This window comes from Phyllobates terribilis, unplaced genomic scaffold, assembly GCF_046119375.1.
Source record: "Phyllobates terribilis strain yellow unplaced genomic scaffold, ASM4611937v1 Scaffold_10__3_contigs__length_209671492, whole genome shotgun sequence".
Lineage (NCBI taxonomy): Eukaryota > Metazoa > Chordata > Amphibia > Anura > Dendrobatidae > Phyllobates > Phyllobates terribilis.
The window spans coordinates 194,552,911-194,613,205 of NW_027362770.1; the positions used below are offsets into that span (position 1 = coordinate 194,552,911).

Sequence of the window (60,295 nt, forward strand, 5' to 3'; positions counted from 1 at the left end):
GCTCTTTACAGAGCCAATGAACATGCCGGGATTGCCAGCGAGTCACTGTAATGCTGCAGCCATGTTGGTTGTGGGCATTACAGTGATTGGCGGGCCGCACAGCGTCACCTCGAGTATTTAAAACCGGGAGCCGCCATCTTGGACACAGTCACTCCGGATCAGACAGTGTAGGGAAAGCGCTGCTGATTTAGGGAGAGATATAAACTGCGAAATAGTTAGTGTAGGGTCTGTAAAGGCTGCCAGATCAAACAAACAGTCCTTCTCAGGACTAATATCCATCCCAGATATCAGGCAGGCAGGCAGGCAGGCTGTATAGGAGACGCAGTGGTTATACCAGCAAACGCTGCATTACAGTCCTGTGTGCTGCTCCTGTTGCTGAAATTGCTGGACTTAGCTCCAGGTCTCAGGGGCCAGGAAAAATCCTTTTTTTTCATCTAAATCCTCTTCTTTTTTTTTCCTCCTTCACACACCCCCCCCCCCCCCCAAAAAAAAAAGCGTGTCTCTGATTTTTCAGACACAAATATATCTGTTGAAAATAGTCTTGTGTAGGCCCGACATCCCAGTGTGGTTTCGCAGTTCCACGGGTCAAATCGCTGTACTATCCAGTTTTGGGCCTTTTGGTATCTAAAAAAAAAGCAGTTTGAGTGTGTCACTCACTGTTCAGCCGCAAATATCTCTATTTAAAAAAGTGTGGTATACCCCAGTAAACAATAACTGTGGTTTTGCCATCCCACGGTAAAAAATCTCTATTATTCAGCTTTTGGTAGTTTTTTCCGTAAAGAAAAACAGTAGTGTCTCCTGACTGTTGTGACACAAAAATATATCTGTTGAAAATAGTCTTGTGTAGGCCCGACATCCCAGTGTGGTTTCGCAGTTCCACGGGTCAAATCGCTGTACTATCCAGTTTTGGGCCTTTTGGTATCTAAAAAAAAAGCAGTTTGAGTGTGTCACTCACTGTTCAGCCGCAAATATCTCTATTTAAAAAAGTGTGGTATACCCCAGTAAACAATAACTGTGGTTTTGCCATCCCACGGTAAAAAATCTCTATTATTCAGCTTTTGGTAGTTTTTTCCGTAAAGAAAAACAGTAGTGTCTCCTGACTGTTGTGACACAAAAATATATCTGTTGAAAATAGTCTTGTGTAGGCCCGACATCCCAGTGTGGTTTCGCAGTTCCACGGGTCAAATCGCTGTACTATCCAGTTTTGGGCCTTTGGTATCTAAAAAAAAAGCAGTTTGAGTGTGTCGCTCACTGTTCAGCCGCAAATATCTCTATTTAAAAAAGTGTGGTATACCCCAGTAAACAATAACTGTGGTTTTCCTCTTCCACGGTTCTAATCTACTCTTTATTACCCTTTTTCCATTGATAGTGCAAGTGTAAGCTATTTTACTTCATTTACAATGGGCAAGGCGCGTGGCAAGGGACGTGGAAGTGGACGTTCTGGTGATGGTTCGTGCAGAGGACGGGGCCGTGGCCAAGGTGAAAATGTGCCACAACCAACAGCCACATCTTCTCGCTCCCACTTCTTGACCGAATTACTAGGGAAGCACAGAACAACACCAGTATTGAGAACTGATCAGTGTGAACAGGTTATTAATTGGATAGCAGACAATACTTCCAGTTACCTGGGTACCACCACCTCCGGTCTGTCTTCCACACGGTCAACTCTTAGTAGCCGTGAGTCTCGACCGCATACTCCTCCTCACCCTGATGCTCCTTCCTCCCACCATGCTGAGTGTCGTCAGACAGCAAGTGATCCCACACTTGGACACTCTGAAGAGCTGTTCACTGGTCCATTTCCAGATTTGGGCCCCTCGCCTGATACGCTTGAAGTGGTGGAAGAGGATATCCCATGTTGCGATGCCCAAATATTTGAACAGCCACGGCCACAGGAAGTCGACGTTGGCAATCTGTCACAAGAGGTGGACGATGACGAGACACAATTGCCAGGAAGTGAGGAGGAGGATCGTGGTGCGCAAGTGGAAGATGAAGAGGTGGTGGATGATCTAGTAACTGACCCAACGTGGAAGGAGGACATGCAGAGTGAGGCCAGCAGCACACAGGGGGAGGGAGGCAGAGTACCCCAACAGGCAGGAAGAAGCAGTGTGGTGGCCGCAGACTGAAGGCAGGCAACCGTTCCCCATAACACCAACACGAGGGACGTTGCCAGTACAAGCGGTAGGTCTTCCAGAGTCTGGAATTTTTTTAAAGACTCTGCTGATAACCCCAAAAAGGCCATATGTTCCACCTGCCATGCCGGCATCAGCAGGGGTGACAAAACTACCAGCCTGACCACCACCAGCATAATCAGGCACATGGCAGCAAAGCACCCGACTTTGTGGGGCGAATCCCAGGGTCCACGACCAGTGTCAGCGAGTGTCACCACTGCTTCTTCCGCTGTTGTGCATGCAATAGAACCCCCTCTTGTGTGTGCAAGGCAATCCCCTGTCCATACTGCATATAAAGATGCCCCCTCCTCTCAGTCTTCACTTGTTATGGCAGTTTCTCAAGAAACAGCATCAACGTCCACGTCCCATCGCAGCGTTCAGTTGTCCATATCCCAGACCTTTGAACGAAAGCGGAAATTCGCAGCTAACGCCCCACAGGACACAGTCCTAAATTCGCACATTTCACGACTGCTTGCATTGGAAATGCTGCCTTTTAGGCTGGTGGAGACGGAATCCTTCCGCAATCTTATGGCGGTGGCCGTCCCTCGGTACTCGGTCCCCAGCCGACACTATTTTGCCCGGTGTGCCATCCCCGCACTACACAAGCACATGTCCCAAAGCATCTGCCGTGCCCTCAACAACGCAGTTACTGGGAGAGTCCACCTGACAACGGACACGTGGACAAGTGCTTGTGGCCAGGGACGGTACATCTCTCTGACGGCACACTGGGTAAACATAGTGGAAGCCGGGACCCAGTCGGACCTTGGGACGGAACACATCCTCCCCACACCGAGGATTGAGGGCCCTATGTCAGTCAGAGTTGCCCCCACAGTGTACAGCTCCTGCGCATCCTCCTCCTCCTCCTCATGTTCAGCCTCCATCTCAGATATCACCACATCAGTTACAAGCTGGAAGCACTGCAGTACTGCCTCCGCCAAGCGGCAACAGGCTGTGCTGAAACTCATAAGCTTAGGTGATAAACCTCACACTGCTTGTGAGTTGTGGACAGCTGTGAAAGAGCAGGCAGATCTGTGGCTGAGACCGCTGAACCTACATCCCGGCATGGTCGTGTGTGACAATGGCCGTAACCTGGTGACAGCTCTGAGGCGAGGTGAGATCACACACTTACCATGCCTGGCTCATGTGCTTAACCTCGTGGTTCAGCGGTTTCTTAAATCGTACCCCGAGTTGCCAGATCTGCTCGTGAAAGTACGCCGCCTGTCAGCTCATTTTCGCAAGTCGGCTACAGCTTCCGCCGCCCTTGCTGTTTTGCAGCAGCGTTTGCAGCTTCCGGCTCACCGACTGGTGTGTGATGTCCCCACACGTTGGAACTCTACCCTCCACATGTTGCAAAGGATTTGTGAGCAGAAGAGAGCAGTTGTGGAGTACCAGCTGCAACAAGGCCGTCGATATTCAGGTCAGACTCCACACATAAGTGTCACGCTGTCTCTGTATACTGGAGGTAGGGGGCCTAAGCTGACCCTAAGCTGGGGCCCTGACTAATCCCTCAACCTGGAGGTACTGTTAAAGGTACAGAGGTCCAGGCCGCCAGCGTAACCCCTACCTCCTGAGGATCCCTGCACCTAAGTAATCTAGTCCTGAGAAGGACCCCGATCACAACAAAAGGGGACAAGTAATAATATGCCCACACACAGTACTTAGATGAACGAGACAGTACAAGGGAAAAACCAAAACCACCTTGCATACAAAAACTACACAACTACAACAGAGGGAACACCAACGGGAAAGGAGATAAATGATAAAGCGAGGAAGGGAAAAAACTCTCCGAATACACTTATCTCTGAAACTCCAAATACCACGATCCGCTCTGTTAGTCTGCATGAAATGCTTTCACCGACACTTCCCTAACAGACCAGCAGGCATTTGAAGGAGTCTCACTACAGCAGCATTGATTGCAGCTGGGCGAGGCTGGACCTCGTCTAGCACAGAGAGAGAGAGAATTAACTCCCTCACTGCCGAAAAACACAAAGCACCAAAAAGTCAGCTGCGAGAAGTCAGGCTGTGTAATCGTGACGATCTTCGTGGCGACACACCCGTGACAGTACCCCCCCTTCTACGAGGGGCCTCCGGACCCTCAGGGCCAGGTTTATCCGGGTGAGTCGTGTGGAAGGCCCGAACTAATCGGTCTGCGTTAATATCCGACGCAGGAACCCACATCCTCTCCTCAGGACCATACCCTTTCCAATGAACCAGGTACTGAAGGGACCGGCGATTAAAGCGTGAATCGATGACCCTCGATACCTGGAACTCCAAGTTACCCTTGACCACCACTGGAGGGGGAGGTAAAGGTGACGGTACCACCGGCGCCACATACCTCTTAAGCAACGATCTGTGGAACACGTTGTGAATTTTAAACGTAGGGGGGAGGTCAAGACGGAATGCCACCGGATTAATAATAGAACTGATTCTGTACGGCCCGATGAACCTGGGACCCAGTTTCCAGGAGGGAACCTTAAGTTTTATATTCCTGGTAGACAACCATACCCGATCGTTCACACTTAGGTCCGGACCAGACACTCTCCTCCTATCAGCCATACGTTTGTATCGGTTCCCCATAGTATTCAGATTCTTCAGCACCCCTCTCCATACTGAAGCGAGTGATGAGGAAAATCGTTCCTCCTCAGGAACCCCCGAAGAGCCCCCCCTACTGAAAGTACAAAACTGGGGGTGAAAACCATATGCCCCAAAAAACGGGGACTTACCAGTGGACTCGCTCCGCCTATTATTAAGAGCAAACTCTGCCAGAGGTAAGAAAGAAGCCCAGTCCTCCTGGTTCTCTGACACAAAACACCGGAGATATGTCTCCAAGCTCTGGTTCATACGTTCCGTCTGACCATTGGTCTGAGGATGAAAAGCCGATGAGAATGACAACTGCATCCCCCGCCGTGCACAAAACGCCTTCCGGAACTTGGACACAAACTGAGACCCCCGATCAGACACCACCTCGGAGGGTACCCCGTGAAGCCTCACAATCTCCCCAATGAACACGTGCGCAAGAGTTTTAGCATTAGGGAGAGCTGGAAGAGCGATAAAATGTGCCATCTTGCTGAACCTGTCCACTACAACGAGTATGACCGTTTTACCCGAAGACGGAGGGAGGTCCGTAATAAAGTCCATAGACAGATGAGTCCAAGGACGCTCCGGGATCTTCAAAGGTAAGAGGGCCCCAGACGGACGGGTATGTGAGGTCTTAGAGCGTGCACAAACCCCACAGGACGCGACAAAAGTTACCACCTCCTTATGTAAGTTAGGCCACCAAAACCGACGCGAGAGGAGATCCACAGTTGCTCTACTCCCCGGGTGTCCTGCAAAAACTGAGTTATGGTGTGCCTCGATCACCTTTTGTCGCAACTGATCTGGAACAAACAGTCTCCCCGGAGGTCCAACAGGGGCGTCCCCCTGAGCCTCCATTACCTCCTCCTCCAGCTCAGAGCATACTGCCGAAACCACCACCCCCTCCTGAAGGATAGGAATCGGGTCGTCCGTATTCCCGGCCCCAGGGAAACTACGAGATAAGGCATTCGCCTTTACATTTTTTGACCCAGGACGATATGTAACGACAAAATTAAACCTGGTAAAAAACAATGACCACCTAGCTTGTCTGGGATTCAGACGTTTCGCGGACTCCAGATATAGCAGGTTCTTGTGATCGGTGACCGGATGGACTGCCCCCTCCAAAAAATGGCGCCACTCCTCAAAAGCTAACTTAATGGCCAAGAGTTCCCTATTGCCGACATCATAATTCCTCTCAGCGGACGACAATTTTTTAGAGAAAAAGGCGCACGGATGCCACTTACCAGGGGGCGAACCTTGTGACAATACTGCTCCCACCCCTACCTCGGAAGCGTCTACCTCTACAATGAATGGCTGTGATGCATCAGGTTGAATGAGTATGGGTGCCGAGGCAAAACATTTTTTCAAGGAGGAGAATGCTTGACAAGCCTTGTCAGACCACCTAGAAAAATCCGTCCCCTTTTTAGTCATGTCTGTGAGAGGCTTAACCATGGACGAGAAATTACGAATGAACTTCCGGTAATAATTAGCAAACCCCAGGAAACGTTGTAGTGCCTTAAGATTCTCTGGCCGATCCCACTCAAGAACTGCCCGCACTTTCCCAGGGTCCATACGAAAACCGGACGCTGAAACCAGGAAGCCTAAAAACTGGAGTTCCTGTACGGCGAACACACACTTTTCCCATTTGGCATACAGTTTATTATCCCGCAAGATCTGTAACACCTGCCTAACGTGCTCCTGATGAGACACCAGATCCGGCGAGTAAATTAAGATATCATCCAGATATATGACAACAAACTGTCCCACCAGGCGGCGAAAAATGTCATTAACAAAGTGTTGGAACACCGCCGGGGCATTAGTCAGACCGAATGGCATGACAAGGTTCTCATAATGCCCCTCCGGAGTGTTAAACGCCGTCTTCCACTCATCCCCCTCCTTCATCCTAATCAGATTGTACACCCCTCTGAGATCCAACTTAGAGAACCATTTGGCGCCCACGATCTGATTAAAGAGATCGGGAATAAGTGGGAGCGGATACGGATCTCGGACCGTAATCCGATTAAGTTCACGGAAATCCAGGCAAGGGCGTAGGCCTCCATCTTTCTTCTTAACAAAGAAGAACCCTGCAGCCACCGGTGAAGATGAAGGTCTAATATGCCCCTTAGCCAGACTTTCTGAAATATAATCCTTCATGGCCTGCCTCTCAGGACCAGAAAGGTTATACAACCTAGCTTTAGGTAACTTGGCCTCAGGGAGCAGTTTTACAGAACAGTCATACTCGCGATGAGGAGGTAGTTCCTGACACCCTTTCTCCGAGAATACATCCTCAAAGTCCACCAGAAATGGAGGTAAGACCCAAGGAGTAACCGCACCGATGACCGTGTTCATGCAGTTTTTATTACAGAATTTACTCCTTTGGCTTATCTCTCTGGTTTGCCAATTAATAACCGGGTTATGCTTAGTTAACCAAGGAAGACCCAACACTATAGGAGTGGGAAGACCCTCCAACACGTAGCAAGACAACAGTTCTTTATGTATCGCCCCCACTTGAAGTTTTACGTCATGCACAGCTTGCAAAAAACTTCCCTGGCAGAGGCCTGGCATCGATCGAGAATATGGGGATGGGTTTAGCCAACTCACTCAATCGCATACCTTGAACCCGGGCAAACCGAGCATCAACCAGATTAGCCCCGGCCCCACTATCCAGAAGAACAGATATCCTCTCAGTTCTCGTACCCACCACCACCTCCGCCGGTACGAGAAACTGAGACGAACCTAGGGACGAAATACCTACTCCCAGATTGCCGTCCACCACACAACCTGGGATCAACAGTTTTCCGACGACTCTTCACTCTGCAAGGGACGGGATGGACACCCCCCAATAAAATGTCCCTTTCTCCCGCAGAAGAAACACCTTCCTGTCTTATGGCGCACCACCGGTCCCCTCCCCCGAAATGATGTCCCTCCTAATTGCATAGGCTCCTCTGGACTGACCAGGGGAACCACCATATGAGGGGACCTTGTAGGAGGTGGAGTCATCACAGGGGGTAGAGTTATCCCGCACCTCTCCCGAAGCCGTCTGTCAACGCGAATAGCAAGGGCCATAGCGGCTTCCAGTGACGCGGGAGAGTCATACTGTGCCAACACATCCTGTAATTTGTCGGATAAACCTTGACAAAACTGGCTCCTAAGAGCAGGGTCATTCCACTGGGTGTCCGTGGCCCACCTACGGAACTCCGAACAGAATTCCTCCGCCGGACGATCTCCCTGCTGGATCCTACGTAACTTAGACTCAGCAAGGGAGATCCGATCTGGGTCATCATATACGAGTCCCAGAGCAGCGAAAAACCTATCCACTGACTGGAGAGCCGGGTAGCCAGGGGGAAGAGAGAACGCCCAAGATTGTGGGTCCCCTTGTAGGAGCGAGATGACAATTCTCACCCTTTGTTCTTCACTCCCCGATGACCGAGGCCGCAGCCGAAAGTACAACTTGCATGCCTCCCGGAAAACAAAAAACTTGTTCCGCCCCCCAGAGAACCTGTCAGGGAGAGCTACTTTAGGTTCTGGTCCGGCTTGCTCCTGAGGATACAAAACCTTGGACCTAACGTCCGCCAGCTCCATGGACAAACTCTGCAACTGCCGAGCTAGACCGGCTACTGGATCCATGGTAGCTGGAGAAAAACTAAGTGGTCAGTGAAAATGTCACGCTGTCTCTGTATACTGGAGGTAGGGGGCCTAAGCTGACCCTAAACTGGGGCCCTGACTAATCCCTCAACCTGGAGGTACTGTTAAAGGTACAGAGGTCCAGGCCGCCAGCGTAACCCCTACCTCCTGAGGATCCCTGCACCTAAGTAATCTAGTCCTGAGAAGGACCCCGATCACAACAAAAGGGGACAAGTAATAATATGCCCACACACAGTACTTAGATGAACGAGACAGTACAAGGGAAAAACCAAAACCACCTTGCATACAAAAACTACACAACTACAACAGAGGGAACACCAACGGGAAAGGAGATAAATGATAAAGCGAGGAAGGGAAAAAACTCTCCGAATACACTTATCTCTGAAACTCCAAATACCACGATCCGCTCTGTTAGTCTGCATGAAATGCTTTCACCGACACTTCCCTAACAGACCAGCAGGCATTTGAAGGAGTCTCACTACAGCAGCATTGATTGCAGCTGGTCGAGGCTGGACCTCGTCTAGCACAGAGAGAGAGAGAATTAACTCCCTCACTGCCGAAAAACACAAAGCACCAAAAAGTCAGCTGCGAGAAGTCAGGCTGTGTAATCGTGACGATCTTCGTGGCGACACACCCGTGACAATAAGACCTCAGGAGTGGACCTGATGTCTGACATATGTACCATCCTGACAAACTTTGAGGAGGCCACCAAGATGGTGAGTGGCGATGACGCCATCATTAGTGTCAGCATCCCACTTGTCTGTCTTTTGCAACTCTCTCTGCAGAGAATTAAAGAGGAGGCATTGCAGCCAGAGTACGATGAGATGGATCAAGAAGCCGTAGCGGGCGATTACACACAGCCCAGCCTCATCTCATCCCAGCGTGCATTGGGGGACAATGAGGGAGAGGAGGAGGAGGAAGAACAGGAGCTGCTATCATGCGCTGTAGACTGTAGTACCTGTACAAGTGTCATACCGTCGGTTCAGCGTGGGTGGCCTGAGGACAGGGGGGAGGAGGAGGAGGAGGAGAGCATGGTCAGTCGTCATCTTGGTGAGGACTCGGAAATCTTGCCCGTTACCAGTCTGACACGCATGGCTGACTTTATGTTACGCTGCCTTAACCGTGACCCTCGCGTTGTCAAAATGTTGGGTGACAGTCATTACTGGTTGGTGACACTTGTAGACCCCCGCTACAAGGAGAACTTTCACTCTCTTATTCCTAAGGTGGAGAGGTCTGCAAAAATAGGGCAATACCAGAAGGCCCTTGCTGCAGAACTCTTAAAAAAATTCCCATCTGAACACGCTAGCGGCAAAGGTCACAGTTCGTTGCCCAACCAAGGCGTACAGGCGAGAGAGATGCAACTCCAATCCAGCAGAGGCAGGGGAACACTGTCAACGTTCTGGGACAGTTTTCTGACACCCGCCCAGCTTACAGGCCCTGAGGCGCGGGGTACTCTCACAAGGAGTGGAAAGTTTCAAAAGATCGTGAGGGAGTACCTTGCCGATCGTACCAGCGTCCTCCGTGATTCCTCTGTGCCTTTTAATTATTGGGTATCCAAGCTGGACACTTGGAATGAACTCGCTCTGTACGCCTTGGAGGTGCTTGCCTGCCCTGCTGCTAGCGTGTTATCGGAGCGTATTTTTAGTGCCGCTGGGGGAATTATAACTGATAAGCGCACTCGCCTGTCAACTGACAATGCTGACAAGCTGACCTTTATCAAACAGCAGAGTAACATAAAGTCAAATCCACTGTGTTATTTCGGGAGGTGTATTCACATGCACCGCTTCATACCCACACATGGGTATACGCTTCCTCATTTCGGCTGTTTAAACTTCTTCTCCTTATCCTCAGCCTCCACCACCACTATACCACCAGGGTGCCAGCATTGCAAGTTCCTCCGTCCTTATTTTTGGCAGCTTTTGCTTGCAAGGCATAAGCAAATACTATGGGACACCCACTCCCCAATAAAGGGACTTATGTTTGTAATATGCTGTACTGCATGGCTCTTGTAAGGGGCATTGCAAGTTGCTCCGTCCTAATTTTTGGCAGCTTTTGCTTGGAAAGCATAAACAAATACCATGGGACACCCACTCCCCAATAATGGGACTTATGTTTGTAATATGCTGTACTGCATGTGACGCGCCCCCTGGGCCGTGTGTACACGTGTGTGGGATACCCGGTGCCGGGTCTCTGGGGTCTGTAGTCTCCGGGGCGGTGACCTGGTCCCGTGGCTCAGGCTGGTCAAACCAGTGGCAGTCTTTCTTAGGTTTTGAGGTTAATTGTCCGACTGCGCCACCCGTGGATTGTGGTCAGGGAGTACCACCGCTGCGAGGCAGACCGCTGAGGCTGGTGTTGTGTGCGCAGCATAGAATGGGATAACTCCCCTCGAGAGGAGTATAGCCTCAGGGCAGTGAGTGTGGATGATGGGGGTGATGGTGCACGAGCGCAGCAGGAATGACTCAGAGTCTTTGCAGTGCAGTTCAGGGTCTTTACTGATGATTATAAGGTAGACCCTCCCGGGAGTACTGGCTAGCATAAGAGGCCTGGTCAGTCTGTGAGCAAGCAGGAGTTCCCCTGGCCAGGTGGAGTTGTAGGCCTACCCGTCTGTCTGCACTCTTCCTGGCTACCTTGCTGTAAGCGGGTAGAAGTAGCCCACGTCCCTGAGTGTACCGTGTAGTGCTCACCCGTATGGCTGGTGACTTGGGGCCTTCTGTTAGCCTCCGCTCCACGACGGCGGTGCTGGTCCCTTGCTTGTGACTGAGCCGCCGGGCTTCTATGGCCAGAGGACCTGAAATCCCCTGCCAGCTGGTTTCTGCTGCTGGATATATAAGTCCTCACAGCTTCGGACTCCTGTGTCCGGTTCCTATTGTCTTCTGCCAGGGCGAGCTCTGCTCAGCTTCCAGCCCCTGGTCTTTAGCTCCTAGCTCCTACAGAGCTCCTTGCTGTTACTTTCCCTTGCTCTCACTCTGACTCTGACTGCTCTCTGACTCACTCAACCCCGCCCCAGATCCAGTTTATAAGGGCAGAATTCTCCCCTCCCAGGATTGGGGCAGGAGGATGTTGCATGTTTAAGGGATCCTGACCTGGAAACCTCCCACTTGCTCTCCGACGTAATATCTCTATTACTGTGGTGACCAGACCCCTGGGGTGCCACACATGGCTCTTGTAAGGGGCATTGCAGTTCCTCATAATTTTTGGAAATCCTTCCATTCACTGCTTAGGCCAACAGTGCACGGGAGACCCAGCTGCTATAAATGGAAAAAAAGGTTTAGTTAACGCCCTCTGACCTCCATGTCATTTCCAAGGGGCATTGGAGTGGCTCGAAATTTTTGGTAGGCATTGCACTCACTGTATGCCCTATAACTGTGTAGCCGAACCGCTCCTTTTGGTACAGAAACATATCCTACAAGACATGTGTGGTTGACTGGCCTGATATTGATGTGAATGGTCCCTGTTCCTCCTGCTCTTTCTCCTTTGCCACTACCTCATCCATCATTTATCACCTGAAGCTTTGTTTTAACGGGAGTCATATAACTTGGATAGTAGCAGGAAAACATCCAGCAATCCTCGGAGGAGGTAGGATATGCGCCAAAACGCTGACCTCCTCAGGCCTAGCCGCTACTACATACATGTGCTTGCATTACAACAAAACAAAGCAGATGCTAACTTCTATCATCCTCATCATGCTCCTCACCTTTGCACTCTCAACTCCCCTGATGGAGAAGCCAGGGCCCACCGGAGGAGTCTGATAGTCCGGTGGGCTCGGCCAATGCTGCCCTAAAGCAGGCCAGGCTAAGAAAAGTGTGGGAAAGGTTACCGGGACAAATATGGGTGGCTGGGGACCGAGTATGGACACCCGGCCACCCCCTGGAGGCTGGGGAGCAAGCGGGGACACCCGGCCACCAGGCGACTGGGGACTGAGTATGGATACCAGGCCGCCGACACAGCCATGGCGTGGTGGCCAGATTCCACCTCCACATACCTAAAAGGCCCAATTTCAAGTGCAAGCAAGCAAGCAGTATGGTATTGCAGCCTGGGGGTGGGTGGGTGGCAGGCTACATACTTGCGCTTGCATTGCAAGGAATGGGAGAGGTACAATTGAACACTGCCCTGGGACAAGGACTTGAATGGGGATAGTTGCAAGTCTGCAACGACAAGTGCAAGGTGGGAGGCATCTTCGCATGTACCATGAACAGGGGTTTGGCATGCACACACTACAGCGGAATAGGCTCTCCTTCCCACTAAATGCACTGGGGAGGGCACAGGTAATGTTTTGGTATACGCGCTTAATCTTATTTATAAGGCACACCAGGACAAATATGGGCGGCTGGGGACTGAGTATGGATACCTCGCTGCCGAAGCAGCCATGAGGTAGTGGCCAGCTTCGGCCTCCTCCAAACTAAAAGGCCCCATTTCAAGTGCAAGCTAGCAGTATGGAATTGCAGTCTGGGGGTGGGTGGGTGGCAGGCGGCACACTTACACTTGCATTAAAAGAAAACATAGCAGATGCTAACTTCTGTCATCATCATCATGCTCCTCACCTTGGCACTCTCAACTCCGCCGATGGAGAGGTCAGGGTCCACCGGAGGAGTCTGGTTCTCTGGTGGGCTCGTCCAATGCTGCCTAAAGCAGGCCGGGCTAAGAAAAGTGTGTGGGGGGATGTTCCAAGGAGAAATAGGGGCGGCTGGGGACCGTTTATGGACACCCGGCTGCCCCCAGGCAGCTGGGGACCGTGTGTGGACACCCGGCCGCGGGGCGGCTGGGGACCGAATATGGACACCCGGCCGCCGGGCGGCTGGGGACTGAGTATGGATTCCAGGCCGCCAACACAGCCATGACGTGGTGGCCAGATTCCGCCTCCACATGCCTAAAAGGCCCAATTTCAAGTTCAAGCAAGCAGTATGGTATTGCAGCCTGGGGGTGGGTGGGTGGCAGGCTGCATACTTGAGCTTGGAATGGGAGGAATGGGGGAGGTACAATTGAACACTGCCCTGGGACTAGAACTTGCATGGGGATAGTTGCAAGTCTGCATCTTCTGTTGCGGTAAGGATCACTTATGATGGGCACACTTTTAGACAGTGACCTGGGAGTCAGAGATGCTTCCAGGGGTCTTCCCCATGCTGTTCCCTTGTCTTTTCAGCACTTTATGCATGTGTCACACAGCACATGGCCAGATAAGGTTGTAAAATGTTAAAATGACACTTTACGGTGAATGCATTTGTCATAGTTGAAAGCAATACAAAAGTGCAAAAACGCATAAAAAATGCTACTTGTGAACATAGCCGAAGGTGTGGAGGAGTATTTTTGTTTTTGGTCATTTATTTTAACTTATACACAAGTCTTTACCCTGGAAAGGATGTTCCTTAACATATTTCACAGGAAAAAAGTTTCACTTTCGTTTTTGAACGTTTTATTGTGAGCCTGTAAAAGTGGCTTAATACCTCTGACCACGTTGTTGACAGCAGTGACCTGGGGGTCAGAAATGCTTCCTGGGGAGATCCCCATGCTGTCCCCATGTCATTTGAGCACTGTCACTATCGTTTTGGGCACTTGTTAGGCTTTTAAAAGACTGCCGGGGGTGCCACCGCAAAAATGCTCGGGTCTCCCATAGACTAACATTGGGCTCGTTGCTCGGGTCGAGCACCCGAGTATCACGGCGAGCTCGGCCTGAGCTTCGAGCACCCGAGCATTTTAGTGCTCGCTCAACACTAGTCTCTACTAGTGATGAGCGAGCAGTAAAATGCTCGGGTGCTCGTTGCTCGGGTCGAGCACATTGGAATACTCGGGAGCACGACCCGAGCAACGAGCCCAATGTAAGTCTATGGGAAACTCGAGCATTTTTCAGGCGGCTCCCCCCGATGGTCTGCAGGGGCCTAAAAATTGCCCAAATCGATGGGAACAGTGCTGAAATGACATGGGAACAGCATGGGGAAGACTCCTGGAAGCATTTCTGACCCCCAGGTCACTGCTGTCAACAACGTTGTCAGAGGTATTGCGCCACTTTTACGGACTCACAATAAAACATACAAAAACAAAATGGATTTTCCTGGGAAATATGTTAAGGAACATCCTTTCCAGGGTAATGACTTGTATATAAGGCAAAATAAATAACCAAAACCAAAAATGCTCCTCCACACCTTGGGCTATGTTCACACGTAGTGTTTTTGCACTTTTGCATTGCTTTATACGGTGAAAAATACATTCACTGGGAAATGTCATTTTAACATTTTACAACCTTATCTGGCCATGTGGTGTGTGACATCATCAGACACATCCTGTTTCATTTATGAAGGAGGGACTCTGAAAGACACAAAGCCTATTTTTACAGCCTTACTCTTCTTAAAGGGCCAGCAGTCGGCTATGCTTTGTTGTTCCCATTTTTAAAGCCTGGGTCTCCTATACTGTTATTGCGTATGCAGTGACTGCAAGGGCTGCCAAAAATTCGGACACAACCCAGGAACGTACATAGGAATCATGGGGCCCCATAGCAGAGGTTCTAATTGCCCCCCCCCCCCCCAAAAAAATGAAAATAATTGTCGGGGTCACAGAAGAGCAGATATCACAACTTACATAGTAATTTTCCTCCTGCTGAAGTCCTAGATCCCTTTTTTATTGCCCCATAAAGTGTGATGCCCACAAAAGTGCCCTCCAAACACAGTATGATGAGACCCCCATGGTGAATTCCTCCACATGCGCAGTATAATGACCCTACTGTACCCCACCTCAACTCCCAAGGCAAAGTATGGTGACCCCAAAACAGTATGATCCCCCAACTGTGACCCCCACACAGCGCTCCATGCACTATAATGGCTCCCACACCTCTCCACACTCCACAGAGTATAATGCACTTGCCATGGTCCTCCACTCAGTATAATGCACTTGTCATGGTCCTCCACGCAGTATAATGACCTCCTTATGGTCCTCCAGGCAGTATAATGAACTCCCCATGGTCCTCCGCACAGTATAATGCACTCACCATGGTCCTCCACTCAGTATAATGCACTCGCCATGTTCCTCCACACAGTATAATGCACTAGCCATGGTCCTCCACACAGTATAATGCACTCACCATGGTCCTCCACACAGTATAATGCACTCGCCATGGTCCTCCACGCAGTATAATGACCTCCTTATGGTCCTCCAGGCAGTATAATGAACTCCCCATGGTCCTCCGCACAGTATAATGCACTCACCATGGTCCTCCACTCAGTATAATGCACTCGCCATGTTCCTCCACACAGTATAATGCACTAGCCATGGTCCTCCACACAGTATAATGCACTCACCATGGTCCTCCACACAGTATAAGACACTCGACATGATCCGCCATACAGTATAATGCACTCGCCATGGTCCTCCACACAGTGTAATACACTCGCCATGGTCCTCCACACAGTATAAAACACTCGCCATGGTCCTCCACACAGTATAATGCACTCACCATGGTCCTCCACACAGTATAATGCACTCGCCATGGTCCTCCACACAGTATAATACACTAGCCATGGTCCTCCACACAGTATAATGCACTCACCATGGTCCTCCACACAGTATAATACACTCACCATGGTCCTCCACGCAGTATAATGCACTCGCCATGGTCCTCCACACAGTATAATGCACTCACCATGGTCCTCCACACAGTATAATGCTCTCTCCATGGTCCTCCATGCAGTATAATGCACTCCCAATGGTCTTTAACACAGTATAATGCTCTCTCCATGGTCCTATATGCAGTATAATGCATTCGCCATGGTCCTCCACACAGTATAATGTAGTCCCCATGGTCCTCCACACAGTATAATGAACTCCCCATGGTCCTTCACACAGTATAATGCACTCCCCATGGTCCTCCACGCAGTATAATGCACTCCCAATGGTCCTCAACACAGTATTATGCACTCTTCATGGTCCTCCACACAGTATAATGCTCTCTCCATGGTCCTATATGCAGTATAATGCATTCGCAATGGTCCTCCACACAGTATAATGAAGTCCCTATGGTCCTCCACACAGTATAATGAACTCCCCATGGTCCTCCACACAGTATAATGCTCTCTCCATGGTCCTATATGCAGTATAATGCATTCGCAATGGTCCTCCACACAGTATAATGAAGTCCCTATGGTCCTCCACACAGTATAATGAACTCCCCATGGTCCTCCACACAGTATAATGAACTCCCCATGGTCCTCCACACAGTATAATGCACTCCACATGGTCCTCCACACAGTATAATGCACCCCCGATGGTCCTGCACACAGTATAATGCACTTCCCATGGTCCTGCACACAGTATAATGCACCCCATGGTCCTCAACACAGTATAATGCACCCCATGGTCCTGTACGCAGTATAATGCTCCCCCCCCCATAGGGTAAAATGCAGCCCCAGTCCTCCAGTTTTATCAGCACTCACTGATTTATAAATAAATGCATACTTACCGCTCCTCGTTCCCCGCTGCTTCAGTCTCTGCAGCGCGTCTCTCTCATCACCTCAGCAGCTGCCAGCTCCACTGTCTGACACGGCGTGGAGCGTCATCACGCCGCTGCGTCAGACGCAGAGGAGGAATGATGGGAGAGAGAGTGTCACATGACGTTCCCTCCTCCATCATTGCTATCAACCAGGGCCGGCTCCAGGTTTTCGTGGGCCCCGGGCGAAAGAGTCTCAGTGGCCCCTTTAACACATACAGCATTCATGACGCACAGATACGGTGGAGAAATATAGGTATAGTACACAGGGCCGAGGCTGCCCCCTCATCCTTCATATATGCAGACATGCACACACACACAAACAGTACGCGGACATGCACACACAGTACTCAGGCATGCACACACACAGTACGCAGACATGCACACACACGGTAAGCAGACATGCACGCACACGGTAAGCGGACATGCACACATACGGTAAGCAGACATGCACGCACACGGTAAGCAGACATGCACACACTTGGTTTGCAGACATGCACACATACGGTACGTAGACATGCACGTACTTGGTACGCAGACATGCACACACATGGTAAGCAGGCATGCACGCACACGGTAAGCAGATATGCACACACACGGTAAGCAAACATGCACACACAGTACGCAGACACGCACACACACGGTAAGCAGGCATGCACGCACACGGTAAGCAGACATGCACGCACACGGTAAGCAGACAAGCACGCACACGGAAAGCAGACATGCACGCACATGGTAAGCAGACATGCAGACACAGCACGCAGACATGCACAAACACAGTACGCAGACATGAACACACACGGTACGCAGACATGCACGTACTTGGTACGCAGATATGCACACACACGGTAAGCAGGCATGCACGCACACGGTAAGCAGACATGCACGCACATGGTAAGCAGACATGCACGCACACGGTAAGCAGACATGCACGCACACGGTACGCAGATTTGCACATACACAAACAGATACACAGATAAGTACACATACAGACATACGTACATATTTGAACACATTCTTAAAAACACATAAAACAGACATAAATATATATATACACAGTCATACACACAAGACACATTAGAAATATATTTAATAAGGGAATTGGGGAATCTGGCGACAAGCCTCACTCACCTGCCCCTTGGCTTGTGTCCGGTCCAGCTGTGCAGGGCCGCCGGCTTGTCTGATGGCCATCACAGGCCCTGGACCATCAGAGGGGCCCACTCGCCATTGGGGCCCACACCGCTTCCCCAGCATTTCCGCATGGAGGGACTCCGGCGGTGTTTGATTGCCGGCACTTCATCAGGGCCTCCCTTCATCAGGACCCAGGGGAGGAGTCCTGAGGAGACAATTTGCATATTCTCACTGCATTTTGGGATAAGTGAAGAGTCTCCGCGAGCTCAAAGAACATTGGATTTTGGACGTTGGAGCTGAAAGGAGGACATCGGTGAACCACGCGCCGGAGCGTTTTTCACTGTTTTCATAACATATCAACAATAAGAACATGGAAGAGTCCAGGAGCCATTTGGTGAGCTGCATATCCTGCTACATGTTCACAGACTTGCCAGTGGAAAAGCCAAACTTCACATGCCAGAAATGCAGCTTGTGTCCCTGTTGGAGGAAAAGTTGCGAAATCTAGGAGAGAGGTTAACTACCTTGAAAATCATTAAGGAAGGTGAAGAGTTCTTAGACAGAGCAGAATTATCTCTTCATGATTCAGAAAGAGAAGAAATTCGAACTGCACCTGACGAAACAGAGGAATGGAAGCATGTGACCCACAGAAGCCGGAGGATCGAGAGGCAGTCAGCACCCATACTGCTCAGGAACCAGTACCAGGCTCTCACGCAGGAGAACCATGAAGAAATACAGCAAGATAAGACTTTGCCAGCAATGAATAACCTTGTAAGCCCTCAGAATCCTCCTGGATGGAGAAAGAAGAATGTTGTGAAGAAAAAACGGAGAGTGGTGGTCATGGGGGATTCCCTGTTAAGAGGAACAGAGGCCGCTATCTGCAGACCAGACATAACCTCAAGAGAAATGTGCTGTCTTCCAGGAGCAAAAATTAAAGATGTGTCTGACAGGATATCAAGACTCTTCAGACCTACAGATCACTACCCATTCCTGCTAATACATGTGGGGACAAATGACACCGCAAGAAAGGACCTGGAAACCATCTGCAGTGACTTTGAAGACTTAGGCAAGAAAGTGAAAGAATTGGGAGCGCAGGTGGTCTTCTCATCCATCCTCCCAGTGGATGGCCATGGAACAATGAGGTGGAATAAGATTCTACAGGTGAACAACTGGCTACGTCGATGGTGCCGTCAACAAGGATTTGGATTTCTGGATCACGGAATGAATTACCTATACGATGGACTACTTGCTAGAGATGGGGTGCACCTTACGAAGACTGGAAAACATGTATTTGGAAGTCGCCTTGCTACACTCATCAGAAGAGCTTTAAACTAGAACAATGTGGGAAGGGAAGCAAAAGGCCAGAAAAAGCCATACAGCTGACTGTAACATACCTGGCGGCGTCCTTGCATGGTGGTCCATCTCCCACTGTGCAAGAGCGCGCACTTGATCTCCTGTCCAGAATGTCTCTCTGGCTTCCCTCCATGCTGTCTGTTTGTGTCTGTTTCTGCTGCTTAAGGGCGGCGCCCGATCACTTCCTGCCTTTTGTACCTGCTGTGGGTCACACCCCTTGTGCGTCCTCAGCCTATTGCTGTCTGTCACTTGGTATATAGCTCAGCAGCTCCCTTCTATCCCTGCCTGAGCATAGTGTTTCCTTCAGTGTGTGCTTGCACTCTGAAGGTGCCAGGTCCCGTCTCTTGTCTCCTGCTTTTTGTATCAGTTCCCGTGTCTGAACTGAGTCCTGTATGTCTCCTGCTTTGCGGTATCAGCTCCCGTGTCTGAACTGAGTCCTTTCTGTGTTCTCTTGTCTGTCCTGTCTGAACACGCTCCTAGCCTGTTCCTCCTGCCTTCTAGGGGCCGATTACCTAGACCCGTTCCTGTATCTTGTCTGACCTGTCTGTACTCGCTCCTAGCCTGTTCCTCTCGCCTTCTAGTGGCCGATTTCCTAGACCCGCTCCTGTGTCTGGTCTGTCCTGTCTGAACACGCTCCTTGCCTGTTCGTTCCGCCTTTTAGTGGCCGATTTCCTAGACCCGCTCCTGTGTCTGGTCTGTCCTGTCTGAACACGCTCCTTGCCTGTTCGTTCCGCCTTTTAGTGGCCGATTTCCTAGACCCGCTCCTGTGTCTGGTCTGTCCTGTCTGAACACGCTCCTTGCCTGTTCGTCCCGCCTCTCTGGGGGCCGTATTCCCAGACCCGCTCCTGTATCCCTCTGCAGTGTCGGTCTCCTCCGTACACTCAGTTCCAGTCTGAACTCTCTCCTGTCCTTTACCTGTTTTGCCTCTATGTCCGTTCCCTTCCTTTTTCTGCAGAGTCTGAACTCGTACCTAACTCCTGCTTGTTGTCTCTGCAAGTACTGTGTGAGTATCTGGCTCTGTCTTTCCCTTCCTGTCTGTTCCGTGTGAACAGAGCCCTGTCCTCCCTGCTCAGCCTTGTCTGCACTCTAGCTGTGCTTGCCTGTAACCCTCTGCCTGTATTGTTCCTGAGTCCCGGTGTTTACTGGGTCCTATCCCGCCTGTGTTCCTACCTGCTAGTGCCTCCCTGTCTGCACTCTAGCTGTGCTTGTCTTTACCCCCCTGCCTGCATACCCGCCTGCCTGCATACCAGTCGTGCCTGCCTATACCCACCAGTCTGTGTGCCAGCCTACCAGCCTGTTCCTGTATTCCCCTGTGTGGGTCAACAGCCGTGTCCGGGGTCTGTCCTGGAGTAGCACCTGGTCCCTCTGCTCGGTTCCTCCTTGGTGCACTGGCGTCGTATGCCGTCGTGCGACCCTGGTCGGATCGGGTGAATACTTAGTCACGCCCCTCCAGGCATTCACTCTCCGGCACGGTCCAGTGGAATCACTACCAATCACACGCACACGCCGCTTAGCCCGGGCGTGTGCATAACAGCATGCTCAGGCCATGGTTCCCGTTGAGCCCCACGGCCTTCGCTCTTTGAGAAGTTTTTCCAGCGAATACATGCATTAAAATAAAATAAATAAATTTTTTTTTTCCCCCTTTAGCTGAGTTCCAGGCGAGTTACGCACCCGTCCAGATGGATCTATCAGCCCTCGTTCCTGCGGATCCGCCACGTTACTATGGGGATCCAAGACAGTGTCGTGCATTTGTGGAGCAATGCATGCTACACTTTAAGGCCTACCCTCTCTATTTTCCTTCCGATTGGGCTAAAGTGGCCTTTATGATTGACTACCTAGCGGGTGATGCCTTGAAATGGGTCACCCCCCTATGGGAAGCATGGGATCCTGTCATCCTTGACCTGCAGGCCTTCCTGGTGGCCTTTCGTATGGTCTTCGAGGACCCTAACTCTGAAGCCCCTGCTGAAGCTTCACTTCCCAATATCCCGGAGCAGCCCCGACGGGTAATGTGTGTGGGTAGCGCAATAGTCCTCCAGCCCAATGAGACTACTGCCCACCCAGAATCCTCACAGGGTGACTACGCTTTCTGGAATACTTCTCTCAACCTCAAGAGGCAGTCCAGACGTGCTAGACTTAGAGGCAAGCCGTCACGCCAGGGTCTGTCCTCCCTGAGACCTCCTGACCCCAACCTTGAAGTCCCTACTGAAGCTTCATCTCCCTGTATCCCGGAGAAACCCCAATGGGTAATGTGCGTGGGTAGTGCACCAGTTCTCCTGGCCGAAGAGACTTCTGCCCATCCAGACTCCACACAGGAGAACTTCCTGCACCCGGCATCAGATGCTTCTTTCTCTTTAACCGGTGTGCATGTCCAAGGATGCTCCAAAGCTGTGGTTACCTCAGAGTCTGTGCACCTCTACTACCTGGCGGAGGATCCCCTGTTGCCTCCTGAACCCTCCGGGATACCACTCGATGACAAATGGAGAGAGACTTCTCTACACCCGGTACTCAATACTTTGTCCGCTTCGTCCTGTGAGCCTGACAATGGGTACCCCAAAGTGGTAGTTACCTCCGAGTCTCTACACCCCTCCGACCAGGCGGAGGATCTCCAGTTGTCTCCTGAACCCTTCGGGGTGCTACCTGGTAGCGAAAGGACAGAGACTCTCCTATACTCTGTACCTGATACCTCGCTCGCTTCGTCCAGTGAGTCCAACTTAGTGTACTCCGAAGCAGAGGTTACTCCTGAGTCTCTACACCCCTCCGACCAGGCGGAGGACCTCCAGTTGTGTTCAGAATCCTTCGGGGTGCCACCTGGTGGTGAATGGACAGAGACTTTCCTATATCCTGGATCTGATACCTCGCTTGCTTCGTCCAGTGAGTCCGACCTAGTGTACTCTGAAGCAGAGGTTACCCGTGAGTCTCTACACCCCTCTGACCAGGCGGAGGACCGCCAGCTGTCTCCAGAACCCTTCGGGGTGCCACCTGGTGGTGAATGGACAGAGACTTTCCTATACTCGGTACCCGATACCTCGCCTGCTTCCTCCAGTGAGTCCGACCTAGTGTACTCTGAAGCAGTTGTTTTCTCTGAGCCTCTGCACTCTTCTGACCCGGCGGAGGACCTCCAGTTGTTTCCTGAATCCTCCGGGATACCACCAGATAACAAAGAGACAGTGACTTTTCCTCATTATGTACCTGATAACCCGTCTATTTCTTCCTGTGAGCTTGACAAGATGTACCTCGAAGCAGAGATTACCCTTAAGTCTCTGTCCCCCTCCAACCCAGTGAACGACTGGCCCTCGAATTCCCTGCGGAAGATTCTGGCAGGCCTGAAGAAGAGGGGGCGTAAGGGGGGAGGTACTGTAACATACCTGGCGGCGTCCTTGCATGGTGGTCCATCTCCCACTGTGCAAGAGGGCGCACTTGATCTCCTGTCCAGAATGTCTCTCTGGCTTCCCTCCATGCTGTCTGTTTGTGTCTGTTTCTGCTGCTTAAGGGCGGCGCCCGATCACTTCCTGCCTTTTGTACCTGCTGTGGGTCACACCCCTTGTGCGTCCTCAGCCTATTGCTGTCTGTCACTTGGTATATAGCTCAGCAGCTCCCTTCTATCCCTGCCTGAGCATAGTGTTTCCTTCAGTGTGTGCTTGCACTCTGAAGGTGCCAGGTCCCGTCTCTTGTCTCCTGCTTTTTGTATCAGTTCCCGTGTCTGAACTGAGTCCTGTATGTCTCCTGCTTTGCGGTATCAGCTCCCGTGTCTGAACTGAGTCCTTTCTGTGTTCTCTTGTCTGTCCTGTCTGAACACGCTCCTAGCCTGTTCCTCCTGCCTTCTAGGGGCCGATTACCTAGACCCGTTCCTGTATCTTGTCTGACCTGTCTGTACTCGCTCCTAGCCTGTTCCTCTCGCCTTCTAGTGGCCGATTTCCTAGACCCGCTCCTGTGTCTGGTCTGTCCTGTCTGAACACGCTCCTTGCCTGTTCGTTCCGCCTTTTAGTGGCCGATTTCCTAGACCCGCTACTGTGTCTGGTCTGTCCTGTCTGAACACGCTCCTTGCCTGTTCGTTCCGCCTTTTAGTGGCCGATTTCCTAGACCCGCTCCTGTGTCTGGTCTGTCCTGTCTGAACACGCTCCTTGCCTGTTCGTTCCGCCTTCTAGTGGCCGATTTCCTAGACCCGCTCCTGTGTCTGGTCTGTCCTGTCTGAACACGCTCCTTGCCTGTTCGTCCCGCCTCTCTGGGGGCCGTATTCCCAGACCCGCTCCTGTATCCCTCTGCAGTGTCGGTCTCCTCCGTACACTCAGTTCCAGTCTGAACTCTCTCCTGTCCTTTACCTGTTTTGCCTCTATGTCCGTTCCCTTCCTTTTTCTGCAGAGTCTGAACTCGTACCTAACTCCTGCTTGTTGTCTCTGCAAGTACTGTGTGAGTATCTGGCTCTGTCTTTCCCTTCCTGTCTGTTCCGTGTGAACAGAGCCCTGTCCTCCCTGCTCAGCCTTGTCTGCACTCTAGCTGTGCTTGCCTGTAACCCTCTGCCTGTATTGTTCCTGAGTCCCGGTGTTTACTGGGTCCTTTCCCGCCTGTGTTCCTACCTGCTAGTGCCTCCCTGTCTGCACTCTAGCTGTGCTTGTCTTTACCCCCCTGCCTGCATACCCGCCTGCCTGCATACCAGTCGTGCCTGCCTATACCCACCAGTCTGTGTGCCAGCCTACCAGCCTGTTCCTGTATTCCCCTGTGTGGGTCAACAGCCGTGTCCGGGGTCTGTCCTGGAGTAGCACCTGGTCCCTCTGCTCGGTTCCTCCTTGGTGCACTGGCGTCGTATGCCATCGTGCGACCCTGGTCGGATCGGGTGAATACTTAGTCACGCCCCTCCAGGCATTCACTCTCCGGCACGGTCCAGTGGAATCACTACCAATCACACGCACACGCCGCTTAGCCCGGGCGTGTGCATAACACTGACAAATACTATTGAGATCTCTGCTACTAGAAGTGGAAAGGAAGAACAAAGACAAAAAAATCTAAATAATAAAAATATGGGAGGAAGAGAAACCAATCACAAACTAAAATGTTTTTATACAAATGCACAAAGCATGGGCAACAAACAAGGAGAATTGGAACTACTAATGCAGGAAAAGGAATATGATGTCATTGGAATCACTGAAACTTGGTGGGACGATACACATGATTGGAATAAAAGGCTAAAAGGATACAACTTATCTGCAAGAAACAGACTTGATAAACGAGGAGGAGGTGTCGCATTGTATGTTAGAAAAGCGAATATCTGCACAGAGATTGAAGCTTCAGAGACTGGGAGTTCTGTGGAAACTGTTTGGGTAAGAATACAAGGAGAGAACAACGGAAAGGACACCATTGTAGGCATTTACTACAGGCCACCTGGGCAAGCTGAAGATATGGATGAACTCTTTATGGATCAAATGACCAAGTTCTCCAAAAAATATGACGTAGTGGTCATGGGAGATTTCAACTATCCAGACATTTGTTGGGAATCTCTCTCAAGTAAAACTAACAGGTCAAGCAAATTCTTATCCTCTTTTGCTGACAACTTTATATTCCAAAAGGTAGGGGAGAAAACAAGGGGATCTGCTACTTTGGATCTAATCCTTATAAACAGGGAGGAAATGGTTGAGGAGGTAAAAGTGTCTGGGACCCTAGGAGGCAGCGATCATGCTATTATAGAATTTTGGATAACTAGAGGAGGAAGACATGTGAAGACTCAAACTTCAAGGTTAGATTTCAGAAAGGCAGATTTTAAGCGACTCAGAAAGAGAATAGGAGGGATCCAATGGCTGGATGTCTTTAAGGACAAAAATGTCCAGGAAAGATGGAAAATTTTTAAAAATGAGATTCTCAAAGCACAATCGTTAACAATCCCGAAAAGTAGGAAGAATGGGAAGCATTTAAGGAAACCAGGATGGATGAACACAGAACTTAAACACATGCTAAAAAGAAAGAAAGAAATGTTTATCAAATGGAAAGAGGGAGGCATATCTAAAGAAGATTATAATGCAGTCTGCAGAACCTGTAGGGAACGTATCAGGTTAGCTAAAGCTGACAATGAATTAAGGCTTTCAAGAGATGTCAAAAGCAATAATAAAGGATTTTGGGGGTATGTCAAAAGTAAAAGAAAAGTCAAAGATGCTATAGGATTTTTACAGGATGAAAATGGTGAAATGGTAAGAATGGATGTTGAGAAGGCAGAACTTTTTAATTCCTATTTTGCATCAGTTTTCTCTCAGAAAGAAAATGTAACATCAACTGATCTTCACTTTCCTATTAAAGGAATAGAAAAATCCAAGTTATCTGTAAACAGAGAGATTGTGAGGGAATATTTAGCTAACATAAATGAGTTCAAGTCTCCAGGTCCAGATGAATTACACCCCAGAGTACTGAAGGAGATCGTAGAAGAAATTTTAGAACCACTCTCCATAATCTTTGAAAATTCTTGGAGAACAGGAGAAGTCCCAGAAGACTGGAGAAGAGCAAATGTTGTTCCTATCTTCAAAAAGGGGAAGAAGGTGGACCCAGGGAACTATAGGCCGGTGAGTCTGACTTCTATACCAGGAAAGATCTTTGAACAAATTATTAAACAACATGTATGTAAGTACTTGGATAAGAATGAAGTGATTAACCAGAGTCAGCATGGGTTTGTAACTAACAAGTCATGTCAGACTAACTTAATTTCCTTCTATGACAGAATCACTGGCTGGGTGGATCAGGGATATGCTGTAGATATAGTATATCTTGACTTCAGCAAAGCATTTGACAAAGTAACTTATTGAAAAAATGACCAAGTATGGAATGGACAAGGCCACTGTTAGGTGGATCCATAACTGGCTTAGTGATCAGACTCAAAGAGTGGTCGTAAATGGCTTCACATCCAGTTGGATGAATGTCTCAAGTGCGGTACCACAGGGCTCTGTCCTGGGACCTGTATTGTTCAACCTCTTTATCAATGATTTAGATGAAGGAATTGAGGGTAAACTGATTAAATTTGCTGATGACACAAAGCTAGGAGGGATAGCTAATACTAGAGAAGAGAGAGAGAGGATTCAAAAAGACCTAAATAAACTGGAGCAGTGGGCAGCAACTAACAGAATGGTTTTTAACAGGGAAAAATGCAAAGTACTACATCTGGGCAATAAAAATGAAAAAAGCATATACAAAATGGGAGGAATAGAGCTAAGCAACAGTACATGTGAAAAAGACTTAGGTATACTAATAGATCATAGACTGAACATGAGTCAACAGTGTGATGCAGCAGCAAAAAAAGGCAAATACAATTCTGGGATGTATTAACAGAAGCATACAGTCTAGATCACGTGAAGTCATTATCGGTCTTTACTCCTCTTTGGTCAGACCTCATCTGGAATACTGCGTCCAGTTTTGGGCACCACATTTTAAAAAAGACCGACAAACTGGAGCAAGTTCAGAGAAGAGCGACCAGAATGGTGACCGGTCTGCAAACCATGTCCTATGAGGAACGGTTACAGGATTTGGGAATGTTTAGCTGCAAAAAAGAAGACTGAGAGGAGACTTAATAGCTGTCTACAAATATCTCAAGGGCTGTCACATTGTAGAAGGATCATCTTTATTCTCATTTGCACAAGGAAAGACTAGAAGCAATGGGATGAAACTGAATGGTAGGAGACACAGATTAGATATTAGAAAAAACTTTTTGACAGTTAGGGTGATTAATGAGTGGAACAGGCGGCCACGAGAGGTGGTGAGTTCCCCTTCAATGGACGTCTTCAAACAGAGGCTGGACAGACATCTGTCTGAGATGATTTAGTGAATCCTGCTTTGAACAGGGGGTTGGACCAGATGACTCAGGAGGTCCCCTCCAACTCTACCATTCTATGATTCTATGACCCCTTCTTCATCAGGGCCCCCCTCTTGCACCCCCCGCTCGGCTGCTTTATTCCCGCCGCTGCCCCTCGGCACTGTTTTCAGGCATGGCCGCACGCAGTGCGGCTGTGTCTGCTAGTAATGACGGCAGGGGTGACACAAGCACAATTAAAGGCGCAGTGTTGCCCCTGCCGTGTCATTACTACAGTACACAGCCGCACAGCGCACTGCGCGCGGCCATGCCTGAAGACAGTGCCGGTGGGTGGCGGCGGCAATCAAGCAGCTAAGCGGGGAGTGCAGGAGGGGGGCGACTGCTATGGGGCCCCCCCAGCTCACGGGCATCATAGCAGTCGCTAGGCCTGCCGCCATTGGCGGTACACCACTGACACAGCCCAATACCCCTTTGAAGAGACATAGAGGAGGGTCTCAGTAAAAAAAATGTTCCCATTAAAAAAGAGCTGGTCTCCTATAATGGTAATGCCCATGGTGTGACTGCAAGGACTGCCAAAATTTGGAAAAAAAAACCACTTACAATGTAAAGACACATAGATCAGGGCCACAGTAACAAGGTACGACATGTTCCCATTAGAAAGGAGAGGGTCTTCTATACAGTTATAGGGTATGCAGTGAGTCCAACGGCTGCCAAAAATTAGGAAAACCCTACTAACAATTTAAAGACACATAGAGCAGGGCCACAGTAATGACAAATTCTCATTAAAAAGAAGAGGGTCTCCCATACTGTTTGCCTATGGAGTGAATGCAACAGCTGTCAAAAATTTGGAGGAACTCCAATACCCCTTGCAAAAGACGTAGATATGGTGATGATATGGTGGTGGAGGATGAGGAGAAGGAGGAGGACGAGAGCAAATAGACAAAATCAGGAAGTGTATATGACGCGCCCCCTGGGACATATTCCTTTTTGAGGGGAATACCCGGCACCGGATCAGATGGGGGGGGTTGTAGTCTCCGAGCGGCTGTGACCCGACCCGTGCCCAGGGCGTCAAACTCAGTGTTATGTGGCAGTCCTACAGATGTTATTAAGAGTTCTTTTGTGTCGACTACGCCACCCGTTGTGATGCGGTCACTGTGGCCGCCGCTGCAGCAGGGTCCGCTGAGGCTGATGGTGTAGGTGCAGCTTGTGATGGTATAACCCCCAACGGGTGGGGTATAGCCTCAGGGGGGACAGGTGCAGAGGATGGGGGTTGTGGTGGTGCAGTGCAGACGGCAGTGAAGACAGAGTCGGGTTGTGCAGTTAAGGGTGTTTACTTACTGCAGATGTTGTACTGGTCACTCCAGCTTCGAGTGACCACCCGAGCCGTGCTGCGTCCACCAGGTCCTGGATCCAGCCAACCCCCAAACAAGTCCGGAGCGTGGCCCTGAGCCCTCCTTCTGTCCCGTTCTCTGGCCGTCCCCACCAGTGATCCACCCAGGTCCAGCTCCCTCGGGCCTTCTGTTGGGACACCCTTGGCCTTGGGTTCCCTGACCCTCCACGTGGTATGCCTTCGTGGTGGATGTGGTGGGTGACCGTGGCAAACGCTGCCCACGGTCTCCGGTCTCTGGCTGGGGAGTGTTTTTACCCCCACCAGCTTGGGTTCCGGTACCCTGTGCCGACTCTTCACCCGGGGATTTAGTTTGGGATCTTAGAGTCCTCTTCTGCTGTGCCTCTGGGTCTTTCTCTCTCTCCTCTCTCACTCTGGGTCTCTCTTCTCCTCTGCTCCTGACTTTCTCTCTGCAACTGACCCTGTTCTTAGTTGGTGCCCACCTTATATACACCCTCTATGTGTGAGCTCAGGTGACCAGCACCCAATGAGCTCCTATCTTTACCCAGGCTGCTCCCCCTATCTGCCCCTACACTACTTGGGATGTACCACCCCCCTCCCACTCCAGCCAGGAACAGACTCGGTCGTACCTGCACATTTCTAAGTGGGAGTACCGTCGGTCTGCTCCTCGGAAATGGGATGTGTGTAGTGCATGCAGCCTACCGAGCTCAGTTCCACACTCCATCCTTACCCGGGAGTGGAATATCACACCTCTGGGTTGAGGTGCAATACCCCTGTAGCAGCCGAATCCTCAGGGTGCTACATTCCCCCCTGGTAAATCACAGCACGTCCTCGGGCTGTAAGACATAACACCAAAAACATACAAATTTTTCATAAACATATAAAACATATAAAACAACATATATATATATATCAATATAAAACATTCTCGTCGCCTCTGGCTCCTCCTCCGGTCACTGTGCAACGTGTGACCGGGTAAAGTGCGACAGTCTCTCTGGAAAACTGGTTTTCCTATAAAACCGGTAGGGGGCGCTTTAGGACGCGCAACTATATACAAGGAAGGTGGCCGCTCTCAGTCCTCGGCCAGTTAAGGAGGGAAAGGGAATGGCTGCTCACAGTCCTCAGCCTGTGGGATTAAGGGTAAACGGGTAAACAGTTCACTCAGCTGGTCCCAACGGGGACTATATTTGCAACAACAGTTTCTTTATACCCCGATCGGGTAACTATTTACAGCACCTACTCCGCTGTACTCAACAACGTCTTCCTCCTGCTCTTTGCTTGTAGCTGGTTGTAACTTCAGACCCGTCCGGGTCCTCTTGCTCTTCCTCCTCACATCGCAGCTCCTCCTCTGTCAGGCGATGCACATGGAGGGCGTAAGGTCCTTTGGCACACTTGTGCCGGGTAAAGGTGACCTCGTCCCCGATATAAAGGTCACGACCTCTGTGCCCCTCCGGCAGATGGGACTCCACATCTCTGCGCGTGACAAAGACGTCGCCGGGGGTGTTGTGGTCTCTGATGAAGCCCCACCCATGCTGCAGGTTAAACTTTACTACAGTCCCGGTGGTACGGGGACTGTGCGCTGCACGGGGGTCCCTCCTGGTTCGGCTCTTCTGCTCGGCGCTCCGTACTTGGGCCTGTTGCTCCCGGACCCGCCTCTCTCTCCGCTCCCTCGCAAACTCTTCGAGCTGCTGTCGGCAACACTCAGCACGCTCCGCTGCAGCTGCCCTGGTTTCCTGAGTGAACCCCATTAGGTCTTCTCCGGTGGGGTCCCACTCAAATTGGGCTTCTTCCAGAGGAGGCGAGACCCGTGCCACGGGCTTCGGAGCCGGAATCAGGGGCTCACACAAGGGCCCTAGTCTCTGCTGCCGTTCCAGCTCATGGAATTCTTCGGGCCAGATGAAGGGCCGCCCGTCCGGCCATGTGAGCTGGCTGAACAAGTCCTCCCCCAGGTGTGGCACCCTTGGTTTTACGGGCGCGGGCGCGGTGGTGGTGGCGCCCGGATTGCCCAGGCCTTGCGGCCAGGCCTGGGGCACCTGGAAGGTGAAGGGCACCGTTAATACGGCGGCGCCCTGGGCTACCTGGCCTTGCGACCAGGCCGGAGGCTCCGCGGAGGTAGGGGGCGCTGTTGGTGATGCGGCGCCCGGGGGTACTAGGCCTTGCGACCAGGCTGGTGGTATTTCCTGCTTTGTCACGCTCCGGGTCGAGGCGCGTGACGTCACAGGGGTCGCTGCGGCGGCTTCCGGTCGGGGCCTAGTCCATAGCGGTGACATGGCGGCTACGGGCACAGCAGGGGGACTTTCGGGCTCTGCGACGGGGAGCTGGGGCAGGTAAGCGGTGTCCTGGTTTGGGGTATAGACGTTCCCTTTACCTGCCTCCATGCGTTCGGCTCCCTTCTCGGCGCCGTCTCCGGCCTTTGGTCCTCCCGCGCCATCCTCAGAGGCGGTCTGTTTCCTCTTCCAGGGTAGCGTGCTCCGTTGACTGGTCTCAGCTTGCTGGGCCATCTCCCGGCTCCATTCCGCCAATATCTCGCGCTGTACCCGGGCCATCCTCCGTGCGAGGCCCTCCAGGGCAGTCTGTGCACACTCCCGGTCTCGGGGGAGCTGTGCAAGGACCTCCACTAGGCCTAGTGGGGTCGTGGTGTCTAGCAGGCTCCTGACCAACGGGTCGGTGCTGCTCTGCTCTTCTTCCAGCAGGCTCCTGGCCAGCGGGCCGGTGCTGCTCCGCTCTCCTTCCTCGGTCTCTAGCAGACTCCTGGCCAGCGGGCCGGTGCTGTTCTGCTTTCTCTCCATCTCCGGGTAAGCTCCTCCGCTACTCCTCTCCAGGCTTCTTGCCTCCGGGTGAGCTCGCTCTAGACTGCTCCAGGCGACACCCATCTTTGTTCTCTTCTTTCGTCTCCTCCCACTTCGAGGGCGGTCCCGGGGCAACTCGGTGACTGTCAGCTCCAGGGGTAGTTCTTTCACGCTGACAGACACCTCCAGCATCACAGTCTCTGTTGGTGGGGGCGGTTTCCACTTTTGGCGCCATTTTCTGTCCCGGCCCACGATGGGAGGCGGCCTCTTGCCCTCCTTTGGCACGCCCATAATGGCGTCCGCTGCTCTTCCAAGGCGGGAAATCTTCGGATTTGGCGGGAAGCGTCGCCCAGTGGCGGGAAACTCTGCAGATGGCGGGAACAAGCTGGAAATGGCGGACAATCGGCGGGAAACGACCTGTGATGGGGTCCGATGGCGTGGACCCTCCGGAACCGGCGGGAGACTTCTTTCTGAGGTAAACTTGCACTTTTCTTCAGGCACGCAGTACCCGGGTGTTGCGGGCACGTAATCCTGCCGACTACGCCAAAGTTGACGCGCCCCCTGGGACATATTCCTTTTTGAGGGGAATACCCGGCACCGGATCAGATGGGGGGGGTTGTAGTCTCCGAGCGGCTGTGACCCGGCCCGTGCCCAGGGCGTCAAACTCAGTGTTATGTGGCAGTCCTACAGATGTTATTAAGAGTTCTTTTGTGTCGACTACGCCACCCGTTGTGATGCGGTCACTGTGGCCGCCGCTGCAGCAGGGTCCGCTGAGGCTGATGGTGTAGGTGCAGCTTGTGATGGTATAACCCCCAACGGGTGGGGTATAGCCTCAGGGGGGACAGGTGCAGAGGATGGGGGTTGTGGTGGTGCAGTGCAGACGGCAGTGAAGACAGAGTCGGGTTGTGCAGTTAAGGGTGTTTACTTACTGCAGATGTTGTACTGGTCACTCCAGCTTCGAGTGACCACCCGAGCCGTGCTGCGTCCACCAGGTCCTGGATCCAGCCAACCCCCAAACAAGTCCGGAGCGTGGCCCTGAGCCCTCCTTCTGTCCCGTTCTCTGGCCGTCCCCACCAGTGATCCACCCAGGTCCAGCTCCCTCGGGCCTTCTGTTGGGACACCCTTGGCCTTGGGTTCCCTGACCCTCCACGTGGTATGCCTTCGTGGTGGATGTGGTGGGTGACCGTGGCAAACGCTGCCCACGGTCTCCGGTCTCTGGCTGGGGAGTGTTTTTACCCCCACCAGCTTGGGTTCCGGTACCCTGTGCCGACTCTTCACCCGGGGATTTAGTTTGGGATCTTAGAGTCCTCTTCTGCTGTGCCTCTGGGTCTTTCTCTCTCTCCTCTCTCACTCTGGGTCTCTCTTCTCCTCTGCTCCTGACTTTCTCTCTGCAACTGACCCTGTTCTTAGTTGGTGCCCACCTTATATACACCCTCTATGTGTGAGCTCAGGTGACCAGCACCCAATGAGCTCCTATCTTTACCCAGGCTGCTCCCCCTATCTGCCCCTACACTACTTGGGATGTACCACCCCCCTCCCACTCCAGCCAGGAACAGACTCGGTCGTACCTGCACATTTCTAAGTGGGAGTACCGTCGGTCTGCTCCTCGGAAATGGGATGTGTGTAGTGCATGCAGCCTACCGAGCTCAGTTCCACACTCCATCCTTACCCGGGAGTGGAATATCACACCTCTGGGTTGAGGTGCAATACCCCTGTAGCAGCCGAATCCTCAGGGTGCTACATATACCCATGTCTGGGTATGAAGGCCATGCTATCATTCGTTGGTGTTGAAAAGTCTGGCCCATCCAGACCTTGTTCATTTTTATAAGAGTCAGCCAGTCAGCATTTTCAGTTGACAGGCGGATGCGTCTATCGGTTATAATTCTACCGGCGGCACTAAAAACCCTCTCTGATAAAACTCTGGAGGCAGGGCATGTCAGGACCTCCAAGGCATAGAGAGCCAGTTCAATCCACGTATCCAGCTTGGATACCCAAGCATCTTGGGCAGCAGCACGGCCTGGATGTTGGGCGATGGTCACCCCACCCAGCAGCCTGTTCAGCTCCTCGTCATTGCGCACCGCCAGCTGCAGGTGTCGGGGGATGATGCGGGTCTTCTTGTTGTCCCGGGCGGCATTGCCGGCCAAATCCAGGATCTCAGCGGTCAGATACTCCAGCACAGCGGCCAGATAGACCGGAGCGCCAGCGCCCACCCTCTGGGCGTAGTTGCCCTTGCGGAGAAGCCTGTGCACACGGCCGACCGGGAACTGCAGTCCTGCCCGGGATGAGCGGGTCTTGGCTTTAGCGCGGACCTTTCCTCCTTATTTGCCGCGTCCAGACATAGTGACGATCAACGCAAATAATAACGAAGAGTGAAGGAGTGTGGAGACGGGACCGTGTTCTGCGCCTTATATACTCTGCTGCCCCGCCCTCCTCTCCTGTCATTGAACGGATCTGATGCTGCCAATAGAGAAGAGACTCGGGGAATCACCAATGAGCTGCAGGGGGCGGAGCTTAGCCAGTTCCATTGGTCACATGAGTTTCTCATCCAATAGAAAACGTGATAATAATTGTATTAATAATTTTACTAATAATTCTATTCCGCTGTGGATTTTCTGGATGATTTTGTATATGAGGCACTTTCCCTCTTCTCGGGGATGGAGCTGCCCGGGGACTTGTTACATCCATCGCTCCCGATCTGCACAAGTGACTCCATGAAGGGGGACAGGATCTGGGACTTGGAGCAGAAGAAAATGCTGAATATTCTGCTCTGTGTCAGGTTGTAGTTTGCACAGGATGAAGCAGCGAGACGTCGTTATAAGCGGAGAACTTCACTGGACGGAATCTTATCTCCAGGAATCCGCCTGCAGACAGTGAGGAGGCGCCGCCACCGATCACCTACAGCGTCCCCTATTGGTGGCCGGCTGCTCCTCACTACTACCCCCATCATCCGCCGCCTCCCCGGAGTCCTCGTCCTCTATAATCCACATGTGAAGGTGGATGAAGCCGATCACATCCCGCTCCTCCCCGCAGCCGGTATTATAGGAGCGGATACTGCGCCACTAATCCGGGGATCAGACCCCTGGGGGGGAGAAGAGCGGCCGCCGATCAATGAACACGAGCGGATCGTCCGAGAGCCGCCCGACCGGACACCGCGCGATGTACAGACGATACAAAGAGCGGAGAAGCCATCAGCCAAAGAGCAGGAGATTCAAATTCAGCGATCAACCAATCAGCACTAAGAAGAACCCCGGCTCCGCCCACAGGAGAACCCGGATCTGTTACCATTAATGACAATGAGATCCAGACCTCGAAATACATCAATCTGGGAGATTAACATCGATCAGAAGCATCAACCGATCTGGAGAGCAAAGGGTGCGCACTGAATGGGTTAAATCTGAAGAATAGAAGAAGCGGATCTAGGACCCAGCGCTCCGGGAGAGGACGGGAGTTTATTTCTGCAGAATGAGAACATCTGTCTCTATATACAGCTCCCCTGTATCCCCGATATACCACGCACTATGAGCCGCTGAGTGCAGCCACATGTTCCCTGATGAGAGGTACAGGACACGGAGCTCCACGAGGCAGCGGAGCAGCAGCTCTTGTAGTGAGGGTGTGGGCGGCTCTTAGAAGAGCCTTCGGGGTGATGGCGGAGCAGCAGATCACTTGGCGCTGGTGTACTTGGCGACGGCCTTGGTGCCCTCGGACACGGCGTGCTTGGCCAGCTCTTCGGGCAGCAGCAGGCGCACAGCGGTCTGGATCTCCCGGGAGGTGATGGTGGAGCGCTTGTTGTAGTGAGCCAGGCGGGAGGCTTCCCCTGCGATGCGCTCGAAGATGTCGTTGACTAAGGAGTTCATGATGCCCATGGCCTTGGAGGAGATGCCGGTGTCGGGGTGGACCTGCTTCAGCACCTTGTACACGTAGATGGCGTAGCTCTCCTTCCTGCTCTTCCTCCGCTTCTTGCCGTCCTTCTTCTGGGTCTTGGTCACGGCTTTCTTGCAGCCCTTCTTGGGCGCTGGCGCAGACTTGGCGGGATCAGGCATGATGAGAGACGACAGGTCTGATCACAAGAGAGAAGAGCAATGATCCTGCTCCTCCCAGATCGGAGGAATATATAGCCCGGCCATGCAAATGAGCGCTGCTGTCAGATCGCTGTGCTACTGGGTGATAAATTCTAACGCATCGGGTATTCCAGAATACGTATGCGGCCGACCGGGCGCAATCAGCAGAGCGGTGTTTAAATTTGGGGCCAATAATGCTGATTATTCGTCACCGGTAACCGCGACCAATCAGCAGAGCGTTGTTTCAATTTGGGGCCAAGCTCGCTGATTGGTCGCGGCTGGAGTCCGCGACCAATCAGCACAGCGGTGTTTAACTTTTGCGCTAAGATCAGTGATTGGTCGGGTCCGAAGACCGCGACCAATCATCGAATCGTCTTGGTGAGCACCGGGGAGCGGCGCTGCCTGTGCGGGTACTTCTGCTGCCAGAACCCGGGACATGAGCGGGCGCTCGCAGCAGAAGTATCCTGACCCGCAGTGCCGCTCCCCGGTCCTCTCTTCCGCATGGAGGTCAGCGACGCCGGCTGTCCTTCCGCTGCTACCGGCCGGGAGATGAGCGCCTCGCGCCGCTCATCTCCCGGCTGCATCTCCATCCCGCAGATGGGTCCAGCGGTCGAGGTCCTTCTGCTGGTACAGGCCGGGAGATGAGCGCCTCACGGCGCTCATCTCCCGGCTGCATCGCCGCTGAGCTCCGTCCCGCAGATGAGCCGCTAACGGTCGCCATCTTTTTTCAGAAGTCCCGCGGCGCTGATTGGCCGCTGCCGGACCAATGAGCGACGCGGGATTTCCTGGACAGACAGACAGACGGGATAAGACGATTATATAGATAGACTAGATGGTGGCCCGATTCGAACGCATCGGGTATTCTAGAATAGGTATGCAGCCGACGGGGCGCAATTAGCAGAGCGGCATTTAAATTTGGCGCCCAAAACGCTGATTGGTCGCGTTAGGCAACCGCGACCAATCAGCAAAGCGGTGTTTAAATTTGGCGGCAATATCGGTGATTGGTCGCGGGCGGCGGCCGCGACCAATCTACGAACCGTGTTAGTGAGGACTGGAGAGCGTGTTTAAATTTGGCACCAAAATCGCTGATTGGTCGCCGGCCGCGACCAATCAGCAGAGCTGTGTTTAAATTTGGCGCCAAAATCGCTGATTGGTCGCGGGCGGCGGCCGCGACCAATCATCAAACCTTTTTAGTGAGGAATGGAGAGCGTGTTTAAATTTGGCACCAAAATCGCTGATTGGTCGCCGGCCGCGACCAATCAGCAGAGCTGTGTTTAAATTTGGCGCCAAAATCGCTGATTGGTCGCGGGCGGCGGCCGCGACCAATCATCAAACCTTTTTAGTGAGGAATGGAGAGCGTGTTTAAATTTGGCACCAAAATCGCTGATTGGTCGCCGGCCGCGACCAATCAGCAGAGCTGTGTTTAAATTTGGCGCCAAAATCGCTGATTGGTCGCGGGCGGCGGCCGCGACCAATCATCAAACCTTTTTAGTGAGGAATGGAGAGCGTGTTTAAATTTGGCACCAAAATCGCTGATTAGTCGCGACCGCGACCAATCAGCAAAGAGGTGTTTAAATTTGGCGACAATACTGCTGATTTGTCGCGGCCGGCGACCGCGACCAATCAGCAGAGCGATGCAAAGCGGGTGTGAAATTTGGCGCCAAAATCGCTGATTGGTCGCGGCCGGCGACCAATCAGCAGAGCGTTGTTTAAATTTTGCGCCAATACTGCTGATTGATCTCGGCCAGCGACCGCGATCAATCAGCAGAGCGTTGTTTAAATTTGGCGCCAGTCTCGCTGATTGGACGGGGATTGAAGCTTGAAGAGGACAATTTGCATATTCCAGGTGCCTTCTGGGAAAAGCGAAGAGTCTCCTTCAGCTAGAAGATCGTTGGGTACAGCCGGGACCAGCTGCTTGGAAAGCATCGCCTGACTGCGCGCGAATTTGTTTAATTTGTTTATCCTAGGGTATCACAAGAAAGAAGACAGACATCAAGTCAGCAGGGACAAGGAGCAGCATGGCAGATGTGACAACCTACATGGTGAGCTGCAGCATGTGCTACATGTTCACAGATCGACCAGAAGCTGAAACCAACTTCACCTGCCAGAAGTGTAGACTACTGGCTCTTTTAGAAGAAAAGGTGCGGGGACTGAAAGAAAGAATTGCGACATTAAAACACATCAAGGAAAATGAAGACTTCCTGGACAGAACAGAAGCGTCACTACTGGTCACGGAAAGTCAAGGAAGCATCAAAGAACCTCCAGAGGCAGACAAGTGGAGGCAAGTGACCAAAAGAAGCAAGAAGACCATGGAGACACCACCAACCACACAACTGAGAAACAGATTCCAAGGACTTGTGGAGGACGAAGATGGCACACCTAAGGATGAGGAACTACCAGCAAGCAAAAAAGAAAAGAGCACCCAGAAACACCCAGAAGCGACAAGAAAAAGGACAGCCAAGAAGGGAAGAAGAGTGGTGGTGGTGGGAGACTCACTACTGAGAGGAACAGAAGCAGCTATCTGCAGACCGGACATAACCGCAAGAGAAGTATGCTGCCTCCCAGGGGCGAAGATCAAGGATGTTACCGATAGGATACCAAAGCTCATCAGTTCCAAGGATGTCCACCCATTTCTTCTGATACATGTTGGCACCAATGACACTGCAAAGAAGGACCTACCGACAATCTGCAAGGACTTTGAAGCATTGGGGAAGAAAGTAAAAGAACTGGATGCGCAGGTAGTTTTTTCTTCTATCCTTCCAGTAGACGGGCATGGCGTCAGGAGATGGAACAGGATCCTTGATGTGAACAACTGGCTGAGACGATGGTGCAGACAACAAGGATTTGGATTCCTGGACCACGGTGTGAATTACCTCTATGACGGACTCCTTGCCAGAGACGGACTACACCTCAACAAACCCGGGAAGCACACATTCGCCAGGAGACTCGCAACACTCATCAGGAGGGCGTTAAACTAGAAGAAGAGGGGATGGGAAGAAAAACGCCGGACACGAACATGCAACCAGAGAACATACTAATGAACGATATGAAGTGCGACAAAGAAGGTCCAAGACAAGATACTTGGAAGGGAGATAAGAACATTTCTAATACAATCCACAGGGAGAAGATTGGAACAAAACAAAATCGTGTAAACTGCGTGCTAGCAAATGCCAGGAGCCTGACAAACAAGATGGATGAACTGGAAGCAGAAATATCTACAGGTAACTATGACATAGTGGGAATAACGGAGACATGGTTAGATGAAAGCTATGACTGGGCAGTTAACTTACAGGGTTACAGTCTGTTTAGAAGGGATCGGAGAAGTCGGAAAGGGGCTGGAGTCTGTCTATATGTAAAGACGTGTCTAAAGCCTACAATACGGGAGGATGTATGGGAGGGAAATGAGGAGGTTGAGTCCTTATGGGTGGAGATACATGGGGCAAAAAACAATAATAAAATTATCATAGGAGTCTGTTATAAACCACCAAATATAGCAGAAGCCACAGAAAGTCTATTAATGAGACAAATAGACGAAGTAGCAAAAAATAACGAGGTGATTATTATGGGGGACTTCAACTACCCCGATATAGACTGGGAAACCGAAAGCTGTAGATCTCAGAAAGGAAACAGGTTTCTGTCAATTATCAAAGACAATTATTTGTCACAACTTGTGCAGGAACCAACTAGAGGGACGGCCCTTTTAGACTTAATATTAACTAACAGGCCAGACAGAATAACTGAGGTGCAGGTCGGGGGGCACCTGGGAAATAGTGACCCCAACATTATACAATTCCACATGTGCTTCAGTAGGTGCCCAGCAAGGGAGTCACAAAAACACTGAACTTCAGCTAAGAGATGCCCTTCACCTTATAGACTGGGATAGTATCTGCAGTAATAGGAGCACGGATAGAAAATGGGAAATTTTCAAAACAGTCCTACATAGTCACTGTAGAAGGTACAAACCTTATGGGAATAAAAGGGCTAGGAATAGGAGGAAGCCAATGTGGCTAAATAAGGACGTCAAGAGGGCAATGAAAAACAAAAAAAGGGCTTTCGGTAAACTTAAACAAGAAGGCAGCGAGGAAGCGCTAATATCTTATAGGGAAAAAAACAAAATCTGTAAGAAACAAATAAGAATAGCAAAAGAGGAGACAGAGAGACTAATTGCCAAGGAAAGTAAAACGAATCCCAAACTGTTCTTTAACAATATAAACAGTAAAAGGATTAAAACTGATGGCGTTGGCCCATTGAAAAATAACCTGGGTAAAATCATAGAGGACGATGAGGGTAAAGCAAACCTACTCAATAGCTTCTTCTCCACTGTTTTCACAAAAGAAAACAATTTATCGGAGGAAATGCAGAGTGATAAAGTAAACCCTCCGCTAAATATCACCCACCTAACCCAGGAGGAAGTTCAGAAACGCCTAAATAATATCAAAATAGACAAGTCACCAGGCCCAGATGGCATACACCCCCGGGTACTAAAAGAATTAAGTAATGTGATAGACAGACCGCTGTATCTTATATTCAAGCACTCTTTATGGACAGGGACTGTCCCACTAGACTGGCGCCAAGCAAATGTGGTACCAATATTCAAAAAGGGGTCTAAAAGTGACCCTGGGAACTATAGAGCAGTCAGCTTAACGTCTGTTGTGGGTAAATTGTTTGAAGGATTTCTTAGAGATGCTATTGTAGAATATCTTAATGATAATAACTGTCTAACTCCATATCAACATGGATTCATGAGGGATGGCTCCTGATGGCCTTCTACGAGGAGGTGAGCTCACAGCTGGACCGGGGAGAGTCAGTGGATGTTGTATACCTTGACTTCTCCAAAGCGTTTGATACCGTGCCACACAAAAGGTTGGTTTATAAAATGAGAATGCTTGGTCTGGGGGATAATGTGTGCGAGTGGGTAAATAGCTGGCTGAGTGATAGAAAGCAGAGGGTGGTTATCAATGGAGTAAGCTCAGGGGGTGTCAGGGTTACTAGCGGGGGGCCTCAAGGGTCTGTCTTGGGCCCTATATTATTTAATATATTTATTAATGATCTAGTGGAAGGGTTGCATAGTAAAATAACAATATTTGCAGATGATACTAAACTTTGTAAAGTAGTTAATACAGATGAGGATAGGGCACAGCTACAGGAGGATTTAGATAAATTGGGGAGTTGGGCCAAAAAATGGCAAATGGGGTTCAATGCCGATAAATGTAAGGTCATGCACATGGGAAAGAAAAACAGCAGTCACCCATACATATTAAATGGGAAACCGTTGGGGAAATCTGACATGGAGAAGGACCTGGGCGTCTTGGTTAATAGCAAATTAAATTGGAGTGCCCAGTGTCAGGCAGCAGCTGCGAAGGCAAATAGAGTCATGGCATGCATCAGAAGAGGAATAGGGGCATATGATGAGAGCATTGTTCTTCCTCTGTATAAAGCGCTGGTAAGGCCGCACTTAGAATATTGTGCACAGTTCTGGGCTCCGGTGCTCAGGAAAGACATATTGGAGCTAGAGAGGGTACAAAGGAGGGCGACTAAGGTAATAAAGGGAATGGAGGGACTAGAATACCCAGAGAGGTTGTCAAAATTAGGCCTATTTACGTTGGAAAAGAGAAGGCTTAGGGGAGACCTCATATACATGTATAAATACATCAGGGGGCAGTACAGAGATCTCTCCCATGACCTGTTTATACCAAGGATGGTGACAAAGACGAGGGGGCACACTATGCGTCTGGAGGAAAGGAGGTTCCTGCACCAGCATAGAAGGGGATTCTTTACGGTCAGAGCCGTGAGACTCTGGAACTCTCTGGGAGAGGAAGTGGTGATGTCCAACTCACTTAATGAGTTCAAGAGAGGCCTGGACGCCTTTCTTGAGAACAATAAAATTGCATCTTATGCTTAGTTAATTAATCCAGGGATTTAATCTGACTGCCAGATTGGTGTCGGGAAGTGAATTTTTCCTCAATGATGTAAATTGGTCTATACCGCATGGTACAGGAATAGCGGAATAGCTGCAGTGCACAAGAAATAGGCTGAACTGGATGGACGCTTGTCTTTTTTCGGCCTTATAAACTATGTAACTATGTAACTATGTAACTATGTCTAGCGTCCGCGACCAATCAGCAGAGCGTTGTTTAAATTTGGCGCCAAGCTCGCTGATTGGTCGCGGCTGGCGTCCGCGACCAATTAGCACAGCAGTGTTTAAATGTGGCGGCAAGATCGGTGATTGGTCGCGGCCGCTATTTAAATGTGGCGCCCAAATCGGTGATTGGTTGCGGGCAGCGGCCGCGACCAATCAGCTGAGCGGTGTTTAACTTTAGCGCCAAGATCACTGATTGGTCGCGTGCGGAGAGCGCGACCAATCAGCGAATCGTATTAGTGAGGACCGGGGAGCGCCGCTGCCTGTACCGCTACTTCCGCTGCGAGAAGCCGGGACATGAGCGACTGCTCGCAGCAGAAGTATCCCGACCCGCAGCGGCGATCCCCGGTCTTCCCTTCACACCCTAGGTGCTGATCTCCCCACAGTATCCGCATGGTGTTACAAAGATCCGGACATTTGTGTTAAAAATCGCTGATTGGTCGCTGGCGCTGCCCGCGACCAATCACCGATCTTGGCTCCACATTTAAACACCGCTGTGCTGATTGGTCGCCGACGCTGGGCGCGACCAATCACCGATTTTGGCGCCACATTTAAATAGCGTCCGCTACCAATCAGTACAGCGGTGTTTAAATGTGGAGCCAAGATCGGTGATTGGTCGCGGCCGATATTTAAATTTGGTGCCCAAATCGGTGATTGGTCGCGGGCAGCGCCAGCGACCAATCAGCGATTTTTAACACAAATGTCCGGATCTTTGTAACACCATGCGGATACTGTGGGGACATCAGCGGCTAGCGTGTGAAGGGAGAACCGGGGAGCGGCGCTGCGGGTCGGGATACTTCTGCTGCGAGCGCCCGCTCATGTCCCGGGTTCTCGCAGCGGAAGTATCCGCACAGGCAGCGCCGCTGGCATCCGTGCGGCAAGGGTGTGAAGGGAGGACCGGGGAGCGGCGCTGACATCCAATTGGTCGCGGCCGCTATTTAAATGTGCCGCACAAATCGGTGATTGGTCGCGGTCTTGGCCCGCGACCAATCACTGATCTTGCGGCTAAAGTTAAACACTACTGTGCTGATTGGTCGCGGCCGATATTTAAATTTGGCGCCCAAATCGGTGATTGGTCGCGGGCAGCGTCTGCGACCAATCAGCACAGCGGTATTTAACTTTTGCGCTAAGATCACTGATTGGTCGGGTCCGAAGACCGCGACCAATCATCGAATCGTCTTGGTGAGGACCGGGGAGAGGCGCTGCCTGTGCGGCTACTTCCGCTGCGAGAACCCAGGACATGAGCGGGCGCTCGCAGCAGAAGTATCCGGACCCGCAGCGCCGCTCCCCGGTCCTCCCTTCCGCATGGAGGTCAGCGACGCCGGCGGTCCTTCCGCTGCTACCGGCCGGGACATGAGCGCCTCGCGCCGCTCATCTCCCGGCTGCAACGCCGCTGAGCTCCGTCCCGCAGATGAGCCGCTAACGGCCGCCATCTTTTTTCTGAAATCCCACGGCGCTGATTCGCTGCTGCCAGACCAATGAGCGACGCGGGGACAGACCAGACAGACCAGACCAGCCAGCCAGACAATTATATAGTAGATAGATTATACCCCATATAGTGCAGCATTATCTCCAGCTGGTGCTGTAAACCCTGTGAAGTGCTGTATACATGTAACCCTCTATATACTGCTGTATACTCCCATATAATGCAGTATCCCCCTCCTACTGCCATATACCTTCCATACAGAACTAAATACCTTCATGTAGTAATGTATCCTACAAAATAGTTCTCTCTACACCCATATAGTGCTGGATACCTCAATATAGTGCTGTATATACAACATATATTAATGTGAACCCCCATATAGTGCTATATGCTTCACAAAAAGTGCTAAAAAGAAAATAGTGCTAAATAACTCCATATAGTGATGCTATAACCCCGTTTAGTGCAGTATAATGTGAGTCCTCGTTCTCTATTATCCACATGGACACAAGATTATCCCGGATGATTGGATCAGTATTAAATGTAGTAAATGTAATCAGTGCGGTAACTTTATTAATAATGACTGCGCTCCGGATACGGAGAAACATTACAGGTGCTCAGTCCTGCACTAAGATCGCGAAATGCCACAATGATCCATTAGTGACTTCACTGCGATTAGTGAACAGAATAAGTGACTCGCCCCCTGGGCCGTGGGGCACTCGGATCCGGGCAATAGGGCAACGATGGGGGTAGTAGTGGCTACCCGGTTCCGTGGCCCAGGGTGGTCAGACCAGTGGTAGTCTGCGACGCGCTGTTGGTGTGTCCGACTTCGCCACCCTGTGGATTGCGGTCAGTGCGTACCGCCGCTGCCAGGTAGACCGCTGGGGCTGATGATGTATGCAGCTGGGATAATGTGACTCCCCACGGGAAGAGTGCGGCCCCAGGGCAGTATAATGGAAGATGGGGGTGATGGTATAGGGCGTCCCAGTACCGTTAGTGCTGGAGGAGCAAGGAGCACACAGACAACAGGTTGCAGTCCAGGGTCTTTATTAGAACAGGTGAACTGACCCACAAACAGTCCCGGCTAGGAGGGGACCTGGATGTCTGAGAGCAATTGGGAAATTGGCCCTGGTCAGGGTGAGGGTGTAGGCCTACCGTGCTCTCTGCGCTCCTTCTGGCTATCTCCTCCTGGTAGGGTAACAGCCCACGGTCCCGAGCTCACCGTGTCCTCTCGCCCGTATGGTTTGCAATGTGGGTTCCATTTTTCTCCCGGCCTGGTACGGCTCTGCTGGTCCCTTCTGGTGTGGCGGAACCTCCGGGCTTCTTAGGCCAAGGAACGTACAGTCCCCTGCGGACTGGTTATCTGCTGTAGGACGTGGAATCCTCCCAGCCTCAGACACCAAAGTCTGGTAAATTTGGTTCTTTATCTGCCAGGACAGGCTCTCTTCGCCTCTTGTCTCTGGCTTGTGGCTCTCCTACTGCCACACGTCCTCTTAGGGTGCAATACAACAGTCCCTCACTGCTCTGTGACACCTCTCAATCCAGAGACAGGTCGTCCAGTTCTCCTTAACCCTGCCCCCAGTTCCAGCTTTTATAGGGGCAGCCTGCTCCCCCTACTGGCCTGAGACAGGAGGTATTGCATGCTAATGTTCCCCTGACCAGAGAACCTCCCTCTTGCTCTCAGACACAGCTTTATTATATTTGTGGCATCCAGGCCAGGGTGACACATAAGCGCAGAATCAGTGCAGGACTCAGCTCGTTTGTGGGAGGATTTGGTGGCTCTGAAAAGAGCCTTTGTGTTGTCCTCGGTGCCCGGCAGATCTAAGCCCTCTCCCCGCGGATCCTGCGGGCCAGCTGGATGTCTTTGGGCATGATGGTGACTAGCGTTGAGCGAGCATGCTAGACACTGCTCGGTACTCGCCCGAGCATCTCACTACTCGGGATGTTCGGCGAGCACCGAGCATTTCCGGGTTACTCGGGCGGGAGCTGGGGTCTCTGCCCTGCATGTTTGGCGCTCTTTACAGAGCCTATTAACATGCAGGGATTGCCAGCCAGTCATTGTAATGCCGCAGCCATGTTGTTTGTGGGCATTACAGTAATTGGCTGGCCGCACAGCGTCACCTCGAGTATTTAAAACCGGGCGCCGCCATCTTGGACACAGTCGCTCCGGATCAGACAGTGTAGCGTCTTTTTTCTTTTTTCCTCAGTCAGACTGTACAAATACCCGTCTTATTAACCTTTTGGTATTCCCCCCCCCCCAAACAAAAAAAATTGAGGGTGTCTGTGACTGTTCAGACACAAATATATCTATTTTAACAAGTCTGGTATACACCAGGAAATTATAACTGTGGCTTTATTTAATAAAGTTGTTTGCAACCGTCCCCTTAACACCCAGAACCCGCAATCCTCTATGTATGGAGGACGTGTTGCATCCCAGTGTCCAACTGTATCCCGGCTTCCACAATATTAACCCAGTGTGAAGGCGTCAGTCAGATGGACCATCCCTGGCCACATTCACTTGTCCACGTGTTTGTGGTTAGGCTGTCCTTCAAATAGGGGCGGCTGGGGACCGAGTATGGACACCCGGCCGCCCCCTGGCGGCTGGGCGCCCAGCGTGGAGACCCGGCCGCTGGGCGGCTGGGGACTGAGTATTGATACCAGGCTGCCGATGCAGCCATGACGCGGTGGCCAAATTCCGCCTCCACATGCCTAAACGGCCCAATTTCAAGTGCAAGCAAGCAAGCAGTATGGTATTGCAGCCTGGGGTTGGGTGGGTGGTTGGCTGCATACTTGCGCTTGCATTGCAAGGAATGGGGGAGGTACAATTGAACACTGCCCTGGGACAAGGACTTGCACAGGGACAGTTGCAAGTCTGCATCTTCTGATGCGGCAAGGATCACTTCTGATGGGCACACTTTTAGGCAGTGACCTGGGTGTCAGAGATGCTTCCAGGGGTCTTCCCCATGCTGTTCCCATGTCTTTTCAGCACTTTATGCATGTGTCACACAGCACATGGCCAGATAAGGTTGTAAAATGTTAAAATGACATTTCCCGGTGAATGCATTTGTCACGGTTGAAAGCAATACAAAAGTGCAAAAACGCATAAAAAATGCTACTTGTGAACATAGCCCAAGGTGTGGAGGAGTATTTTTGTTTTTGGTTATTTATTTTACCTTATACACAAGTCTTTACCCTGGAAAGGATGTTCCTTAACATATTTCACAGGAAAACAGTTTCAGTTTAGTTTTTGAACGTTTTATTGTGAGCCTGTAAAAGTGGCTTAATACCTCTGACCACGTTGTTGACAGCAGTGACCTGGGGGTCAGAAATGCTTCCTGGGGCGATCCCCATGCTGTCCCCATGTCATTTGAGCACTGTCACTATCGTTTTGGGCACTTTTTAGGCTTTCTACAGACTGCCGGGGGTGCCGCCGCAAAAATGCTCGGGTCTCCCATAGACTAACATTGGGCTCGTTGCTCAGGTTGAGCACCCGAGTATCACGGCGAGCTCGGCCCGAGCTTCGAGCACCCGAGCATTTTAGTGCTCGCTCAACACTAATGGTGACCCAAAGACAAAAAACGTTGCCTTTTGGGCTCAATAAAGTCCATTTTTTCTTAAAAATGATTTGGAGTGCTGCCTTCTGATATACCTGATATATATATATATACACTACCGTTCAAAAGTTTGGGGTCACCCAGACAATTCTGTGTTTTCTATACTTTTATTTATCAAATGAGTTGCAAAATGATTAGAAAATATCGTCCAGACATTGACAAGGTTAGAAATAATGATTTTTATTAGAAAGAATAATTTTCTCCTTCACACTTTGCTTTGATCACAGAATGCTCCTTTGCAGCAATTCCGGCATTGCTGACCTTTTTCTAGCTGTTAATTTGCTGTGGTAATTTTGAGAAATTTCCCCCCATGCTTCCTGAAGCCCCTCCACAAGTTGGATTGTCTTGATGGGCACTTTTTGTGCACCATACGGTCAAGCTGCTCCCACAACAGCTCAATGGGGCTGAGATCTGGTGACTGCCCTGGCCACTCCATTACAGATAGAATACCAGCTGCCTGCTTCTTCCCTATAGTTCATGTATAATTTGGAGATGTGCTTTGGGTCATTGTCCTGTTGTAGGATGAAATTGGCTCCAATCAAGCGCTGTCTACATGGTATGGCATCGTGTTGCAAAATGGAGTGATAGCCTTCCTTATTCAAAATCCCATTTTCCTTGTACAAATCTCCCACTTTACCAGCACCAAAGCAACCCCAGACCATCACATTACCTCCACCATGCTTGACAGATGGCGTCAGGCACTCTTCCAGCATCTTTTCAGTTGTTCTGCGTCTCACAAATGTTTTTCTGTGTGATCCAAACACCTCAAACTGGTCGCTTATCACTAGTGCATTATACTATATGTAAGCTATTTATACAGTGTGGGAGATAATGTGGGGTCTTTGCACAGTGTGGGGTCCATCATACAGTGTGGGGCCAACAGTTTGGAGGCTACTAAAGGGGTCAGTATACTGTGTGGGGGTGCTATACAGTAAGGAGGCATTATACTGTGTATAGGAGAGTATCATACTATGTATAGGGGAGCTGTACATGGGGGAGACTCAGGACATTTCTTAATGTTAAGTGGGCACTAGTGATGAGCGAACGTGCTCGCCACTACTCGGTACTCGCCCGAGCATCATGGTGCTTGACAAGCTCGGCGAGTATTTCCGGGTTTTCGGGCGGGAACTCGGTTCTCCTCCCTGCATGTTTGCCGCTCTTTAGAGAGCCAATGAACATGCAGGGATTGTCTGCCATGCACTGTAATGCCGAAGCCATGTTGGTTGTGGCATTACAGTGATTGGCTGGCCGCACAGCGTCATCAGGTGTATATCAGTCCTGGCGCCGCCATGCTCGTCAGTCACTCCCGATCAGACAGTGTAGGGAGAGCTGCTGCTGAGCTAGGGAGAGATTTAATTGTGTATTAGGTAGTGTAGGGAGAAAAACCGTACATTACATAGTTACTTAGTTACATAGTTTATAAGGCCGAAAAAAGACAAGTGTCCATCCAGTTCAGCCTATTTCTTGTGCACAGCAGCTATTCCGCAGCGTTGATCCAGGGGAAGGCAAAAAAAAAACCATGCGGTATAGGCCAATTTACATCATTGAGGAAAAATTCACTTCCCGACACCAATCTGGCAGTCAGATTAAATCCCTGGATTAATTAACTAAGCATAAGATGTAATTTTATTGTTCTCAAGAAAGGCGTCCAGGCCTCTCTTGAACTCATTAAGTGAGTTGGACATCACCACTTCCTCTCCCAGAGAGTTCCAGAGTCTCACATATCCATCTTAACAAACAGTCCATCTGCAGAGATGGCAGGCAGTGTATATAGGCAGGCAGGCAGTGTATATATCACACTGCAGTGCATATAGCACAAGAGGCTCCATTCCAGTCCTGCCTTCTGCTGCTGTTACATATTTCTAGAAATAGGCCCATGTCTCAGGGGCCAGGAATATTTTTTTTATGCATCTTAATCCTTATAATTTGCTTAAAAAGCAATCCAGAGAACACCGTTTTTCTGCACCATTTGCTTGTTGGCACTGCAGAATACAGCCAGGTCCTTTCCATATTACAGCGCTAAAAATCCAGCTATTTAAAACTGTGTTTTCTCCGTCACACGGGTCACATATACATTTTCAGAAAATACTGCCAATTTGTGGCTTTCATTAAAAATTTTTTTCAGTGTGTCAGTGAAGCAATTCACAGCAGTTTGCTGTTCAAACTAATTACCTACAGGCCAGGTATTTAAAATTGTATTTTCTCTGTCAAAAGGATCACATATAAGTTCGCTCCAAACTCAATCATTTGTAGTGAGCGTCGAAGATACTGTCCTCCATTTTAAATGGGCAAGGCACGAGGCAAGGGACGGGGAACTGGACGTGATGGTGATGGTGCATGCAGAGGCCGAGGACAAGGCCGTGGGCTAGTTGAAATTGTGCCACAACAAACACCCACATCTTCTCGCCCGACCTTCCTGTCCCAATTTCTAGGGTACCGCTGCACACCACAATTGAACCCAGAGCAGTGTCAAAAGGTTGTTGGTTGGATAGTGGATAATGCTTCCAGTCACTTAGCCACCACCACCACCACCACCCTGTCTTCCACACGGTCAAGTCTCAGTAGCCGTGAGTCTGGACCACATATTCTTCACCCTGATCCTCCTTCCTCCCACCATGCCGAGTGCCCGGAGACAACTGATCCCACACTTGGACACTCTGAAGAGCTGTTCACTTTTCCATTTATAGATTCGGGCCTCTCGCCCGGTCCACTTGAAGTGGGGCAAGAGGAGATCGCATGCAGCGATGCCCAAATATTTGAGAAGCCACAGTCACACGAAGGCGACGGTGGGAAAGTGTCACAAGAGGTGGATGATGATGAAACACAATTGCCAGAAAGTCAGGAGGAGGACCAGGGTGCGGAAGTGGAAGACGAGGTGGTGGATGATATTGTAACTGACCCAACCTGGCAGGAAGACATGCAGAGCAAGGACAGCAGCATACAGGGGGAGGGAGGCAGAGCACCCCAACAGGCAGGAAGAAGCAGTGTGGTGGCCACAGGCAGAAGGCAGTCAACAGTTCCCCGTAACACCAACACGAAGGAAGTTGCCAGTACAACTGTTAGGTCTTCCCGAGTCTGGTTGTTTTTGAAAGACTCTGCCGATAACCCCAAAAAGGCCATTTGCACCACCTGCCATGTCAGCATCAGCAGGGGTGGCAAAACGACCAGCCTGACCACCACCAGCATAATCAGGCACATGGCAGCAAAGCACCCGACTTTGTGGGCCGAACCCCAGGGTCCAGGAACAGTGTCTGCGGGTGGCACCATTACTTCTTCTGCTGTTGTGGATGCAAGCCAATCCCCTGTACATGGTGCATGCGAAGATGCCTCCTGCACTGCACCTGTCGTTGCCCACTCTCAAGTAGCAGCATCAGGAAGCACGTCCATGTCCTTGTCCCAGCGTAGCGTTCAGTTGTCCATACTCCAGTCCTTGGAATGCAAGCTCAAATGTGCAGCCAACGCCCCACAGGCCACACTACTAAATTCTCACATTTCACGACTGCTTGCGCTCGAAATGTTGCCTTTTAGGCTCGTGGAGACAGAAGCATTCCGCAACCTGATGGCAGCGGCCGTCCCTGAGTACTCGGTCCCCAGCCGCCACTATTTCTCTCGGTGTGTCCCCACATTACACAAGTACGTGTCCCAAAACATTAGCCGTGCCCTCAACAACGCAGTTACCGGTAAAGTCCACCTATCCACGGACACGTGGACAAGTCCTTGTGGGCAGGGACGGTACATCTCGCTGACGGCACCCTGGGTTAACATGGTGAAAGCCGGGACCCAGTCGGACCTTGGGACGAAACACGCCCTCCCGACGCCAAGGATTATGGACCCAGGTCAATCAGGGTTGCCCCCACGGTCGACAGCTCCTGCACCTTATCTTCCTCAGCCTCCTTCTCCTCTTCAGTCTCCATCTCCGAAATGACCACCTTAGTCACAAGCTGGAAGCACTACAGCACTGCCTCGGCCAAGCGGCAACAGGCTGTGCTGAAGCTAATATGCTTAGGTGAAATACCGGACAATGCTGAAGAGTTGTGGACAGCTCTGAAAGAGCAGGCAGATCTTTGGCTCACACCGCTGAACCTAGAGCCAGGCATGGTCATGTGTGACAATGGCCGTAACCTGGTGGCGGCTCTGAGGCGAGGCGAGCTCACACACGTACCATGCCTGGCCCATGTGCTTAACCTCGTGGTTCAGCAGTTTCTCAAATCCTACCCGGAGCTGCTTGTTAAAGTACACTGCCTGTGTGCCCATTTAAAAAGTCAGCTACATCTTCCGCCGCCCTTGCCGTGTTTCAGCAGCGTTTGTAGCTTACGGCTCACAGACTGGGGTGTGATGTCCCCACGCGTTGGAACTCTACACTGCAGATGTTGAGAAGGATTTGTGAGCAGAAGAGGGGAGTTGTTGACTACCAGCATCAACAAGGCCGTCGGTATTCAGTTCAGGCTCCACATATAAGACCTCAGGAGTGGACATGGATGTCAGACATATGTACCATCCTCCAAAACTTTGAGGACTCCACCAAGATGGTGAGCGGCGATGATGCCATAATTAGCGTCACCATCCCGCTTCTCTGTCTTCTGAAACGCTCTCTGTCACAATCAAAGAGGATGCATGGCAGGCGGAGCACGATGAGATGGAGCAAGGAACCATACAGGGTGATTACACACAGCCAAGCCTCATCTCATCCCAATGTGGATTTGGTGGCAATGAGGAAGAGGAGGAGGAGGAAGAACAGGAGCTAGTTTCATGCTCTATAGAACAGGAGCTAGTTTCATGCACTATAGCTAGTTTCATGCACAGCTCTTATGCCATCTGTTCAGCGTGGATGGCCAGAGGACAGAGAGGAGGAGGAGGAGAGCATGGTCAGTCATCCTCTTGGTGAGGACACGGAAGTCTTGCCTGTTAGCAGTCTGGCATGCATGGCTGAGTTTATGTTACGCTGCCTTTCCCATGACCCTCACGTTCTCAAAATTTTGGGTGACAGCATTACTGGTTGGTGACACTTGTAGACCCCCACTACAAGGTGAACTTTATATCTCTAATTCCTGAGGCGGACAGGTCTACAAAAATGGGGCAGTACCAGAAGGCCCTTGTTGCGGAACTATTAAAAAAATTCCCATCTGAAAACGCTGGCGGCAGAGGTCACAGTTCGTTGGACAACCAAGGAGTACAGGCGAGAGAGACACAACTTCAATCCAGCAGAGGCAGGGGAACACTGTCAAAGTTCTAGGAGAGTTTTCTTAGACCCTCCCATCGGACAAGCCCTGAGGCGCGGGGTACTCTCACAAGGAGTGCAAAGTTTGGGAAGATGCTGAGGGAGTACCTTGCCGACCAAACCAAGGTCCTCCGTGATTCCTCTGTGCCTTATAATTATTGGGTATCCAAGCTGGATTCGTGGAATGAACTGGCTCTGTACGCCTTGGAGGTCCTGGCCTGCCCTGCCGCCAGCGTTTTATCAGAGCGGGTTTTTAGTGCCGCTGGTGGAATTATAACCGATAGGCGCATCCGCCTGTCAACTGAAAATGCTGACAGGCTGACTCTTATAAAAATGAACAAGGGCTGGATTGGGCCGGACTTCTCAATACCACCGAATGATAGTAGCGTTACATAAACTCCAATCCAGTGTCTTTTCTTGAGAGGTGTATTCCCATGCACCTTTTCACACCCACACATGGGTATACGCTTCCTGATTTTGTCTATTTGCTCTTGTCCTCCTCCTTCTCCTCATCCTCCACCACCATATCACCAGGGTGACCGTGGTCCGTGATGCAACACCCACATAATTTTTTTAAAGGGTGTTTATGATGCCCGTAAAAATTTTTTTTGATACAGTATGTTCATGTATACTCCCCAGGGATAAATGTTTGTCAGCCCATACACTTAGTGCATGGGCATTACAAGTATAGGAGGCCCGCTCCTTTCTAATGGGAACATTTTTTTATGAGGCCCTCCTCCACGTCTCTTCCAAGGGGCATTGAAGTGCCACCAAATTTTTGGCAGCCCTTGCATTCACTGCATAGGCCAACACTATTGGAGACTCTCTCCTTTCTAGTGGGAATTTGTCGTTACTGTGGCCCTGCTCTATGTGTCTTTAAATTCTTAGTGGGGTTTTTCCTAAAATTGGTCAGCCATTGGACTCACTGCATACCCTATAACTGTAACCAGACCCTCTCATTTCTAATGAGAACATGTCGTAACCTTGTTACTGTGGCCCTGCTTTGTGTGTCTTTAAATTCTTAGTAGGGTTTTTCCTAAAATTGGTCAACCGTTGGAATCACTGCATACCCTATAACTGTATAGCAGACCCTCTTCTTTCTATTGGGAACATGTCGTACCTTGTTACTGTGGCCCTGCTCCGTGTGTCTTTAAATTCTTAGTGTGGTTTTTCCCAAATTTTGCCAGCCCTTGCAGTCACAGCATGGGCATTACCACTTTAGGAGACCCGCTCCTTTATAATGGGAACATTTTTTTTAACTGAGACCCTCCTCTATGTCTCTTCAAACGGGTATTGGGTTGTGTCCAAATTTTTGGCAGCCCTTGCAGTCACTGGATGCGCAATAACAGTATAGGAGACCCACTTGTTAATAATGGGAACAACAAAGCATAGCCGGCTGATGGCCTTTTAACTATAGCGAGGGCCGACTGCTGGCCTTTTAAGAATAGTAAGGTCCATCTGATGTTCCTATAAAATTAGGCTTTATGACTTTCAGAGTCCCTCCATCATAAATAAAACATCTGATGATGTGTCACACACCACATTGCCAGCTAAGGTTGTAAAATGTTGAAATGACATTTCCCGGTGAATGCATTTGTCTTAAAAAAAACTTAAAAAAAGCAAAACAATAGGATCTTTCTTTAGTATAAAAAACAGCGTCACCAATTTAACCTCAATGTAATCAAATTGTTCAGCTCATGCACCTCCTCCTCCATCTCCGAAATGTCCACATCAGTCACAAGCTGACAGCACTGCAGCACTGCCTTGACCAAGCGGCAACAGGCTGTGCTGAAGATAACATGATTAATGCTTAATTGACAAACCGCCCAGCGCTGCAGAGTTGTTGAAAGGTGTAACACAGCAGCCTGATTTTTTGCTCTCACCGCTGAACATACAGCCAGGCATGGTCATGTGTGACAATGTGTGGAACCTGGTGACGGAGAAATGACAGCCGGGGTAGATACGGTTTCCCTCTATGCCAGTCCTTTCATGAGCTAAAGAATACGGCTGTGGTGAAATACAACTCCCACTGAGAAGCTGTTTCAGACTGAAAATCATTGTGCCCACCAGAGGATTTGATTCTGAGGGCTCACCTTTCTCCCCCCCGCTCAAGAGCCTAATAGCAGCTGCAAAGTTAGCGCTATCATGAACTCTCCTGAGATAGAAGCCAAGGCACATCAGCGGATTTTCTGGTGGGACCGTCCAACCTTGCTGAGAAGCAGTCCTGGCTAAGAAAAGTGTGTGGAAAGGTTTCCGGACACTCTATGGTTGCTTTTTTACTGAGGTGGAAACCCACGCAAACACGGGGAGAACATACAAAGTCCTTGCAGATGTTGTCCTTGCTGGGATTTGAACCCAGGATCCCAGCGCTGCAAGGCTTCAGTGCTAACCACTGATCCAATGTGCTGCCGTTCACCCTCTAATATCTAACAGGCTGGAGAAACTTGCACCTACTGCCACTCTATCTTCAGCTCCTTTGTGAGAAATGTATTTGGGCAGCCACTCAGTCTACCAAATAAAATTCCTGAGAAGGAAATTGGAGAAGGCTTCGCTACTGGTACAGGGGGCAGTGCTAATACCATGGCGTCATACCATAGTTTGCTGGAAATATTCCAGGCTGGTAGGAGGCAAGCAAATTCCCACAGAAAAGTACCTGCAGTAATGTTCAGGCCACATTTCAAGTGCAAGCAGCTTTAGAGGACTTCCTGGGAGAAATGACACGCAGGGTAGATACGGTTTCCCTCTATGCCAGTCCTTTCACCGAGCTAAATACAACTGTCAGCAAAAAAAAAGTTGTGGACTGGCTCCGTACCGTCCCTGGTCACATTCACTTGTCCACGTGTTTGTGGTAAGGCGGTCCTTCCCAGTAAGTGTACTGGGTTGGGCACGGGTAATGTTGTGGGACCCGTGCTTGTGGAAGGTGGAGGCGATACCGGGAAATATAGTGGCGGCTGGGGACCGAGTATGAGGTTGTGAAAAGCTTTCACCTCCACATTTCAAGTGCAAGCAGCTGTCAAAAATTTGGCAGTATAGTATTGTGTGGCGCCCCTGAGGGTTCGGTCGCCACAGAGGTATTGCATCTCACCCAGAGGTGTGGTATCTCACTCTCACGTAAGGAAGGAGTATGGCTCAGGACGCTAACACTACATTCACTACACAACATTTCCGGGGGACAGGGCGACAATGCTCCTAAAGGAGAGCACAACTGTCCCTGATCCCTGGCTGGAGTGGGGAGGAGCCACCTAGAGAGGGGGAACTATGTAGTGGATGGGTGGAGGAAGAAGTTAAAGGGAGCACATAGTGATAGATATAAAAGGAAGGAACCATCTTGGTTCAGTGAGAGGAGAAGAGTGGAGGAGTAGTGAGTGTGTTCAGTTGGAGGAGAGTGAAAGGAGCAGAGGCTCTGTAAGAGCTCTGCTCCACAGGCAGGCCTAGTCAAGAGGCCTGAGCCTGAAGGAGAAAGGAGAGTGAAGAGGGAGGAGAACGGCTCCAGGACAGGAACTGAAGGTACCCCAGGGGTACGGGCCGTGCAGCCGCCACCCGTACGCCCGCCGCTGCCAGGAGGTAGGGGGGTCAGGCCAGAAGAAGGGAACCGGATCCCTCAACCAGCAGAGACTACAGGGCTCAACTGGGAACCGGAGGCTGCAGCACTTTAAGTACAGCAAGCCGTCCACACCAGCCACAAGGAAGGTAGCCACATAGGGCCAGGGGACGGAACACATGTCGTCCGCCAAGGCCCGAGGACACTGGACAGAGGTGCCGCTAGGGGTGAGGTACAAGGAGAGAGGCCAGAGAAAGGTACACAGAACGGGGTCCTGATAAGTGCTCTGGAGATACCTGAGGGTGGACCAAGCCCCTCACTGAGTACGCACAGCACGACGTGGGAAGTTATGATCTGCAGTATAACTTGGAAACTAACAACCGTGAGTAAAGACCCTGGGACTGCATCATCTTGTCTCCGTGTTTCTTACCGAGCCAGCACTCACTGCACTGGGACGCCCCACACAACCACCATCATTCACCTGCGCTGCCCTGAAGCTACACTCTTTCTGTGGGGAGTTATATTACACTTGCTGCACATACCACCAGCTTCAGTGGACTGCTCCGCAGCGGCGGTTCTCCATAACCGCAATCCACAGGTGGCGTAGTCGGACTATTTAAACCAGATACCCATAGACTACCACTGGTTTGACCGCCCTGGGTCACGGACCGGGTCACCGCCACGGTGACTACAACCCCCAGCAATTGCAAGGCCCGGCTCCGGGTATTCCCCACGGCCCAGGGGGCGCGTCAATTGCAGCCTGTGGGTGGGTGGGTGGCTGGCTGCATACTTGCGCTTGCGTTCCAAAGAATGAGGTAGGGACAACTGAACGCTGCACTAGGACAAGGACGTGGACGGTGATTGTTGCAAGTCTGCAACGACAGGTGCATGGCGGGAGGCATCTTCGCATGCCGCAAGGATCACTTATGATGGGCACACTTTTACGCAGTGACCTGGGAGTCAGAGATGCTTCCAGAAGTCTTCCCCATGCTGTTCCCATGTCTTTTCAGCACTGTATGTATGTGTCTGATGATGTGTCACACACCACATGGACAGATAAGGTTGTAAAATGTTAAAATTACATTTCCCAGTGAATGCATTTGTCTTGGTTGAAAGCATTGCAAAAGTGCAGAAACACATCAAAAACGCAATGTGTGAACATAGCCCAAGGTGTGGAGGAGTATTTTTGGTTTTGGTTATTTATTTTGCCTTATATACAAGTCATTACACTGGAAAGGATGTTCCTTAACATTTTTCCCAGGCAGGAAAATCCATTTTGGTTTAGTTTTTGTATGTTTTATTGTGAGTCCGTAAAAGTGGCGTAATACTCTGACAACGTTGTTGACAGCAGTGACCTGGAAGTCAGAGATGCTTCCAGGGGTCTTCCCCATGCTGTTCCCATGTAATTTGAGCACTGTTCCCATCGATTTGGGCAATTTTTAGGCCCTCTGCAGACCGCCGGGGGGAGCCGCCTGAAAAATGCTCGAGTTTCCCATAGACTTCCATTGGGCTCGTTGCTCGGGTCGAGCACCCGAGTATTCCAATGTGCTCGACCCGAGCAACGAATACCCGAGCATTATAGTGCTCGCTCATCACTAGTGGGCACTTATCGTTATAGGGTATCTCAGGTTATTGTGACTGTCAGAGGGGCACATATAGGGCATTATTACTTTCTAGGGGGCACAATGTGGTCACTGTTATCTAGGGCACTTGCACATGGCATTAGTGTAGCGTCGGCGTCCCTGCCTCCTGCTAGGCAGGGACGCTGTTCCCCTCACCTCTCCACTCCGTGCCCGGCGTCCTCCTCCCGCTCTGCTGGCAGCGCGAGCTGCTTCCCGGCCACTGTGCTTAGGGCGCGCGCTCCCCCTCTCTTAAAGGGGCCGCGTGCGCCGTCCTAAGGAGTCCCCGGCCAATGGCCGGAGGACCCACCATATATAAGGCACCTCCTCCAAAATGGAGGTGCCCGAGCAATGTTGTTGCAAAGCCTTCACTCTGCTTCAGCCCTCAGGTCCCGTTACCAGTTACCTGCCAGATTCCTGCTTGATACCTGCCAGATATCCGTTTACCTGCTTGCAGGCCTGCGGTCCGACGGTCTGCCTTCCGACACCTGTCAGTCTGTCTATGGACCAGCCTGCCCGCTCACCTGGGAGCGCTCACCTGCTACCTGTCTGCTAGCCTACCTGGAGGCTCCGCCGTCACTTGTCGTGACCACCTGCCTGCCCAGAGACTCTTGCCTGCTCACCTGGGAGCGCTCACCTGCTACCTGTCTGCTAGCCTACCTGGAGGCTCCGCCGTCACTTGCCGTGACCACCTGCCTGTCCAGAGACACTTGCCTGCTCACCTGGGAGCGCTCACCTGCTACCTGTCTGCTAGCCTACCTGGAGGCTCTGCCGTCACTTGCCCTGACCACCTGCCTGTCCAGAGACTCTTGCCTGCTCACCTGGGAGCGCTCACCTGCTACCTGTCTGCTAGCCTACCTGGAGGCTCTGCCGTCACTTGCTGTGACCACCTGCCTGTCCAAAGACTCTCGCCAGCTCACCTGGAAGCGCTCACCAGCCACCTGTCTGCTGTCCTTCTACCCAGAGACTGTCCCTGTCACTTGCCGTGAGAACCCGTCCTTCTACCCAGAGACTGTCCCTGTCACTTGCCGTGAGTACCCGTCCTTCTACCCAGAGACTGTCCCTGTCACTTGCCGTGACTACCTGCCCGTCTTCCCTGGGAGCCACCCGCTTCCTTACAAGGACCGCCCCCTTGTATAGTTGCTCAGAGGTTCCGCCTCCCAGACCCGTTACAGTTTGCTCGGGCCATGGAACCCGGTGGCACCCAAGCTCCCTCGCTCTCGGACCTATGTCATGAACTGTCCCGTCAGAGGTCCCAACAGGAGTCCATCCTGAGTCATCTGCGGAATGTCAACTCTCGCCTGGACACTCTGACTGCTCCACCAGCAACCACCGCTAGTGTCATGACTCTCAGCCCGGCAGCGCCGCTGCCCACCAATACCATGGCTTCCTGCCCCGGACCCCGGCTTTCTGCACCTCCACGCTTCGGAGGCAACCCCGCTCAAGCTCGGGGCTTCATAAACCAGTGCACCCTGCACTTTGAACTCCTGTCCCACCAGTTTATCTCCGACCGGGCCAAAATAGCCTTCATCATGTCCCATCTCACGGGGGAGGCACTGGCTTGGCTAAATCCTCTATGAGAGAGAGGAGACCCCCTGGTGTCCAACTTGCCAGCCTTTCTCACGGCTTTCCGGAAAGTCTTCGACGAACCCGGACGGAAGACCTCATCCACATCATCTCTGCTACGCCTCCATCAAGGAAATCTCACCGTGGGCCAATATGCCATACGGTTCCGTACCCTTGCTTCGGAGCTGGCCTGGGATAACGACGCCCTGGTGTCTGTCTTTTGGGAGGGTCTTTCCGGCCGTATTAAAGATGAACTTGCCGGTCGGGACATACCTACCACTCTCGACGACTTAATAACTCTTGCCACCCGGATTGACATCCGGTTCCAGGAACGCGCCAAAGAGGTCACCCGTGAGAGGAGGTTTCCACGTCTAGCCTCTACCTTTCAGAAACCTGTCTTTTCTCCCGCTACTCCCAGGCGCACTCACCCGAGCCTATGCAGGTCGACCAGACCAAGATGGTCAAAACCCGTCAAGAGCTACGCCGTTCCGAGGGGAGCTGCTTCTACTGTGGCAGTAAGGAGCACCGCATCCGTTCCTGCCTGGAGAGGTCGGGAAACGCCTGTGTCTAGAATCGCTCAGAGAGGTCGTCCTAGACAAGAGTAAACCCTCTCCATCTCTGTTGCTGTCGGTCTCTATCATCTGCGGGGAGAACCATTATTTTGAACTAGCCCAACTTGACTCTGGAGCTGCCGGAAATCTCATTTCTCAGTCTCTGGTAGAGAAATACCGCATTCCCACCAAACCTCTAGCTGTACCCTTATCTGTCGCTGCCGTGGATGGGGGCCTCTTACCACATCCCATCCAACTCATCACCGAATCCATAACCCTGCAGGTGGGAATGCTGCACTCTGAGAGCATCTTCTTTCATGGTTTGCCTGGACTCTCTCACGCTCTCTTACTAGGCCTATCTTGGCTTCAGAGACATGCACCCGTGCTTGATTGGCAGACCAGAGAAGTCCTTCGCTGGGGGCAGGACTGCCATAAGACTTGTTTAGTTCCCGTCCATCCTGTCCGTCCTTCTCCTACTCCAGCCAATCTACCTGGTCTTCCGGTTCCTTATTGGTCGTATGCGGACGTCTTTAATAAAAAGGAGGCAGAGACATTACCCCCTCATAGACCATACGACTGCCCAATCAACCTGATGCCCGTCGCTACTCCTCCCCGTGGGCGCATTTACCCTTTGTCCGCTGCTGAGACCCGATCCATGTCAGAACATATTGAGAAGAATCTGGCCCGGGGATTCATCCGGAAATCTACTTCCCCGGCAGGAGCAGGCTTCTTCTTCGTCAAAAAGAAGGACGGCTCACTCCGTCCCTGTATAGACTATAGAGGCCTTAACCAGATCACGGTGAAGAATAAATACCCCCTTCCGCTCATTCCGGAATTATTTGACCATCTGAGGGGGGCTAGAATCTTCACCAAGCTGGACCTCTGTGGGGCGTATAACCTGGTCCGTATCCGTCAGGGGGATGAATGGAAGACGGCATTCAACACCCGGGACGGCCACTATGAATACCTGGTAATGCCCTTTGGTCTCTGTAACGCTCCCGCCGTCTTTCAAGAGTTGGTCAATGACATCTTCCGGGACCTTCTCTACTCCTGCGTAGTGGTGTACCTGGACGACATCTTGATCTTCTCTCCGGATCTCCCCACACACCGGAGGGATGTTCGTCAGGTTCTGCTCAGGCTCAGGCAGAACCACCTCTACGCTAAATATGAGAAGTGCCTCTTTGAGCAGACCTCGCTTCCGTTTTTGGACTACATAATTTCTCAGACTGGCCTACGAATGGATCCTGAGAAATTGTCTGCCATCGAGAAGTGACCTCGACCAGAGGGGTTGAAGGCTATTCAGCGGTTCCT

At 51.1% G+C, this 60,295-nt stretch overlaps 1 protein-coding gene across 1 annotated transcript; it reads right to left on the reverse strand.

The window, feature by feature from the left end:
- Window positions 1-34,914: 34,914 nt before the first annotated feature.
- Window positions 34,915-35,333, reverse strand: LOC141164843 (histone H2B 1.1-like). Its single transcript, XM_073650466.1, has one exon. The coding sequence runs from the start codon at window positions 35,293-35,295 to the stop codon at window positions 34,915-34,917; it is 381 nt and encodes a 126-aa protein (XP_073506567.1). The 5' UTR covers window positions 35,296-35,333.
- Window positions 35,334-60,295: the final 24,962 nt, after the last annotated feature.

Coding starts and splice junctions, on each gene's coding strand:
- LOC141164843 (XM_073650466.1), bottom strand. CDS start 35,295: ATGCCTGATCCCGCCAAGTCTGCGCCAGCGCCCAAGAAGGGCTGCAAG.